Source organism: Wyeomyia smithii, chromosome 1, assembly GCF_029784165.1.
Source record: "Wyeomyia smithii strain HCP4-BCI-WySm-NY-G18 chromosome 1, ASM2978416v1, whole genome shotgun sequence".
NCBI classification, from domain to species: Eukaryota; Metazoa; Arthropoda; class Insecta; order Diptera; family Culicidae; genus Wyeomyia; species Wyeomyia smithii.
The window spans coordinates 37,186,791-37,258,879 of record NC_073694.1 but is presented as its reverse complement, the minus strand read 5'-3'; the positions used below and the strand labels follow the sequence as shown (position 1 = coordinate 37,258,879).

Sequence of the window (72,089 nt, the reverse complement as noted above, 5' to 3'; positions counted from 1 at the left end):
TTAACCTAATACACTGCTTTGATAGAAGAGCAAAGAGAAATAGAACTGATTAAAAGAAGACAAAGAAATAGTACAATCTTGTAACTGCATTCCGTATTGGAACTCGATCTTCTGGTAATTACTATATACACAAACTTCGCGGCCAACTGTTAATGTATAGGGCAGGACAGGGGCTAGCGCTACGGTCCTACTGATATTCATAGTCTCTCGCGAAATGGGATTCAAAATACAACGAATGGCTTATTAGAACAGCATCGTATCTTGAGATTAGCTGGGAGGATAGACAAAGAAGAGTAAAGAGAAAACAATAAGACGACCAAGATAAGAGATAATAGATAGCAAAGAGATAAGAGAGAGATTGAAGAAAAAAAAACTACACTTACCTCGGAAAAGGAAGAAGAGGAAGCTGTAAGAAGGGAGATAGACAGAGAAAGAGAGAGATATTTAAAAGAGAGAAGGAGAGAAATAAAGAGAGAGTGAGAGAGAAAAGAGAGAAAGAGAGAAAGAAAGAGAGATAGAAAGAGAGAGCGAAAGATAGAGAGAGAGAGAGAGAGAAAGAGAGAGAGAGAGAGAGAGAGAGAGAGAGAGAGAGAGAGAGAGAGAGAGAAAGAGATAGAGAGAGTAATAGAGAGATATAAAGAGAGAAATAGAGACAGAGAAATAGAGAGAGAACCAAAACGAGAGAGAAAGAGAGAAAGAAACAAAAAGAGAGAGAGAAAGAAAAAAATAAAAAGACAAAAGGAGAGAGAGAAATACAAAAACAAAATAATAAAAAATAAAAACAAATAAATAAATAATAAATAAAAAAGAAACAGAAAGAGAGAGAGAGAGATCGAGATAGAGAGAGAGATAGAGAAAGAGAGAAAGAGCGAGAAAGAGAGAGAGAGAGAGAGAGAGAGAGAGAGAGAGAAAGGGAGAGAAAGAGAGAGATAGAAGACGAGAGCAACAAAAGGAAAAACGGAGAAAACGGGAAACTCGGATAGAGAAGAAATAAGCTGAATGAGAAAAGTATTAAAAGTGGTATCAAAGAAGGAACGTGAAAAATAGAGGCAATAGAATGAGAAGAATGATATGAGAGAATGAAAGAGCGTGATGCAAAAGTGAAAAAAGCAAACCAATTAAAATAAGCGAAAATGAAAAACAAAGAAACATTGAAGAGAAATAGAAGAGCAAAAGATGAGAAGAAGATAAGAAAGATAAAATGAAGAACAAAAACAGAAAAGTCGGAACAAAAAGGAGAGAAAAATAAGAGATAAAAGAAAAAAAACGGAGTGAAAATAGGCGAAAGTGCGAAGAGGATTATTTGAGCGAGAAGGGAGACAAAAGAGAGAAAAAAAACAATTTAAACTAAAGAGGAGAAACAATACCATTATGAGAACTAAAATATGCCGGAATTGTAAATTAGAGCAACAAAATGTGAGCCAGCAATATTTCATTGGCATCAAGATGACAGTCTCTGAAGCGAAGTTAATAGTCGGCTATTCTAAAATTGTGAAATTGATTTATTAGAAAAAAAATACCGATATATGATTCTTTTATATAAGATGTGTAGAAAATCCATTTAAAGTAAAATACACTAAGGCCGTTTTTTGCGCGGTTTTTTTACGCGGGTTTTTTTACGCGGATTCCGGAATTTACGCGGTATTTTTTACGCGGATTCCGGAATTTACGCAGTTTTTTTACGCTGTTTTTTTACGCGGCATGTATCCCCCGCGTAAAAAGCGACTTCAGTGTATAAGTTTTATATAGATTCCGCCTTTTGCGCGTTTTGAGTTGTTAATAAGTCATAAATCAATTACCTATATAAAAATTTCTTCTTTTTATCGGTGGTATCTCAAGAACTGTGAGGGGAAGCGTTGTCTTGATTAAAGAGCCCTTCTATCTTCGCCATTTGCAGCCGTTTTATCTTGAGTACAACGTTCTACCGATTTAATGTACAATGACATTATTGTTTATTAAATGTTTTACCATGTTTAAGATGGTCGATAAATATTATGTCATGCGTGTCATTGGAACGCCATTTTGCTGGTTGCTGATTGGACTCAGAAGTGTAGTGGTGGATCATTCATTGTCTTGAATCGTCACAAAAAAATCCTTTCTATTTCCTATAACCAATGCCAGATTCTCCAACCAAAGTTAGCACGTTGACCTTTCGATCTATTGTTAATGTGGCACCCATCGTGCATGCTTCTTCATGTGAAAACATTAATGAATGACTTGACTACCCCTTTTTTATATACCTATGGTCTCAATTAGTTTGCTAAATGTCGCTTAACAATCAAATAGTACGATATCACATCTCTTTATATTTTCCGGGTTTTAGTTGCAGGTCGTTGAAGTCACCTTCTTGATGGCGTTATCTAGTTGAGCAGTCTGATTAAGTAACTTATCCAGAATGGTTCCGAGGTATTTGGCTTCAATGCTAAAGCTCAGTTTGACCCAAATCAGTAATGGAAGAGTGACTAAATGCACCTCTTACCTTTTTAAGGGTATAACAACTGTTTTAGCGGAGTTTATGTTCAGTGTTTCTTTTGCGCACCATTGAGAAGTAGTGTAAGAAGCCGTTTACATACGACTTGATATAATTGCATCACATTTCCCCCTATGAATGAGGACTACTAATGACTTCGCAATCAGGTTGCGATAGCTTGTTTAGAAGATCGTCAACCACTAACGACTATAGCAGAAAGAAAAATCATCTCTACTGTGACAGATGTAAATCCCAATCTAGTTGTGATTTTCCTACTCTAATGCATTGCACACTAGAAAAAAACGAACCCAAATTCCCACTAAATTCATGCCGCTGAGTTAGCAAGCTGAAATATAGCATTTCTTATGTAAAATTGGTCAATAAATCGATCGTTGAAAGTTTTATCCTGTGCAGAGACGAAAAAAGATCTATATTTCCAAAAATACGCAAAAATATGGTGAAAAGGGGCAAAATAAACAATTTTCCGTGCCCTGCTCAAATTTAAACCATCAACAATCGATTTAATGACCAATTTTCCATAAGAAATGCTATATTTCAGGTTGCCAGTCTAGCGGCGATTATTTAGTAGAATAGCCGGAACCCACATTTTCACTAAATAATCGCCGCCGGACTCACAACCTGAAATATAGCATTTCTTATGTAAAATTGGTCGATAAATCGATTGGTGATGGTTTCATTTTGTGCAGGGCACGGAAAATGGTCTATTTTGCCCCTTTTCATCCTATTTTTGCGTATTTTTGGAAATATAGACCTTTTCATGTGCCCTGCACAGGATGAAACGATCACCAATCGATTTGTTGACTAATTTTACATAAGAAATGCTATATTTTAGGTTGCCAGCCCAGCGGCTTCTAATTAGTGGGAATTTGGGTTCATTTTTTCCCAGTGTGCATTGCTTGAATCTAGTTAATTGTAGAGCTGTCGACTACAAAATACTACAAAATAAATGTAGAACCGCTTGGATTGATGCAAAAGACGTATATTTTTTTTGTTTTGAAAGAGGCTTTGCCTTATTTGGCATTCGCCTCTGAGACGTATACTAGAAAGCTCCCTCAATATCGAGAAAAGCGCCGACTGCTTATTTATCAACGATTTCACAAGAACTTGATAATTATTGACGCCAGTTTTATAGGTTTGAATGCTTTAGATTAGTTTTTGTCATTTTTGTCCAACTGTAACGTAGAAACCACTTTAACTTTCCACCAGCTGTCCGTAATATGACCCTGAAGCTAACTCGGCAAGAGCTTATTATTTCGGAACTTAATGCCCAGTTATTTGGTACCGCACTGCAGAGTCATGTAACGTCGTTAGTCTAATTCTAGAATTCTGTGGCTCGTCGAAGCTCCAGAATTTCCTATAGTGCCAGGAATGTGAGTTCCCATAAGAATCTGTAGTGTTTCTTTTGTAGTGGCAGCTAGACTTCTATCTTTTTTTGACGTAGGACTATGTTTTACTTTATTAGGGTGGCATGCTGTGAAAAGTGTAACGAAAATATGTCCTTTTCAAATGCATATAATGATTTTACCACTGAACGGATGTTGGCCACCAATATCTTGATCAAGGTGAGCAGATTGTCCAAAGCTTGTGGTATAATAATTGGCATATATTTTTAAAGACAAATTAGTTAAAAAATAATCTAAAAAAATCTAAAATCATCATTTTCAGTTCTTTTTATCAGCTTTCGACCAATCACGAGCTCGCTTTCTGTAGCTGCAATAGGTCTTGTGATATCGTTTTCTAGTGCGTATTATATTATTAGTGATAGATTTTAAACACCAATGACTTGATCGAGAGGTAAAATATTGCCCAGGATTGTGTATAAATAATGACAATATCTTTTCAATTCTTAACTAGTTAAAAGTTGATTTGAATTCGTGCACATCCTTTCAATCTGAAGCTTGCATCCCCTCCACTCATTTTTGACTGCTTGCTGGCCTACTATATATAAAAAATGTGTGAAAATTAATCGCTCATTTCGTTTCCGTAATATGCACAAACATTACATTATGCCGCTCCGTGGCATTTGTTCTATATCTATGTTATAAATGACTCCACTCATTTTCGATTTATATCTTTCTCTTACGACTTTCAAGCACCGGAACCGGACCTCTCAACCGCGCAATAATATAACATGTTGTATCGTGTTACTGTCATAAACTGCGGCTTGGAGAACTTCAAAAAAATTTTAATATTAAAAAAATATATTCTCGGTAGAGGGATTTCGATCCCAAGATCTTCGTATCGGCGAGCACTTGGGGGGAGTTGTCGGCCTAACCTCAGAACCAATGGTTCATTACAGCCGGTGCATAAGTAGGTACCGGTCAATTTGAGCACGCGCATGTCAAAAAGGAAAATGGGATGTACTCACTCACTCACTCATGTACTCACATCATGTTCGTCAAGAAAAACCTCTACACACCTAACTGTTCCCAGTTGCGGCCAATTGAACGTTACTAAGCATGAGTCAAGGCCAAGTTCAAGTAGGAAGGTACATTGTCTAAAAATATGCTAGAGCTCAGGAAGCATTGGTCTGCAGCGTTCAGAAAGTGCACAAAGACTGCTGTGGCGAATTTGATGAGTGGAATTAAATTTAAGGTTTAATGATTTCTTAGAAATCAACAATATGCTTGATTTTTTTATTTCATTGCTATGTAAACTTGCTATTCTTTGATAAAATTCACATCTGTAAAAGCTTTCTGAACGTATTCAGTTTCAATTTGATGTTTGATTGTTTAGGATTACTTCTTGATACACTCCTTAGTGTCTGTCTATTCCCATTGTAACCAGGAATTTGTGGGGAGCCTAGTTCCAGTAGAATCAGTCGTAACTTATTTCGCATCACTAAATCGCACGCTGCTTTAAAGATTATGAATAATGGATTACCATGTGGAACTGTTACTGAAAATGGCACAGCCATTTGGTATTTTTTCTTCATTATTTTATTTAAGATACATGCTATAGGGGCCAATGCGAAACCTCATGCCAACAAACTTGGCAAGCACGTATCTATCTCCTAATTAAAACGAAGAAGATTCGCCGAATCTGTCCGTCTAATTTGAACAATCTCAATTATCACCCTCCTTTCAAACCACTCTTTCTCAGTCCGGATGACCGAACGCAACGAAAGGCGCGCTTTGTGTGAAACATTCAACCGTTCTACAATGTTCACAAATTTTCCCGCTGACCTCCGGTCGGTCAGTTTGGTATAAATTTTCCCAAACAAAACCCGAAATTTTTTTTCCCCCTCAGCTCGAAGAAGCAACGCTGACTCCGTTTTGGTCAGTAACAAATCGCTACCGCACTAGTCTTCTGGTCTTACCCTTCCCTTCCATTCTTAGTGGAATAGAAGTAAGACGCGTTGCAAGACAATGTATCACTTTGTAGTGTCCCTCTCAATCTTGCCGGTAACGCGCACGAAGAATGATGAGTACATAAAAATGCAAACAGGTACCCACTTGTGTTTCCCGCAGCCACCTTGGCCAATGCTTTCGGACTGGACCTAATCCCTTGTCGCATTATGTCCCTTTTCATTATTTTTTTGGACGGCACGAACCGCTGCTGCTGGGAAACCTGGTGGAGTAAATCGAGTGAACTCGAACCTGTCTGCTTGGATCAGGAATGACAGGGGGACTCTTGCACGACAACCTAATGTTTCAGGTCATTTTTCTACTGCTGATTATAATTTACGCGAAGCTGGTGCATGTTTGTCTAGAGATGATATTTGGGACCAATGGCATGAAGGAGGAAGCTAACTTTTCAAACTTTTGTTGACGGCAGTTTTTACTCCAGCAAACAAAGCGCAGTATAATAGTTCCTACGGTTATCTTCCACCTCTAGTACCGAAAGACGGAGTTCCCAAATTGTACCTTGCTTCATTCGGCGAAGGGTGACTTGCACACACGTTCGACACCACCTGGAAGACCGGTTGGACGTGGCACAACAATTTAAACAAATTTTACGATATTCGACGATTATTGAACCCGGTTTGACAAAGACGGTAGACGAGTGCATAATTTAGCGTCGAAGAGATAATAACCGAAGATCTGGCTGAAGCAAGGCTGAAGTCGTAAAACGGACTATTGCTGAGAAATGGACTTCGAATATGGAAAATTTTATATGATCCCAGGGAGAAAGATACAAAATCCTGCGAGTCGTCTTACCCCATCAATCCAGCAATCCACCGGAGCATTAGGCAATTCCGCGTTCGCTCAATTCCCACGTGGATGACGAAGGAAACGCTATTGCACAGCCCGGTAGTTCCTCGTGCCCGTACACCGATGTGGATGCGGAGAAAAAGTGAATCCATAAAAACGACGGGAGTGGTCGCATAAAAGCGTTAGTCAGAATTGTGTGCTACTGGTGCTGCACAAAGTGCAATAAAATTTAAGACTTACCGAGCAGCAGCAGACGAAGACGGAAAAAACTCATCGGGAAACGAGTTAAAAATGGGTGACGAAATTGAATTGAATTTAGGACCTCATTTCCCAGATGACAGCTCAGCGCGGAAAATTGTGCAGATTATAAAATGTGCTCCGAACGCTCCCCGGCAAACCCCGTGTGTTTAGACATCGACACAAGGTTGTCTGGTCTCTGAGCTTTTATCGCTGTTTTGCTATCAAGGATTCTTGCTTACAGTATGGTGCTACAGCAAGCATGAACATGAACGTGTAAAGTTTCGTACATTTGGCAAAAACGAGGTAATGAAACTTTGGTCGTTCTCACTTCTGTTAGTTAAACAGTTATTTGCCACTCCGGGTTTAACTGCTTCTGTCGGATCACGCTGAAATTGGACGCTTCCTGATTGCACTTTTTCCAGCAATGAAATGGAAGTTCAAAGTTTGATTGGCTCCAAAGTACCACTTCGTACAGTATCCGATGCATTACGTACAACCCCACTCCAACACCAAGTGCTCTCAAGAATGAATTTCAATATAATTCAAATGGATTCTTAAACAATAACAAAATGAATCGGACGCTGCTCGTATTACCGTTGGCAAAATTAAAGAGTCATTCCCAGTCAGCTCATTTGCATAGTTCCTCGAGCAAATCCATCATCTTATCTGTGCTCAAGCTAAAGCGAATCCTTCAAGACGAAAAGATGCCAACTCACATTAGGCAAAGCCTTTTACCCTTTCAATTTGCGTATAATGGATCAATGATACAAAGATGCCACCCAAGCCTTTTGGAATAAATAAACTCAATAAATGACCCGAACTGACAGCCAGTACAGAATGTTGTCCATTCTTCCCCTTTTGTTTGGTCCAGCAGCAATAATTATCCTTTGATGACGGAGGAAAATCTTCGGCCTCTTAACGGAAACATTTGCGGATCAGAAAATGATTTTAATTAAAAGCACATTTGGTTGCTTTTGGTTCCACAACCGACATTATTCGGGGTATTATTTCATTTTAACTAACATTAGAGACAGATTTGCTTGTAACAGTTGTCCTGGTTGCTAGTGGAATGAATGGAATTTTGGCACAGCTTAACTAATATATACGATACTCTGTGTGGTCAAATAGTGGGCCTCACTATTGGACTCTGCTTAAGGCTAAAATTTAGACATTTCGCTCAATGTGTTATGCGAAATTATAATTGCAGTTAATGATAAGAGAACAACAACCCAATAGTCAAGGGATTGCTCCCTCGAAGAAGGAGAATGAATATAATGTAAAAATTTTATGATTGTAGGCAAAACATACAAATGTTTATCAAACGATGTAAATATTCGTTTAACCGCCTCACATTTATCCAACAACGACAAATATCAGAAAAACTGTCAAAAATAAAAAAAAAGTAGGAGGGTGGTATTCAAGACACGACCGCATGACGTTGGACTACGGTATTCTTATATTCCATTAAAACAAATAATAGAGAGAATTGCAACTCTAGTATTTGCTGCAATTTTATCTAACAGTGCATTTCTGGATGCTGAGACGTTAAAACGTTATAAATAATAATATATACTAAAAGAATGGATATTTTTTATTTAATCGCTGTCATTTCATACATATTCGAATCAACCCTTTGTTTGCTGCACTACCAAGACAATCATTTAATTGAGCGAATTGGTAAAATTTTCCTATCTAAGCAAAAAGCAAACTTTACGAAACTATCTGAAATTGGAGCCCAGAACGATTCAACCGAAAATTTTAAATTTGAAAATTGTTTGACATTTAATCGATAAAACTCATGCTAGGTTAGTTCTAGCCCAGCATATAACTTCATGTATTTGAAAAAAAAAAATCGTTTGGTTCAATAACTCAATATAGCAAGAGCTCAATCACAAGTTTTTCGGTAGTTGTTATCAAGGTTTGGGCGAGTGACAGGAAAATATCTTAACTTCTTCAGTTGTGATTTAGAGCATTTCTAATTGTTTTGTTATTTTTCACGATAGCGACAAGTTTGTTTCTTTCTCTGTGTGCGAGAAACAAAATCAAAACCGCGCACCGAGAAACAAAAACGAAAATTTAATGAATGCTCATTGAGAAAACTTGCAACTCTTTTTACCAATAACTTATGATACTCAAAAGAACCCGTTTTGATCTAAATCAAATTTCTAGTAAATAAGTGTTGATCATTCATAGGTAGTAATTTTTCCTCGATGAATAAAGACTGGCTGAAGAAGTTAAAATCGCTGCTGTAAAATCAAATTCACAACTGTGTTCGTTAAGACGTTTTAATATTTTCAATGACAATAATAATCTTCGATAAACACCCGCTATAGTTATTCACACACATGCTATAACTATCTAAAAACGCGTTAAAACTATTCATACACACGCTGTAGCTATAGCTATCCATACACACGCTATTCCTTTCCATACATCCGATACAACTATCTATACACACGCATAAGCTATGCAACCATGTGCTATTACTATCCATACATACGCTATAACTAATCATTACACACGCAGCAGCTATCCACACACAAGCTATAACTATCCGTACACACGCTGAAGATATACACGCAATAGCCATAATATGCTACACATGCTAGTGTCTTACACACGCTATAGCTAGCCATACACACGCAACAGCGCCATCCCTATCATCGCAAATGTCATAGCAATACAGATGCACATACGCTATATGTGCACACTGCACACACACCCAACGTTTTCACCCAACGATATCTGAATTGGATTACCGCTGGTGGGGTCCAACTCAGATCGAAGGAGCACCGAACTGAATGAAGAAATGCAGCTTCCCACTACCTCCGCCGCTGCTGCCTGATACCACCGCTCTGGTTCTGCTGCAGCTCAGTTTGGCCGCTGGAATCAGCCACTGCTGCTGATTATACAAGACCGGGCTGGTGGCCTTTCACTTGTTAACTGATGACTGCTATGAGACGACACAGGCTATTATATAGCCCAAAGCAAAAATCCATCCGCGAGCAAACAAGAAGCGAGCTTGTGATTGGTTGAATGTGCACGACTTTTAACACAACTTTTAACTAGTTTAGTATCGAAAACATATTTAAATTATTATATGTCAATCTTGCGCAATATTTCCCCTATCAATCAAGCTATTGGTGTTTAGAATCTGTTCAGTGGTAATGATAAAAGAAGCATTTTAAAACGGTGTTGAAACACCTGTTGCAGCTACCGAAAGCGAGCTCGTTATTGGTTGAAAGCTGTGAGACTGTTTACAAAGTCAGATCGGTTGTATCCGTTAGTGTCGACTGTGCTTGTGAAGAGAGGTGGTGATTGGTTGCTCGGTATGATTTAGACAATCGATGTGATTTATCAATTTTTCAATAGTGTATCTCGAACAATAGGTTATTTTTGTTACATAAATTCAACCGTAAAAGAATTCCTGATCGGTTGATGCCAAAACCTCGAAATTCTGAAAAGAAATGACTGATATATAAGCGCTCAAAACCTGACCACTTTTCCTTGGTTTTCCCCGGTTGAATTACTAGATTTTCAAATTCAGGTGCCTAACTTCGATATAGACGTTAGTCCAACGTCAAAAGTATGTATTAAACTTTGTGATCAACAATTGCATAACTCTATTTTGCAAACATGTTAGTTCAAATTCAATGATGCTTTTCATTACTTCTGGGCCGGATTTAGGTGTTGGGGCCCTCTTTTTCTTGAAAAATAAGAAAATTTAAAATTTTAAAATGATTTAACGCTTCGCTGGAAGGTGACGAGCAACAAAAAACAAAAGGTCTTCACTCTGTCGTCCCGTCTGGCCCAGGACCAGGGGGTCCCTCGTGTCGGAAGGCCCGGGACATTTGCCCCATTTGACCACCGTCCCCCGCCCCCTCGATTGCTCTTACCAAATATTTTAGTATGAACCAATCCCAAGCGCAGGTGTGTTCTCATACAAATTTATTATTTTTTGCGCGCATGAAAAACTCTGTTTGTATATTGACAGTTTCGGTAAATTTTCATTTCACTTGAAGAGTTAACTTGTGAATTTTGTTACACATGAACCGTAAACAGCTGGCCAGCGTTTCATGTGGGTAGTATGGGTAGTAGTACCCACTCGGAAAATATGCATGTGGGTACTTACCCACACGGAACTATCGGACAAAACCAAAAGAAGTAATGTTGCGAGCAACAGATTTTTCGATGGATATTGTTGAGCGAGAGGTCATCTACAGATTCATATACAGTTGTAAAGTTTCTCAGGGAAAAGGATTGTTTTTTTTTCAATTGTTTCATTTACAATTGCGAATTTTTTTAACGATAGAGTTATAAAGATTAACAATGTTTTCTCGTAAAAATTTCCCATGCCAAATTTGAGCTCAATCGGACTTCGGGAAGTAGAGCCTCAAAGCGGTCAAAATTACAGTTTTTTTATCTCTTGTGTGTTCTGATGTAGCTCGAGTCTCCCAACGTAAAAGTTTTCATGTCCCTAAATACTTTTTATATTCAAATTTTTATGAAATAACATCGGATATCGATATTTCATTCATTTCTAAAAGATTTGCTATCGAAAAAAATTCGATTCCGAAAACTTCAAGAACTAATCTTGTGCATTTTTAGGTTGGTCAAAAATCTAAAATTTGGTTGGTTATTAACTTTATCAGAAGTCCGGTTAAGCTCAAATTTTGGATGGAGACTTTTTTCGAGAAGACAAAATTGTTGAACCCTAACGTTTGGATTAAAAAAAAATGCTCCAAAAATGCCAATTTTTCATGGGTTTACCTTTACACGCAATGACGGAACTACCCATCAATCATAGTAACCTATGAGTCAGCAGAAAAAAATTAACTCGAACTCTAAAGGTAATGGTGAAAAACAGTGAAGCTTCTCCATTGAATAGTGTGCGCAATCAAAGAACCCGCCGCAGTGTCAGCGGCTAAATAAGATGGTCGAGTCGGTTTTTCCGGCGAATCGCGACGTGATGGTAGTAGTGGACGCCGAAAGCTATCTCACCTTGGATGGCAACGACTGGCAAGGCACTCCGTATTTTATTTCGCCCACGAAGGAAGTGAGTTCTGAGATGAAACTGATTCCACACACCTAGCTCCCAAAGAAGGTGCTGCTGTTGCTGACAACCAGCGAGAAGCTCCGTACTGGCCGTGCTTGGGAAAGTTTATAGTACGAAGGGCCTGCCGGAAGTTTGAGTCGTACATTAAAAAATATCATAGGGGCAAATATGTACGCGGTGCTCTGGCCGGATCTGGAGCGGCCCACTATTCAATGCAATCGTTGGAGGAGATGAAGCGGCTGAAAATGGATGCGGTTTCTGAGCAAACCAGAAGCGTAATACTTACTCCAACAATTCTGACGCGAAAATTAAGGAGGTATAGATCAATAAAACGAAGAAAGAATTCAATAACATGCTTACCTGCATGTTTTCGTCCACCATGGCGAATGCTCCGGTGAACTGCCGGAATGCCACTCGCAAGGGCGTGGAATTGCTTTTGCAAGTGAGCCTATATAATTACCTTCCATGGGATATTCATTAAAATCAATTATATGTCTTGGATTTTTGTATAACCATCCGAAAAAAGTCCATTTTTTAAGGCATACTATCTATCTACCTCCCCCACCCCCACCCGGCTACGCTATAACAATATTAAGATTTTTACAATCACTATAGATTTTTTTAAAATAAGAATCTCTCAATTTAATTTACATAAAATTCTATCATTTCAGGCTTCGGAAATATGAAATTTTGCTAGGAAATCCTTCGATAAATACGTTATCGAAGGATTTCCTAGGTTCCGGTTTTGCATCCGAAATTTAAAAACAAGAGTTATGAAAATAGTATTTTTTATTAAAGATACTCAAACAATATTTTTAATGATTTAACATTAGTTTCAAAATTATTTGAAACGATTCCGGAATCAATTTTCTAATGAATTAAAAATGATTCACGAATGATTTTGAAGGATTCTAAAACAATTTTAATATGGTTGCAAATTGATTCAAAAGTAATTCAAAAAGGATTTTTGACTAACTCATAACGGATTCTTTATAGATTCAAAAGTGGTTCCCAAATGATCTTAGAACTGTTTTTAAAATAATTCTACAGTAATTATAAAATGATCCTGGAATGCTTCTTAAGCGCTGGTGACTGAGAGACAGGCCAGTCGCTGAACTATGTTAAGCTTTACTTGAGCTGTCACTTCATTAACCTTTGGCCACCACACAAGAGCGGTGTTGGTAGTTCTTGGCCGTGCAATTGTTATGTAGGAACAAAGAGCCAATTGTGATTGCAACCCCCAGGTTTTACTGAATAGCGTGCTGCAGACCCAATTTGCCGTTGTAGCTTTTTTGACTACGTAGTCAATTTGAGCCGTTCAATTCAGCTTACTATCCAGAATTATCCCCAAGTATTTCACTTCTTTGCAGAAGTTCAGTAAGAACCCATTCAGTGGAGGAGGAGACAGGGCGAGTTTCCTCCGTTTGGAGAAGGGGACAATAACTCTTTTAGCAGAATTTTGAGTGAACCAACTCAGTGTAGTGTTTAGTACCATTTAAAGCCGGCTCGGCATTGTTGCGTCACATTTTTCGCGAATTATGAGGACAATATCATCGGCATAGTCAACGATCCCATAGCCAAGCCAAGGGTTAGCTTATTTATTAACGCATCGATCACCAGGGACCAGATCAAAGGCCGAGAGGACTCCCCTTCGTGGGCAGTCACTGTAATCATGATCGGAGCATCTCCCAATGTAGCTGTGATTTCTGGTCAGCCGGAGGATCAGAGGGCGGAAACTATTTTAAAATTGTTCTAAAGAGATTGAAAGATAATTCCGGAATGGTTCTAAAATGGTTCAAAACCAGCTTATTAATTTTTTCAAATGGTACTGAAAACAGTTTCTAATGAATTTGATGTGGCTCTAAAATATTTTTAAAATAATTTGAAAACGATTCTATTCTGAGAAGGTTCTCAAAACAAGGTTTGAATAATTTCAGAAAGATTCCGAAATGACTCAAACATCATTTGAAAATGCTTATGTAACAGCTGTAAGAAGACATTTTTTCAAATGACTTTCACAACATCTTAAGATGAATCTAAAATAATTTCAAATTGATTCTAAAATGATTCTTAAATTACACTGGGAGAAAACGAAAAAAAAGTTGCCCTAAAAAGATTATAACTTTAAAATCATTCGTAAAACCATTCAACCATTCAAAGTGCGTCAATTATACGCGGAGTCATTGCACGCCGTGTTCGTCGCTTCTACGTTTGCTTGCTCTCAAAATGTTTTTTTTTGCTTACTTACCACACCAATCAGACGAAAGCCGTGGTGGATCATGCTGTATCAAGAAGTTGTCGCCATGTTGCTCGGTTTTGGGTTGTTTTTCATTGATTCCCCAGGCGTCTGATCTCCCACGAGTCTCCTTCGAACTGGTCTAGCCGTCGTGCACGCTGCTCCCCATTATTTCTGGTTCTGGCAGGGTTGCTGATTTCATAGGGTTGTCGTCCGATGTGACCGGCCCACCGCAACCTGTTGACTTACGCCAAGTGTGCAATGGGGTTCTCTACAAGCAGCGCGTGTAGCACATGGTTCATGCGCCGTCGCCATTCTTCGCCGTCCGTCTGTATTCCACCGTAGAGAGTCCACAGCACCTTCCGTTTAAAAACTCCAAGCGCGTCAAGGTCCTTCGCAAGAAGCGTTGTTGTCTCGATTTCGTAGAGAACTACCGGTCTTATCAGAGTTTTGTACAGTTTCAAATTCGTGCGTCGTCTCACTCGACTCGATCGAAGTGTCTTCCGCAGTGAAAAGTAGGGCACAATTTCTAGCCTGGATGCGTCTCTGTGTCTCTTTGCTGATGGTATTTTCGGCGATCACCAGTGACACAAAATACACGAGCTCGTAGACCACCTCAAGCTCATCGCCGTCTTCAGAGTCTTGAGTTTGGAGGCTGATGTTGTCCTCCTTGGAGTCTCTCGTTCGCATGTATTTCGTTTTCGACGCATTCATTCGCAGTCCGGTTCATCCGGCTTCGGCTTTAAGCCGGGTGTAAGCTTCCTTCGCCGTCGCAAAGTTACGTGTTATGATGTCAAAGTCATCCGCGAAGCTCAGAAACTGAACGGACCTTGTGAAAATCGTGCCTCTCGTATCGATGCCTGCCCTCCGGAACACACCTTCAAGGGCGATGTAAAACAGCAAACAGGAAAGCCCACCACCTCGTCTTAACTCCCGAGAGTATCCCCGAAACACGCACGCAGCACATCAGGCCACCATGGCGCGGCCTTGTTCGATCGAGTGAGTTCATCCGGAAATCTGTTGTCGTGCATGATCTGCTATATCTGCTCTCGATCGACTTTATCATAGGCTGCCGTGAGGTCAATCGAGATGTGGTGTGTAGGCACGTTGTACTTACGACATTTCTGTAAGATCTGTCGGATTGAGAAGATCTGGTTCGTGGTAGCACTGGCTCCCATGAACCCCGCTTGGTACTGGCCCACGAACCTCCTGGTTCAAAGTGATAGACGACGAAACAGGACCTGTGAGAGTATTTTGTAGGCGGCATTGATAAGCGAAATACCACGGCCATTGCGGCACTCCAGCTTGTCGCCCTTTTTGAAGATGAAGCAGACGACTCCCTTCATTCACTCGTCTGGCAATTTTTTCTCCCCCCGTATCCTGGAAATAACCCATTGCATCGCTCTAGCTAGTTCCTCTCTTCCACGTTTAAAGATCTCGCTCGACAGTCCGTTTTTGCCTACGCCTTTTTTCTTCTTCAGCTTCCCGGCTGGTGAGAAGGTTCCCATCCGCCCGAGAAGGTTTCCATCGGTGGTCACTGCGACCTGCGGCACATTGCCTCTGCGAGACTGGTTTACCTTCTCATAGAACTTTCGCGTATCACTGGCACGGTACAGCTGCTCCAGCTCCTCATGTTCACGATCCTCTTGCTGGCGATTCATTCGTTTGAGAATCGTAGTTATGTCGTTCTGTACCCGTTTGTAATTGGCCTTGTTCTGTCTCGTTGATGCCCAGATATAGCGTCCAGGTCCGGACGCTCTCATTCACCGCTGCTTCACACTTTCCGTCATACCATTCGTTTCTGTCATACTTCTAGTGTCGCCGTTGCGGTTTCCCCGATAGCTGTGCGAATGCTGCACTAGCCGTCCTCGAGAAGCGATGCACCAAGCCCCTCCGCTGTGGATAGTACCGCTTCGAACTGTTGTATTCCGGAGCCGCTTGATGTTGGGCCGCGAGGTTCGGCGCTGTCGCGTGTGGTATACGGTCGATAGTTTTGAGCGCAAAGATACCGCAACTTGGTAGTGATCCGAGCTAATTTCCGCACCGTGATTGGTGCGTACGTTTGTAATGTCTGAGAAGAACCGGCCGTCGATGAAAACATGGTCGATTTGGTTTGCTGTACGTTGGTCAGGTGGTTTTGTGGATGTCCTTTCGAGGAAAGGAGGTACTTCGACTGCCAGCTCTCGCGAAGCTGAGAATATGACGCATCGCTGGCCGTTGTCGTTCGTTACGGTGTGCAGGCTGTGCGGGCCGATCTTCGGCTTGTATATGTTTTTCCTATCGAACTGAGCGATCATGTCCCCGGTGACGATATTGATGTCTCTATGCGAGCAGCTATCGTAGAGTTTCTCCAGATGTGCGTAGAACGCTTCTTTCTCTACTTCGGGTCTTCCTTCGTGAGGACAGTGTACATTAAGGATAGTGTAGTTGTAGAGCCGGCCTTTAATTCTAATGATTATTAGCTGGATAAGATGTTCTTCGATGAAGATTTCTAGAAATCTCTCGAGTTTTCGCATAAATTGAGTTAATCTCACCGGCGGTTCACTACAGGACGTGCTCCATTCAAGGTTGTTCTACCCTTATACTAATCCCATTAGAAAAAAAGCGTCTAGTCGGTTCTGTTGCAGTGTACTGTCTCTTTACTCTATTACATGAAATACTTAGCGGAAAATTAGGATAAGAGCTGCTTCAAAAAGCTAACAGGTATGCTGCATGTTTGTTCACAGGTGACATTTTGACGTAGAATTACGTTAAATGGTTGTGTTCTGGGATTGGGGCGCAAATTGAAATACCGAAAACATCGCGAGCGTCACGAAGCTTGTCCAAATACAAATGCTTATAGCTCAGTCAGTTTTCAACGGATTTCCTTCTTTCTTGTAGTAATCGATTGGAGATTTAATAAAGCTTCCACCAAAGTGCAGATAGTTGTGATTTTATTGAGCTTGCAATAGCACTACTGAATTAGGTAGAGTCTTGTTCTGAACGCAGATTTCGACCAATCTGGATGATTGTTCTTCGGTTTTGTCGACCAGTTATCAACTCAGCTAAACCGGAAGTGCTTAGAGTTTTATAGATTTAAATGAAGTATCCTAGCTAAGGGCACCAGAAATTTGCAGAGATTGTTATTATCTTTCATTTTTTTCCATTCCACGCGCGTGGGTAAAGCCTGTTTTGATCAGTGTAATACAATTGTCATTGGTTTGACATTTTGTGAATAAATTCTGAACTCTATTGGGTTTCATATGCATATTAGCATTTTTGACTTTGAATGCATGGAGCTTTGTCAATTTTTATATTCAGTGGACATCTTAGCTATTGCGGACAGTGGTACAATGTAAGGCAATGTAAGCGGACATGAGTTTTTCGATGCGATTTTGTGGTTTTAGAGTAAAGGAGAACTGGCAGCACGGCCAACAATCAACACGCAGTTCTGCTTGCTCTATGTTAATCTTCAAATTATTAGTGTTTTTTATAAGTTTAAACAGCATAAGTTCTTAGAAACGTTAAACTGGTGCGCGGTTTGTACGGAAGTGAAAAAATAATTAGGTTTGAGTGCATCGTTTAGTGAAAAATCGTTAAAATGAACATTGAAAATCTTCGGTCGTGTGAAATGTGTCTAAAGTTTGAGCAGGATGACACAAGTTATCGTTCATCGAAAAAGCTCGCGAAGAACGCTTTCATGACACGGACAACGCGGTCAAACGAAAGAAAAAAAGTAACGTGAAAGAGACAACACCAGCTAAGTATCCCTACTCATTCTTTTGCATCATATGGTGTTTGTGTGATGTATTCTCGAAAGTGACGATGCCAGTCACGCACACTGAACGCAAACTGTTTGCTTCATATATGACTTGCTTTCACCACTGAAATGTAAATCATATAGGGTTGGTGGAGCTGATAACAAAGCAAACTTAGTGCTGTGCGCGTACTGCTTTCTCCCATGAAATAAAATAGTGTAATTGGTGAAATGGCAAAGTTTGGTTTCTCCTGTTAACTCTGAATGAACTCTGAAGAAGGAGATCATCCGATCGCTTTTAGCAGGATAAGTACCGTTACATTTTTAAAGCTATTTGTTAGTTTTGAGATCAGCTGAACCAGACATAAAAAACACCAACCGTGAAGTTTAATTTTTCACGCTCGCAGCGCCACCGCCGGTCGCTGTCGGGTAGACAAACTAACCAAAAAAAGCTGCCCATGAAATAGATGGGGAGATCCATACGAACAAAATGAAATCTGTTAGTAGAATACGCCGTTTCGCTTGTATAGAGAAAGTATATAGTCAAACATTTATTAGCGTGAGTTAAAGAAATATATATATACGCTTCCTATATTATTACAATTCATGATTTCTCTAGCTTTTAAACAACTGTTAAATATTCACATTTTTCATTTGATCATGTTGAAATTCATAAGTGGACTTGACACGAGTTCTACTATATATTCGGATTTTGAATGGTTTGGCTTTTTTTTGAAGTAGAATACTTCTCTCAGGAAGTTCGGCTACATAGGGTTGTGAAATGAAAATCTAAAACCGAAAAAAATGAATAATATGTCCAATTTCAAATGCTAATTAATCGGTTAGTATTCGATGGATTTCCTTCGTTCTTGCAGCAATAGATTGGAAAATCTTCTAAGATTCTTCCCAACAGAAGATAATTGTAATTTTATCATTCACATTATTGTACTATTGAAAATAGTCAAGCCTTGTCAAAACGAAAAATTCGACCTCTGATTGGTCGTTATATGATTGCTTCCCAAGCACGGTCGAACGAAACATATACCTTGCAATTGAAAACATGCTATTTGGCCTATATAAGAGCCTGTATCAGCCGAAGCCGCTCATAATAGTTCTTGACAGCGACAACAGCAGTCGTCCTTCCTTAGCAGCAGCACTAGCCCTGTGGTTGGTCACCACGTCTCAGGAGCAGCACGGTTCTTTTCAGCATATGTCGCCAGACTGCCGTTATTCTCCCCGTGTTGGGGCAGCATGAAGATTGCCATCAGGAAATCCAATTTTGAAATCAAAATGCCTTTTTCAAGGCAAATAAACAAGTCATTGAAAATGAATAATTTTTGTCAACGCAAGCAAGCATTCTGTGTTGCATCCTAGCAATTTATATCTGTCGCACCCGTCGAATTTACTGAACGTAAAGTAGCTTCCACTGTGCATGTTGTCCGTGTATCTTAATTCCCCCAATGTTGGGGCAGCTCAAAAGTAGTAATCAGCAACCGATTTTGAACCGCAAAATGCTTTTTTCAAGGCAAATAAACAAATAATTGAAGGGTAATAATTTCCTGGCATCAACACAAGCAGACATTCTGTGCGGGATGCAGTCAAATTCTGTTGTAGTTGTCTAATTTTTACTTCTACTTTATTTGGTAAACCCCCCACTGTAGGGGCAGCGCAAAGGCTGCGATCAGCATAACCAACTTTGAAAAACAAACGGTTAACGTTTATTCACTAAAAATTGATCCAATTCAAAACAAGTTTTTGTCTGAGTACAATAATCCAGTCATGCCTCGTGAACGTGAAGGTTTCCTATCACAGACATAGATTTCGTGCTCCAGCACGTTACAACACGTGGAAATTGTCTTTTGAAGTAGAATACTTCTCTCAGGAAGTTCGGCTACATAGGGATGTAAAATGAAAATCTAAAACCGAAAAAAGTTAAAAATATGTCCAATTTCAAATGCTAAATCGGTTAGTATTTGATGGATTTCCTTCGTTCTTGCAGCAGTAGATTGGAAAATGTTCTAAGACTCATCCCAAATGAAGATGATTGTAATTTTATTTGTCAAACTATTGTATTATTGAAAATAGTCAAGCCTTGTCAAAACGCAAAATTCGACCTCTGATTGGTCGTTACATGATTGCTTTCCAAGCACGGTCGACAGAATCATATACTATCATATATCATATACATATAATATATACAGGCTACTAAATGTTTTTGGAAGAGGTGAGGTGAACTGAGGTTTTATGCTGCTGCAAATACACAGCAGTGTGATGTTTATTACGATTTGTTGATACTGTGCTTAACAAGCGGTATATACGAAACCAATCCGATTTCAAAATGACTAACACGCAAACAGCCGGGTTATCTTCCTTGTAGAAGTATTCTACTTCAACTTTGCGGTCGTGGCTTTGCACACAACCCTCCTGTGATTTTTTTCAATAAACTTTGTTTGTACAGTAAGATCTTTTTTTACACGGTTTTAACAACGGGTTTTCAAATACCGCGGTTTTTTTTCTTTTTTTTTCACGTCGTTTTTTTAAATAATGTGGTTTTGCTCATGCTCATACTTAGTGGTTAAGGAAAAATATCGAATTTTTTATTGTTAGCATGTGGCACGCACCTAACATAAAGATCAAAGAATCAAAGCTAAAAGCGCCAAAGAAACGGACGCTTGGAGCGCCGTCTACTGGCGGATACTCGGGCATTATACGAAAGAAGCCCATTGACAAATTACATCGGTTTGTTAATTTTAAAATGTTTTCACATCTTTTAATATTGGTGTAGATATAACAGAAAGCAAATGAAACTTACCGTGTCACAAAGTTAGCTCAAACTGACTTGCCATTTCTCTGCGAATGATATGTGATACTTAAAAATCACATCACCAAAACTTCCGGCATCGGTAATATTTGGCATGCCATTAATTTATTTATTTCAATTTTTTTCTAACAAATCCCCTGGCTTTTGACAAATATTGCTATACAAAAACGTTATTCAGTTGCGCTGAAATCATGTATGGCGAAGTGACGACCTCAACGACATTATCTTTATCGTGATTAGTTAGGCGTTTTGTGATTAAATTTGGAACTAGCATATGTTCCATTTGTACAAGTTTCACAGGCTTCGAATTCATGCAACTTTGCCATTTTACAGATTAGATGAGGAACATAGCTTATTCATTACAGTAGCGAACGCGTCGAGCTTGTTTTCGCAATAGGCGGTCTGTCGGGGATTTCGCGCGCACTCTCGTGGTTGTGCACAGTATTGTTCTTCGAGTACGACGGCTTCACCTTTCAATGATCGCACGGTGTAACAGTGAGATGTTCGGGAGGTCTTAGAGATTCCGTCTGAGTTGTTTTCTATTTAGCACCAACTCTCGAAAAATTATATTACAAGAGAAAAAACGCGTTGTAGATATTATATCCTTTAAAATTGTGGCCGGCTTACAGTTTCCGAATAAAGTTTAACGTTTTACGAAATAAAGCTACTCATTGATTCGTGAATGGGTAAATTAAGGTGTTCATGAGCAGAAACGCGTAGAGTCGTACGATACGTAAGGTAACCGAAATCACTTAACCTTCCACGATTCGAAACATGCACATGCACCTGGCGCGCTTTCGTGAGTTCATATATCGAAGATCGTACCACTTACCTCGGGGAAGTGCGTGCACGTCGGGTTCAAAATCGGAAGAGTCGGTCAGTTCCTCTATTAGTACTTAATCAATGAAATGAAACGTCTTAGAAACATAAAAGATAGGTTCGCGAAACATATCTTAGCGGACGAGTGCCCATAAATACCGCCAAGAGTTTTATCGTAGAGAAGAAACGCGACAGACAACTAACACAATATTCCTATACCCGTGATGCTTGTGGAGTGTGCAGGAGTATATCCGGCCTCTAGTAACAACAAGTATCGAACTAACACCCCTTTCCTTCCTTCCTTTGATCTACGTTCTGGACCGGCAGGCGTCGGTACTGATCAGCATGCAGGGATTATTGGAGATGCACATCGAAAAGCTAAATCCCAAGCAGTAATCACTAAATTTGATTTACAACTCCAATCGATCCTGGTCAGTAACGAAGTGGCAACCGGTGGTGATCAATCAAATCAATCAAAAAGTCAAGGTGCTCACCCCTGAATTGAAAGATAATGTTATTTATAGCATTTTTGTAGAACATTTCGACTTTCTAAAAAATTGTTTTCAGGTTGCCCAAACGAGATTTATGAAAAAATTACTTTTTTAAGCTACAAACCCACTCTTTTTCCATATGTTTTTTTTATTTTTGCGGGGTTGTTTATGAATATTTTGCATGGTTCAGTTCAGCATTGCATTTAGTTTTTTGACTCCCAGAGCCCATTAAACATCGCAGAAAAATAATTTTTCTAATAATTTTTTATAAAACCCTTCAAAACATAAATAAAAAAAATTTTTGATCAAGAACTGAAATTTTAATTACAAAGCGGGATTTACGACGAAAATTTACATGAGAAAAGATACTTGATATCTTTTCGGGGAGCTGAGATATTGGCATTTTTATATGTGATGGAAAACTATGCATTTTAACAAATATATTTAATAATTGTTTTATTTTGGGAGATAAAAATAACAATGTTCAGAAACAAATGCGTTTTTGGATGGCTGATAACTTAGTGGAAGGTTAAAAATTTCGAAAAAACCAGCGAAAAAAGTAACAACGAAAATTGTGATTCTTAGTGCCTTCTAATAGAAAACTCAGTGTTGCACGTAATATGTAAGAGTTAGAAACATGATGTCTTCGGTAAAGTTTCTTGTTTGAAGATAACCTAAAACTTTGTCGAAGACATCTTGCGTTTATCTTATTCTGATTAAAAAGTGAATTTTCACCCATTTTTCTTCATTCAAAGATGCATTTTTGAATATTCTGAAACTTCTCTGAAACTTGCTATAATCAACATTTGAATCACTATTTAGGAAATTATACGCACAAACGGCAAAATAAAACACTGTGCCATGGAGATATTGAGCTTTAGTGTCATATTTTAGAAAATGCATAGTTTTCCATCACATGTAAAAAACGCCAATATCTCAGCCCCCCGATAAGATATCAAGAATCTTTTTTCATGTAAATTTTTGTCTTGAATCCCGCTTAGTAGTAAAAATTTCAGTTCTTGATCAAAAATTTTTTTACATGTGTTTTGAAGGGTTTTATCTAAAAACTATGAGAAAAAATCACTATTTTGTGATGTTCAATGGGCTCTGTGAGTCAAATTATTGAATGCGATGCTGAACCAAACCATGCAAAATATTCAAAAACAACCCCACAAAAATAAAAAAAAATATATGAAAAAATGTAGGAATCGAACAGATTTGAAAAAAGTGCAAAAGGTTGGTTCTGTAGCTTGTACAAGTAATATTTTCCATAAATCACGTTTGTGCAACCTGAAAACGATTTTTTAGAAAGTCGAAATGTTCTACAAAAATGCTATAAATAACATTATCTTTCAATTTAGGGCTGAGCACCTTGACTTTTCTAACATCGATTTATTTTGGGACACTCTAATGGAGAGCCATTCACAAGAGATTTCACGCTCCCGAATATGATTGCAATACAACAACTGTAACGTTCGATTACCACGTGATGTAGTAGTGAGATGTTCAAATGTATCTCATTACCCTTGAAATAAAATCGGGAGGTCTTTCTGGCTCCGTAAAACATTTTATGTTTTGAGCCGTGTCAAATAAACGTTATGTGCATGGTCTCCAGTATCAGCTAATATTCCTAAAATCTTTGATCGTTACTGATCATTGAAAGGGTCTCCTCATCAGTTTTCAATTTAATTCTTCAATTCATAGTATCTGAATAATGGAAATTATGTAAAGCGAATAAGTTCTACGAAAAGTTAAAAAATGTTCCATAATAAGGTTACCCTACGTTATATTGTACGCCATTAGCGTCGACACTTTACCGAACACGGTTGTTAATTTTTTTACATATTTATTATTATTATTACTAAACACTCCTCCAAATAACCCCTCAAGGCGGCATTCCCCTTTTAGATCGAACTAGCGATTGCGAGTAAGGCTTTTATCCACTAAAATATCGAGTCGTTTTTTCTATCATATCGACAGATAATAGGAATGAAACAACTCTAAAAAATCGAATAAAAATCGCATTATTTACTTGTTCTCACGGTAATGTATGTGTTTTTTTTTAATTGACGTTTTCAACAAGTAATTCTTCTGAAATGGTCGAGACAATAAAGAAAAAAAAAAAAGGCTTTCATAAGAACAGTGTTTTATGCGATAGGTAAGTACTTTATCATTTAAATTCAACAATGGCATATCTCGAAATGTAAAAAACAGGAATTAACCGTTATATAGTGCATAAAAAATGCATCAATGCCCTTTTTGTGCTTTCTTACATCAGTTTCTGTCTTTGTATTGTTGGATAAATTGCTTAAGATTTGAAATCGTAGCTACTGTCATATTCGAGTGAGCATTGAAAAAGAGAAATAAATAAGAATTTAAATCTAAATGTGCAACCGAACAGAAAATGGTTATAGAAACGAACGCTTGCGTGATCACAATGTATCGCAAAGTACCAACCGCTGGACATCTATAATTCACTTCCTAATCACAACAGCACGGCTAAACCGAACGGATATTGTACACAAACACTGCATACTCGACGATGAATCAACAGAATTGGGTGGATATAGTTTACTATTATAATCGTAATTAGCGCACGACAATGAATTTTCCCACCTCCCGAAATGGTGAAGTCATCGTCCGCCACGGATTCCGAGTCACTCACCTCAGGTTTACTACCAGGAACCAGGAAAAACGGACTGTGACTGCTGGGGGTAGCAGACATCGTTTGTCAAAAAGCTGAAGGACTGCAACCGGGGCGCTAGCTGAGCAATCCGTCCGTAACATCGTGAGGCAGGTCACGCGATACTAAATTGCTGCTTTATTCCCAAACTCATTGGCCGTTTCCGTCCGGGCTATTTGTTTCGCGGTTGTTCTTTGTTACGCCAAAAGGTTGGCTAGTTTCGACACCTAATGAGCTGTGTCCTATCCCGGCTGGGTCTAGGCTTCGGAAATGTCAATGACCATTGTCCTCGGTGCAACAAATCGACCCGGATGGACGTTCACTTGTCCTATTAGAGATTGAATCGGATTTCCAAAAATCCTGTACGTGTATGCTCTCTTAGGGTCCTGCATCTACAGTAATGCGATTAAAGGCATTAGACAGAACTGTGCAGCAAGGTAATTGCAATCTCATCACGTAAGTTACGCACTGCACTACTGCTTCGGTCGGACATGCTTACAGGCAGGCTCAACTGGTCTTTAGTTACCGTCGGCATCGGTGCAGGATTTTGGTTTCGTCGCCTGCGTCTAGGCCGGATCTAAAACGGGACATTGTAATGTTAGCCAAAGCTTCTCCAATGCGAACGTTCAGACTCAATGAACGGTTACAGCAAATCAGCCCCGAAGCTGGATTAAAGTTACAATTTGAATTTATCCTCGTCCACGCTCGATGTCGGACCAGTCAAGCGGGAGACATTGAGTGGAAGGACTGTAATAAAGAAACTCAGTGAAGCATAACCTGCCATCACCGGCGGTGTTAGTCAAAGACGATGATTAGGCGACATGAAGGCGTTAGCAACGTCCCCTCGCCTACCACCAACCCTTGGAGAAAACTATCGCCCATCCGAAAATGTAGCGGGGATGTAAGTTGACCATCGCCCGAGCAGCCGGGGATTTACTTCCAAATGCATCAGCATCAAGTGCATTGCCCGTCTGCTGCTGTAGGCGTGTAATCCACATTGTTTAATTGAGTTACAATCGAAAATTGAATTTTACATAATAATACCGTCACGCAGCGATGCAGCTTCGATTGGACGCATTTCGGGTGGCCTGTCCCGGTGGGAAGTTGGATGGATGGATCAATCTGGATCCCATTAGGTGTGTATTATTCATATTCTGAAATCTAATTGAATTTTCCTTCAACTATCGGTTCGATTCGGATAGCGATGAACGGGATGAGTTTTGTAATGCGAGTGACCGATGATTGATTACTTGCAAATTGATGTCGCATCAAAATGTTCGATTAATGGTGCTGAGAATTGCGTCTAATAAAGCTGAAATGTTGATTTTTCTCTCTAAAATATTATGTCACAGTCGGCATGTGTACTTGTGAAACAAACAGATGTACTGAACGATTTTTCATGCCTTTATGGTTATAATAAATCAGCATTCAATAATCTGACCCTTTACCGTAAAACCCATTTTCATTACCGACCAAAATACACAGCTCAATAAAAGAATATACTTTTTTTTGAAAAAAAAAAAAAAAACTCGGATTTACGATAATAGAAACCGCATCCCTACCACCTATTTTTTCTGCAAAAATAAATAACTGTCCTGCAGAGCGATACTCAATCCTGCTCAATGCTGTTATTGCAATTTAATTATCCCATTAACCATCAGATTATCTCCACCCATTTCCAAAATATTTTCCAAAAATACACCCAGCTGGATGTCATGTCGAGATCGATATTATTTTCCAAAAAAAAAAGAACGAGAGATTCTTAACTAGCTTCCAATAATTTGATTTACTGTCCTGACCCTTCCGCCAAAACGGCGGAACATTTTTAAAATCAGCTTCGGAAAAAAATCCAAAAACACAAAAAAAAGTCAGGAGGGTGCCTCCCATTCGAGCTGATTACCCATCGCAACCAGGATCTACCCTCTCGTTTTTCGAGAGAACGAAAAAATGTTGAAGAAAATCAGCTGGATCTCATTGCCGTGACATCGATCCGTGACTCTCATAATCCCTCATTAGCTAACGACGGCGATGCAGTCCGGGTGTCCTTGCACCCATATCCCCGACACTTACTCGCAATGAGATTTATTGCCGTTCCGTTTCATTTCCCCGTCGCATTTTTGCCTCATCGGATCTAATTTGGCTCGTTCCATAGTCTTCGTAGGACCGTGAGCTGCACCGGTGCGGGTAGAAAAAAAAACCACTCATGTGGTCACCCTTTTTTTGTCTCCTTCCTCTGGTGAGGACAAGAATCTGCTTTTGATATTTCTATTTTTTATTTGCGTTCCATATTTGCCAAACCAAAGGACCAAAAAAAGGGTTCCTCAGGCTATACGGCGACTGAGGCAATTCAATTTTCGGCTTTTTGTTTGCGTACATCTTATTTTTAGGTCTTCCCCTTTTCGTGGCTACTGCTGTTGACCATTACCCGGAATCCGCACGGGAAGGCCAAATTTATGACAATCATAAACAGATTAGAAGGGAATTGATTTCCATCGCAAACACATTCGCTCGCACAAAGCGCTGAAGGGTACCTAAGCAGAACAAATATGTTCTACTATCGGGACGAAGCAAACAGAAAAGACCTTTTCGGGTTCCTAAGTAAAACGGGTGAAAGTTGTGATTACCTAAATGGATTTGGTCAAACAGAGTAAATGAAGTTTGTTTACGATTTATTTTGCCAAGGAAATTGATCGATAGCTGGTGACAGATGGACAGATGGAATTTCCTTTGAAATTTGAGTAAATTTAGTGCGGAAAATCCACCTGCAACAGTTAGCAGCATATAGCAAACTTGATATGAATAACGCTGGCGTTGGCCGTGTACAGAACAGGACACTTGACATTGTAAAATTCTTCCAACCAGGATGTCAAGGGCTAGCGCAATCGATTCCCACTTTTCATGTCACACGTCAGAGCAATCGCTACACACTTCCTCCAGTGGTTTTGTTAGTTGGGAGCCAAGGACTTCCACTTCTCTTCCCCCGAGGGACAACCGTCTCGCGCCAAAATCAATTCCATTTTATACGACCCGGACGAACGGTTGTATAGAAATTTTAATCAAAAACAGAAAATTTATTGCTCAATTCCGTGCAGCAGCAGCAGCAGCATCGGTAATGCGAGCAGCGATGGAAGGACTGTCCTTCGTCAGTTATTATCATCATCAGCATCGTCGCATCGAGGAACGGATTTGAGCTGCCACCCCCCGATCGGTTGGGTTTGCTTGCACATGAATCCTTGAAGCTGGTGGGATAGAGATGCCAGATCTAAGAAAATTCTGTCAATCTACGGATTTGTCCGACTTCTAACTCGACCAGTCATCTTTTTCTTCAAATCAACAGCTGGATCACCTCAGTCTGTTATATAGAAATATTAATTTTCCTCAGCTGCGTGTTTGCAGTTCCACATCCAAAGAAAGAATTTTTATTCATTTATAACCTTTAGCGGTTTACGCTTTTCTTGTTTTACATTTCAATCAAGCCTACTCGTAGTTTAAACAATTTTGTTTTTAATTTCATCAACATGTTTCTTCGAAACGTCAGTTTTAAGTAAATTACTGCTGTAAATCTTTAAATTAATTAAAAAGATAATTACCATGAACTTTTCAAGCAAGTTTTACTGTCAAGACATCAAAATAGTCTAAACACAGAAGTGGAGGATGTAATAGTTAATGGTAAATAATAAATGTGCATGGTGTACCTGCAGGCGATTGGTTTATTGTTCGCGGAAATACGACCTTGAGATTTTTCATTCATTAGCTGCCTCCGAAGCAATAAGGAATAGGAAATGTATCTCATATTATATTATTCATTTCGTAATCAAAATTTGTGCTGCATTGGATTAAAATAGCAAAACCCAAGACCAGAAAAATGGTTCTTCCATAGCAACATTTAAAAAAAATATTTTTATAATATTTCAGTCATATTTCATTCGCTTCGAATAAAAACAAGTTAAAAAACGATAACATAGAGTTAATCTAAATGATTTCTTACGAAGATTCAGATAACTCGCGACTGCGATGACCTTCTGTGACATCTCTTTGAATATTGCTGAAGCATTCTTCAGTAGCATACTGCGTTCGAAAAGACGATCTTATACTATCAAAAACATCTAAACCAAATCTTTTACACAATTCTATCAACTACCTGTAATATATTTGATTTTTTCTAGGGAAAGTTTCGCCAAAGAACTTGTTTCTTAGAATTCATCACGATTCGCTAACTTACGCTTACCGCAATGGTGATAGGACTACCTTCCTCTTTCGTACAGCCACCGGCGAAACACTGACTCCTTGACAAACATGTAATCTGATTCATTTGATGCTTGAGAAATCCTCAGGAGCCATGCCTTATCCGGGTAACTAGGACTTTCTTTCGAAAAAGCTATGAGTTTTTCCAGTAATGCTTCTTGCAATTTCATGTTCAGATTCCGCAGTTTATGTTATTAAGTTTTTGAACCGTTAACAAAAAAAAAATGTACTGGAAGCAATCACAATTATTTTAAACATTATTTCAAGGTGATGGAGTACTTCTTAAATTATGCACTGGCAATAGCTAACCTATTCTTCAAGTCGAGAAGAAATATTGTTTGAATAAACTTTGTCTTTTCAAAGAAGTCCCCGAGGTTTCTTCATTTAACTGTCGTTCTAAATTATACTTTCATGGAAACATTTTTCTCATGGTCGCAGCTTGCCAAGACTTTGAATATGATAATTTATGGTGGAATTGGTGGCTTTTGACGTAGTTATCATTAATAATTCATTGCTCAGCAGAAAAATATTGATGACGAGCGTTTCTAGCACAGATGTCTTGATAGTCTCCCCGTCCCAGCTGATCAATTACTTATTTATTTGTTTCTATTACCGAGGTTTTAACCGGTAGACGTGGCTCCTCTAACTATCACACTTTTGAAATTTATAATACTATGAATATTTCAATTTATTTCACTGACTTTCGTCAAGTTTTACCTAAAAACGATCAAAATTAAAATTGGGGCAGAATGCACCGTGAAGAGCTTACAGCAGAGTGCTTGACAACTTAGGGTATGTTAAATTGCTTTTGATTTTACTTCTGAGACTTCAAGCGGCTCTCACTTGTGCTGATTTCTGTTAGTGGCATATTAGCCTTCTGTATTGGAGCATATTGACCTGTGTTGTGGTGCGTCTTGGTCATGGGCTTGTTCGGTGGCAACAGTGATTTTTACCAGAAATAACATTGAAATCGAGTATTTTAGAATTTTTTTTATAGATCCTATAATCATCTCACACGTTCAACGTCGCTTAAAAATGATTAGAAGCGCTGCAAATTGCGTAAATGCTTAACTAGTTCGTTTTGTACAATCCTCCCCCAATAAAATCTGATGTCTTGAAAGAAAACATCCAGGTAAAGGCAACAGAACCGTACAGTACATGTAGAGCAGAGCACCGCTGCAGCTCTCTTAGTAAAGTCGTGTGACAACGGCTTGAAACGGCATAGTGGCACACAAGTGCAGAAAATTCTGCGTCGTAGAACCTGGCGGCCTTTCAATATGTTCCGCGTCCTTTGCCTGGTGGGAATCAGGCAGAAAAAGATCAGTCGGTGGGAATCAGTCTTAGAACCAGATGCTTTTTCCTGACTACCCTAGTCAAGACCTTACTGCTTCGGCACAAACACCACGGGATCGCACAGGCGCCTTTTTCATTGTTGACAAGAATAACGGTACACCTGAAACCACCCCTGACATTTCTTTTATTGTTACGCATCTGCGTCAACAGTGCGAAGGTGGACTACTCCACACTTATGAAACGAGCAGAAATGGCGGAAGATGCTCTTAAATAAGCTAGGTGCTTCATTATCGTTCGCCGAGAATTGTTCCTCAGAACCGACCGCAAAGCGAACGAGGCAATCTCTGGGAGAAAAGGCTCCCGTGAGCTTTAAGAGAAGATTGATCGTGCTAAGCCCATTGGCTGGTTCGTCAACAGAGAAAGTTAGACTTGCGAAAGAAAAGGCTAACATGGACACTACGGACTACAGTAGTTGATAAAAAGCGACAAAAGAAAAAACGCGTGGAAAACGTGAAAATCGCTCTTAGAGAGCCCGAAAAGAAAAGCGGAGCAAGGGCGATGCGCTCATACTCAAGACTGACTACACACTCCAAAATCTTGAGGGTCATGAGAGGCGCCGCCTAACAAAAAGATTTGGGTGAGGATGTTCGGACCACTCGTCAATCTCGTACCGGCGAAATGATCTTGATCCAGAGATGTGAAGGGGAAAGAAGCTATCTAGGTAGCTAAAAGGGGAAAAACGTGTCTGTTCTGGCCCTTACTCCAGAGGTGACTCTTCAGTTTAAAAATCTGGATGAAATCACCGAAGGGTTTGACAATCCACAAGCCTTCGAAAAGGAGTGTGGAATGGTGGTGGCCGTGGAGGCAATTTTTCTTCGGAAGGGCTTTCCTGAGGCCCAGGTGGCCACCGTAATGCTTCCATCGGCTGAAAAAAAGCAAAGCCCTGAAGATGGTCAGGCTGAATGGCCGCTGTGCATCCTTCAACAGCTTCACGACATAAATCCAGGGCAAGTTTGTGTCGACGTTGCGGTGGTGCAAGTCACAAAACGCGGGACGGCGGGACGCCTGCCTACTGTTTGGTATGCAATTGTAAACCGGACGCTTAGCCCGTCACGGAGGCTCCAAGGGCCCGGCCATTAAGCCGGCTACTAAACCGTAGGCGAGAGGATGACGCAATCAAACCTGAACAACTGCTACGCGGCACAGCAGCTGCTATACCAGGCAGCAGCTGTCGGACATCGCCATCGTATCGGACCCCAACCGCATCCCTCCCGGAAATGGTAACTGGGTAGCGGATAGGTCCAGGATGGCGGCCATATGTACGATGAGCAGGTTCCCGGTTCAGGAGATTGTGTCGACCTCAAACAAGGGCTACGTGGTTGCCAAGCTAGACGAAGATTTTGAGACCGCGTACCAATCGGAACGCCTGGCCTCCGGCTGTTGAGCTACCACAAACAGAGAGTGACGGCAGCCACGCAGAGGTCGATGAGGTGGCAAGGGTAACCGATGATGTGCTCTTTGAGATCGCCAACTTCCTAAAGGTGAGCAAGGTACCGGGACCTGACGGAATCCCGAACCCTTCCATTAAGACGGCCATTAGGGTAGCCCCCGAATTGTTCAGGACGGTCTTGCAGAAAATCTTAAGCGACTGCCTCTTCCCGGACAAGTGGAAGCGACAGACATCTAGATTAATCTGTCTGCTAGAAAAAGCTGGAAATTTTCTCGACTCAGCACTGGGGCACGGTGTATCGTTGTACTGATCCTACAACATGCAAAATGTGCCGAAAAGAATATCGATAACGAATTCTCTCAACTAATCTAGTTGATCGAGACCGCATTAGCCCCCAGGCTAGCGTGCGATATTGTTGTGAGGGTAGGTCCACGGTGGATGCTATTCTCTCAGTCACCAAGACGGCCTAGGTAGCGTAAAAGAAGGGATACTTGGTATGGCGCAATTGTCACGCTAGACTCTAGACTCTAGATATGACTCTACAAGTCTACGGTGAGTCAATCAGCGAGGTCGAGTTGAAACCGCGCTATCCATACGTGTAGCCGAGGATTGGATGCACTCCTGGAAACTGTAGTTAGTCCACCATAAGACGGAGGTCATCGTAGTGAACAACCGCTTAGTAGTTCGCAGTCAGCGCTTCAGTTCATCCAGCGGCTTGTGGAGAATATGTCGAGGGACGCGTATTGATTACACTTTTGCCAATGTCGTCATCAGGATCCGTCAATTTCCGAGCATCTTCCAACGCACGCATTCCAGATACAACCCATATGTGGCGTACCGGGTAGAATGAAGTGCCAGACAGTGGCAGGGCTAACGATTTTTTCCGCGAACTCTAAAGCATGTTGCGTTATCCGAGAAGCTGTGAGCTGGTTTAACCAATTCGCTCTGGAAACAAAATGGTCATCCGATAGGTGGTGAGACTATGCACCTCTTCCAAGTGAACCGCCCAAACTCGGTTGTTAAAATTAAAATTGAAATTAAAATTGCTACCAACCTCTTCTCTTTTTGACAACCAACCGTTACCTCTAGTGGTCCAAGGTAATAAATCCCTACCGAGTTGGAGGGTCGCCAGTGAGAGGTCACTCGTTCAATTAGTAATGGAGTCATCCTCGGGAATCGTAGCTGACATATGTTCACCCTGCACCACACGCGAACTCTTACCACATGTTGAATTGCTGAGGGCAATTTAGTAATTTGAGCCCGCTGTCTCATCTCATTGAACACGGTTTCCGAATTCGCTATTCAAATTGCTCGTTATAGTGCTGTGAATCAACTTCGTAGTTATTCCGCGCGAACTACACAAGATAATGGGGTGTTTTTTTTTTTTGAAAGATATCTTACCAGCCTGAAAGAGTATTATCCCCTACCTCCGCGTCAGCACGCCAGCCATGTTGAGCCCTATCGGTATCCACAACCAGTCTTCCACGGTACGCAAATACGTCACACAACCGTCAGCATGTTTGCTAGCATCTGTAAAGATTTGAACCTCCAACAAATCGATTTCGGTAATCAACGCGCAGCCTAGATAGCATCGAATGGCTAGCGCTACCACAATTCCCACCACCTGACATCGATCTCCTGATCCCAACTGCATTTGGGACGCCACAATTATTGGTTGGTATACGGTGACCCAGTGGGTCGGAAAATCTGGCAACGGGTCTTTTCGTTAGTCAGAACCTCTTCGTAGTGCTTCGTTGAGTAGATGAGTTTGTGCAACATCCCAGATTACTCTTGACACTCGCTCGATGGAGGTGTGCTTGTCCTGGCTGAAGTAACGCTGAGTAACGTAAACGTAAACGCTCGAAGATACGTCGCGGGTCTTCCGAAAAACAAATCGCCGCGAATTTAAATTTGGTAAAATATTTTCCTCAAGTCTCTGCCGAATGCAAATCGTTTTTCGCGGAACCTGATCATTACTTTGATCAACGAAAGCAGCATTTCCAGTCCTTTCAGCAGCTGTGAGTTCGAGTACCCTGCACGGCAACCGCAGCATTTCACACGATTCTTACATTGCTGAGTGTCTATGGGTTTTGCACGACGTTTAGCGGAAGATATCAAACATTATCGGGCGCTGTTTCAGTAAACACTTCGGCAGTAGCTAACTGCTTCTTCTCAAACTGCTTCTTCTCTAACTGCTTCATCCTTCACAGAGCCATGCGGAAATTGTCTGGGAATCGTTTCTCATCTACTTTTCATAGCAGGCCGGCTTCGAACCGGTCGCCAGTCCGTTTTGTTGTTCCTCCAAGCATTTGCCCGTTTATCTTCTGCTAATTCCTGAGGGAGTATCCTAACCGACTCTTCAAAAGCATAGTGGCGTATCAGCAGATCTTCGTTGAAAGTTTCACGATGGTATCCTAAAAAATCTCCCACCTATTCATTGGCAGAATGTCATAACCCATGAATCGTCCATCCAAGCTTCGCGTGTGACATCAGCAATCCGTCACCTTCTCTCATACCTCCACCATGCCAAGCTGGTTTGAAAATTTTTTTTTTAACCAAAGTAACCGAGGAACGTCAGCACCGTTATTGCTTTATCTCTGTAGTACAGCTGCACTGGTACCATCAGAAACATAATTTTAGAAGTAGGCCGGATGCACGCGCTCTTCCCCACAGCGTTGACGATCTCTGCAATCGCCAACATTACAGAGAATTCGGAACTTGCACTGGTTACTGTGTTCATTCAGGCACACATTACAGAGCTTTTCGCGAGTTACTAGCCTCAAAAGGCCATGACATTTGTGACCGGTGTTGTGGCAAACCTTGCAAGACTTCAGCTCTCCACGGTCGAATATAGTGCGTCTTCTGCGGCATTTCTCTTTTGGTAGTGAACCCATTCGGGCTTTTAACGATCCGGAATCTTCGCCACTAATCTTTGATATGCAACGGATTGACGAGGTGTTGCCGAAGTCCCGCAGCTTCCAAGTGTTCGCAAAGCTGCTCCACTGTATTTTCGAATGGGATGAAACTATTTATATCGTCCGGTTTTGGGCGCGCTAGTTCGTTTACTACGTCAAAGCTTTTCCGCTACCCCCGGAGCCGTTTCGGGTAAAAGTAGCAGACCGGAAACCAACTCTATCGCTCTCAGACCTTCCAGCGACCGTACCAGATTTTCATGGTTCATATAACCACCAGCTTCGATGGTTGTTTCTAGGAAGCAAAAACACAACGGCCACTGCTTCGGGTTGCCCGAGAACTTGGTAAGTATGGAGGCTAATTACCTTCTGGTTGCCAACTGGGCCTTCGTCGGCCCGAATCGTTCCTGCCCCAGCCTATTTCAGCTGCCCTTGCGCTTTCTCCTTTTTTTCTGCGACGGAGTACTGCTCTCCGCGGCATTGAACGAACGAAAAACTTTCGAGAACAGTTGACCTGACAAAGACGACAAGGAAGAGGGATAGGCGGAACTGAGTCTCAAGATGAGAGCTATTGGGGAAACCTTTGTGGAATAATTATATAAATCTAAGACCAGTTTTTTCCATCCCAAGCAGTTGAAACGACATCTCTTCAAGATACTTTCGTCTCATTAGATAGGGAGAGATGCAGCGCCACAGAGCTGGCCGTTGACATTCGGAGGTAGGAACTGTAGTAAGTAAGTTCAGTAGGAAATGAGTTAAAGAAGCAACTGAAGCCGGTTGTCGACTCGTTTTTCATTATATATCTTACATGCAAAGAAGTTTTATTTCATTCGGCGTTCATCGCGTTTTGGCCACTATCATCGAAAGATATGTCGTTTACCTGCGTCTATGGATCTTGTTCCAAGCGAACGTACTCAAGATTATCGGTTCATGTTGCTAGTAAATAAAAAGGTGAGGTGACTATTATACGTGTGTCAATATCTGCTGTGATAAAAAAAAAGTAATAATAATAATGAAAAAAACATCTTAGACAAGTGGCGTTAAAACTTCCAAAAAAATCTGACGTCACTGTCATCAGACGGACCAAGGGAACAGACGGGGCATTGAAAATTTTCCACCACCAGGGAGAAACAAAGTCATGAATGCAACGTCGCTTCCTTACTGTGCGGAGTCGTTGATTGTCACCGATTGACTGTAACGAATATGATACACATCCTTTCGATACTACGGTTACCGGAAGGGGGGGTGAGTGTGGGGACAGACTTACCACCGCGGGAAAACACGCTCAAGACAAGATGCTATAGGAAGCAAGTTGCAATCGGGTTTATGGTTTTATCTATTCTCTACCGCATTGCGCCGTGCCGGCGCGTTGCTTCTCTCGGCTGTGTCAACTGTCATTTCAGATTAGAACAATGAAATAAAAGTAATCGTCAACGACACAGTCGTTACGGCAAGCGAGTGATAGTAAATTGCTTTACTAGCGTATGATAGTGCAAGTAGGATCCATTCTGCACGCTTCGGATCGTTCAAGCGCACGGGCGCCAATTCGAGTGGAAAAATTAAATTTTTCATGAAACGTGAACACGTCAGCGTTGATAAGATAGTCAAATGTTATATGGTGAATAACGGGATTTCGAATTTAGTGCCTCATAAAAACCGGGAAACGGAGACCAGGGATGTATTATGACTAGAACTATGTCCTAAAATAAAGAAAAGATGGTCCTCCTACACAACGTTCAACCCTGTCGCAGAGCTATAATTTGCATCCTTCGCTAGTTCTTTCGCTTAATAAAAGATCCGATAGGACAAACTCCCAAATGAAGGAACCCACGCTTCTTATAACCCCCATCCCCCCGTTTAACGACAGCAGCGCAGTGGAAGCGCACCCAAGCGGATTTTGGTATGCACTCCTGGTTGCGGCTATGCACCTCTCTGTCGGCAAAGATCCATTCAGTCGCGAAAGATATGCAAAATTTTCGCAAACTAAGAAAATATTTATGTAATATAATTTTATTCATTGATCGTAAAATTTCGCACAATATAGCGCATAAAATCGTAGCGTATCTCGCCGAAACCGTTTTGTCCCGTTCCTTCCGGTTGTTCCTGCCGGTGTAGAACGCGAATTCCATCAAAGTCGAAATTTGAAATTCCTTCTTAGCAATAAAGATTATTGGAAAACGACACAGACCATGGGGATGTGTCACCCCCGACACTCGAGTTTGGAAGCAAAACTATACCGGTCCTGACTCGGGTTAGACCATCTTATCTATTGCTTACCCTAGCGAATGGAATGTCTTTTCGCGTGGCCCGATGGAATGGGCAAACCAACTTTCAATCAGAGCGATTTCAACCACATGAGCAACAACTTCAACACTCCGACTAGCGCAAAACTAGCTTTGTCATTTCACAGCCCAGGTTTAATTCAATCAAAACTATCCCGGTTGATTCGATCCTTCTGCGAGTTGTCTTTTTCGTTTTTCCTGTTTTGAACTGCGCACCCCTGACGCCCGACAAGATGCAGATAATTTAATTAAAACAGCTCTCTCGAGTAGGAGTGCGAATTTCGACAGAATCCAAGAAACAATCTGTGTGCATGGAATTGGCGAAACCCAAGCGCACACAAAGTAAATAATTACTTTGGACGGTCCTAGCTTTCGTCTTACGAGAAGGTTTTATCTAAGAGGAGCCGAAGATTCGTTTGCGGTTTCGATTCACATATTGTGTTTTGTACGCTTTGGGTACTTAGCAGAAGGACTATGCAACCAGGAGACGGCTGTCACGAAGCAAACTTTTGCAACAAGACAGCCCGCTCTCCGTTTGGACCATGTTAATACCGGAACAAAGCATCGTAACTAAATTATTGCAGAAATGTGTTGCCTTTGAATGGCTTGCGGTCGGATTAACAGCTAGGTATGGTAGACGTAATTATCGAAAATCAATTTGGAAATTTGTGAAAGGCGAGTTTTGTCATTGAATCTAAACTCTACACTAAAATTGGAGTGCCAGAATATTTTCGTTGAAGTTGGATCAACGTATGAAAAGATACTGCACAAAAGTCTGCGCAAAACCTAATGAATAATGTCCGATAAAATGTTATAAAACTTGCCACAAATTAAAAAAAATGAAGAATATTGAATTGATATGTAACTAAGTACAAGGTAGTAGTTAGAAAGTTAAATAAGTTTGAAGTGTTTCAATCATATTAATAATTATATATTGAAAGATTGTGGCAGGGTATGGAGAAATAATTTGATTCCATGCTTTTAATAATAAAGAATAGTGAGATGTAAGACTGTGAGAAAATTTGATCAAACTGTGGAGTAGAATAAAGTATGGTGAATTATACGTTAGATGCCATTCCAAAACCATTATATAATTCATAACGCATCTCGTCTCCCCTCTTCTTTTTATGCGTGTATTTTTTTCATCAATCTTGCCATTCCACTGTGAGTAGACGGCCTTTTCACTTTGGAAAACAGGAGTTTAATGTGAGAGTATACATTGTTATTCGCCTAAATTTGGAACTTCAATCAAGAAAAGTATAAATGTATACACAACTCTGGGTATATTCTACCAATCCTCACATTGCTTCTCTGTCTTTAAGTTTTTCTGCTTCTTAATATAATTTTTTCTGCCTTCCTATCTTTCTATCTGTTAATCTGCCTGACTTTATACCTTTCTATCTTTTTATTTTTCTAACTTCTAATTTTTACGTCTTTGTTTCTTATGTCTATTTGTCCTATTATATTTCTATCTTTTTATATTTCGTTTTTTCTATCTTTCTATCTCTCTACCTTTCTATCTTTCTGTCTTTCTATCTTTCTATCTTTCTATCTTTCTATCTTTCTATCTTTCTATGTTTCTATGTTTCTATGTTTCTATGTTTCTATGTTTCTATGTTTCTATGTTTCTATCTTTCTATGTTTCTATGTTTCTATGTTTCTATGTTTCTATGTTTCTATGTTTCTATGTTTCTATCTTGCTATGTTTCTATTTTTCCATCTTTCTATCTTTCTATCTTTCAATCTTTCTATCTCTCTATCTTTCTATCTTTCTATCTTTCTATCTTTCTATCTTTCTATCTTTCTATCTTTCTATCTTTCTATCTTTCTATTTTTATATCTTTCTATCTTTCTATCTTTCTATTTTTCTATCTTTCTATCTTTCTATCTGTATATCTTCCTATCTTTTTATCCTTCTATCTTTCTATCTTTCTATCTTTCTATCTTTCTATCTTTCCATCTTTCTATCTTTCTATCTTTCTATCTTTCTATCTTTCTATCTTTCTATCTTTCTATCTTTCTATCTTTCTATCTTTCTATCTTTCTATCTTTCTATCTTTCTATCTTTCTATCTTTCTATCTTTCTATCTTTCTATCTTTCTATCTTTCTATCTTTCTATCTTTCTATCTTTCTATCTTTCTATCTTTCTATCTTTCTATCTTTTTATATTTCGTTCTTTATATCTATCTATTTTATTTCTATTCTTCGGTCTTTCCATCTCTATGTATTTTTTTCTCACCGCATTACTGTTTTCCCATCTCATTGTTTTTAAATATCTCTGTCTTATGGTTGGCGTGTCTTCTACGACCTATCAATTTGTTTTCTCGCACTTATTCTGTCATCTTGTAAATGCGTATTTCTGTTTTCCTGGTTTTTTTTTGTCTTTTCCCCTGTTTATTTTATTATCGTCTTTTCTTTCTACCTTACGTCATACGTAGCTTTGTCTATCAATTTTTTGTGTCTTTCCATTTGTCTCTCGTTTTATTTTATTTTATTTTAGTTTTTGTCTATCATGTGTTCTGTTTATTTCGTGTTTCTGTCTTTCAGCTTTTATGTTTTTTTTTTTTTAAATTAAGAATGTATGTCTCTAACGTTTGTTTTTGTCGCTCTTGTTGTTTCCGGTTTTAGAAACGTTAATGTTGGTTCTGTAAATTCTTGTGTTTTCTAGGTTAAGGTCAGGCCATTTCTGTCGTTGTCTTTTTATCTTTTTCATTTTCTGTAAACTTTTTGGTCACCGTTTCACTTTCTTTTTTCATTTTTAATTTATTTTTCACTTCTGCTCTCCACGTTTCTCATTCCACCATATTTTTCTGACTATTCAGTTCTTGAAATTTCATTTATCACTTTTCTACTTTGTATTACTATCAATTGTAGACTATATTATTGTAATCTATTTTAAAGTTTTATAAATTTGGATAAGCTCTAAACTGTCTTTTCTTCTGAATTTATATCTTTCTATCTGTATATTGAGTGTCTATGTATATTTCTGTCTTTCAATCCTACTGTTTATCTGTCTATAAGCCTTTCCATTTCTCTATTCCCAGTCTTTCAGACTCGCTCTTTCTGTCTGTCCTATCATGTTTCTGTTTTTGGTCTTTATGATTACTATAACTCTGTTTTATTGTAGTTTTATCATTTGGACTTCTTGTCTGTCTTTTTTTCTTCAATTTTGTCTATTTGTTTTTTTTCTGTCTTCTTGTTTTTCCTATTTCATGTCGCTCTATCTATCTGCCATTTTTTGTCCTTCTTTCTTTCTTCTTATCAGTCTACAGTTTTTTGTCTTTTTATATTTCTTACATATTTTAACTGGTTTTTAAAAAATATAATAAAAAAAAAATATTTTGATTGCTAGACTAAAAAGCAATGATTCAAAATTTATAAATTGAGAATGTAAGGAAAAAACTGATTAGTAAGAACTGAAAAGTGACAAAAGTAGATCGAAAAGCGAAAAGTGAAGAGTAAAAACCAAGTGAGAAATGTGTGAAAAGTGTGAAGTGAAAAGCGGAAAGTGAAAAGTGAAAAGTAAAAAGTGAAAATTAAAAAGTGAGAAGTGAAAAGTCAAAAATAAAAATTGAAAAGTGAGAGGTAACAAGTGGAAAGCGAATAGTGTAAAGTGAAAAATGAAAAGTGAAAAATGAAAAGTGAAAAATGAAAAATAAGAGTGAAAAGTGAAAATTGAAAAATGAAAAGTAAAAAATGAAAATGAAAAGTGAAGAGTGAAGAGTGCAGAGTGAAAAGTGAAGAGAGTAAAGTGTATAACGTAATAAGTAAAGTATTGAATGTGTAAAGTGTAAGAAGTAAAGTTAAAAACTAAAAGTGAAAAGTAACAAACAAAAATAGAATAGCGAATACTGAAAAGTAAAAATTAGGTGTAAAGTGTGACAATTGAAAAGCGAAAAGTGAAAACTAAAAAGTGAAAAATGAGAAGAGAAAAGCGAAAGCTAAAATTGAAAAGTGAAAAGTAAAAATTGAGAAGTGAGAGGTAAAAAGTGGAAAGTGAATAGTGAAAATTGAAAAATGAGAAGTGAAAAATGAAAAGTGAGGAGTGAAGAGTGCAGAGTGAAGAGTGAAAAGTAAAGAGTGAAGAGTGTATTGTATATAGTGTAATGTGTAAACAGTAAAGTGAAAAATTAAAAGTGACAAGTGACAAACGAAAATCGAAAAGCGAAAAGTGAAATGTAAAAACTAAGTGTGAAGTGTGTGAAAACTGTGAAGTGAAAATCGCAAGGTGAAAAGTGAAATGTGTAAACAGTAAAGTGAAAATTGAAAAGTAAGAAGTGAAATATGAAAAGTGAAAAGTGAGAAGTGAAAAAAGAAAAGTGAAAAGTGAAAAGAGAAAGGAGAAAAGTGAAGAGTGAACAGTGATAAGCAAAAAGTGAAAAGTGAAAAGTGAAATGTAAAAAGTGAAAAGTGAAAAGTGAAAAGTGAAAAGTAAAAAGTGAAAAGTTAATAGTCAAAAGTGAAAAGTGAAAAGTGAAAAGTTAAAAGTGAAAAATGAAAAGTGAAAAGTGAAAAAAGAAAAGTTAAAAGAGAAAAATTCAATAGTGAAGAGTATAAATTAAAAAGAGAATGGTAAAAAGTGGAAGGTGAATAGTGAAAACTGAAAAATAAAAAGTAAAAAGTGAAGAGCGAAGAGTGAAGATAATTAAGTGTATAGTGTAATGTGTATAGGGTAAAACGTAAATTGAAAAATTTAAAGTGAAAAGTGACAAACGAATATCGAAAAGCGAAAAGTGAAAAGTAAAAACTAAATATAAAGTGTGTGAGAAGTGTGAAGTGAAAAGCGAAAAGTGAAAAGTAAAAAGTGAATAGTGAAAAGTAAAAAGTGAAAATTGCAAATTGAGAAGTGAAAAGTGAAAAGAAAAACACGAAAGGTGAAAAGTGAAAAGTGAAAAGTGAAGAGTGAAGAGTTAAGAGTGTATAGTGTAGTATGTATAGTGTAAAAAGTAAAGTGAAAAATAAAAAGTGAAAAGTGACAAACGAAAATCGAAAAGCGGAAAGTGAAAAGCAAAAACTAAGTGTGAAGTGTGTAAAAAGTGTGAAGTGAAAAGCGAAAAGTGAAAAGTAAAAAGTGAAAAGCTAAAAGTGAAAAGTGAAAAGTGAATAGTAAATAGTGAAAAGTGAAAAGTGAAAAGTGAAAAATTGAAAGTGAAAAATTAAGAGTAAAAAGTGAAAAATAAAAAGTGAAAAGTGAAAAGTGAAAAGCGAAAAGTGAAAAGTGAAAAGTGAAATTGAAAAGTGAAAATTAAAAGTGAAAAGTGAAAAACGTAGAGTGAAAAGTGAAAAGTGAAAAGTGAAAAGTGAAAAGTTAAAAGTGAAAAGTGAAAAGTGAAAAATGAAAAGTGAAAAGTGAAATGTGGAACTTGGAAAGTGTTAATAGTGAAGTGTAAAACGTGAAGTGTATAGTGAAAAGTGTAAAGCGTAAAGTGTGAAGTAAAAAATGAAAAATAAAGCGGGAATGAAAAGTAAAATATGCAAAAGAGCAACTAAAAAGTAAGAAGTAAAAAGGAAGCCTATTTTAACATAAATTAGGAGGTAAAACTTCAACATAAACTTGAAAGAAGTAGAAGATCATGTAAATGAAGAATAAAAGACAGACAGAATTAAAAATAGACAAACGCAAGTAAAAAAATGAAATCGATTGAGACAGCAAGTAGAAAAATATAAAACGAAAAAACTAGACAGTAAACTGTGAAAAACTAGTGCATTCAAAGAGAGACAGAGAGTCAAACAGTAATAAGAATGAAATGACACTAAGACAGAGAAATTGAGAGACAACTATTGAAAGAAGATAGGCAGGTGAGAAAAAACAGAAAGACAAAAAATAGAAAGACACAAAGAAGGAAAACCAGAAATACAGAGAACAGGAAGTTACGAAGACACTAAAAGCACAAATAGACTCGAGTGCACAAAGATTATAGGGTTAAAAAAGAAATACAAACAGAAATAATGACTGAGAGACTGCTACATTAATAGATAAAGACGAAACAAAAATATGGATAAACAGAAATACATGATACAGAGACACAAAAAGACCGAAATACAGAAAGGTACAGAGAGAGAGAGGGATACAAATTAAAGAACAATAGAAGATCAAAAAGACAGACAGGTGAACCGAAAAACAGCAATCAAACAGAAAAACAAAAAACAGACAAAAAATAGCCGAAAATAGGGGGGAGAAGAGATTGTATGAAAGAAAGGCTGGAAGTAAAAAAAAAAAAAAGAATTACAAAAGGCAAAGGGACAAAAAGAAAGAAAACAAGAGGACTGCAAAATAAAAAGACAAGTAGATGAAAATAAGAATAAGAAATAAGAAACACACTTAATTTTTTTCCGGGTCTCGGTAATTACACATTCTGTGCCGAACACGCATCAGTACTGGACGTGTTTGGTGATCGGTCCGATAGAGTATAAAACAAAAGACGTGTGAACAAGTGTTGGCATTGTTTGCCTGGTCAAGTGAAATAAATCCGGGTTCAAGGTCGTGCCTTTGTGCAACTGTTTCGCATCGTGACTGCCAGCTGGTGCGTAAGCCGATTTGGCTGCTGGCTGGATTGTGCTACAGCAGTGGACGAGACACAAACGAGGAAAAAGAAGAAGCCATCAGTGTCAGCGAGTTGTATCGCTGTGTGGAGTGATCTCACACCTGGCTCGCTGCTGGTGGCTGTTTGGTGCTGCTTTATTGGTGCTGCTGGCTGTAACGGCTGCTACTTCGAACGATCGGACAACCAACCTTACTGGAAGGGAGAAATAAAAAGGTACGTGTTCTTGTCAGCGCTAGTGCGCTAGACTTAGCGCGATGGATGTAGATCCCTCGCCTCCCGCGCCACCATCCCCGAACCCCTCTGACCCTGACCCTTCTGTTACCCCCTCCCCTGTTCATTCTTCAGTCCCCCCTCGCCCCAGGCTTTACCCAGACGGAGCCCAGGGCAGCTATACTGTTTATTTTCGGCCAAAGGCAGGACCGAAATCGAAAAAGTTGAACCTCTTGCAGATTTCTAAAGACCTGACGAAGGAGTACAAGGGCGTGACCGAAATTTCCAAGGTCCGGCCTAACAAGCTCCGTGTCGTGGTCGGTAACCTGAAAGAGGCCAACGATATAGCTTGCTCTGAGCTCTTCACACGCGAGTATCGCGTTTACATTCCCGCACGAGACGTGGAGATCGACGGTGTCATAACCGATTCGAGTCTGTCCGTCGAGTGTATACTGCAAAGTGCCAAAGGGTGCTTTAAGAACAAAACGTGTCCCGAAGTAAAGGTGCTCGACTGCAAGCAATTGCGGTCAGCATCGATCATCGGTGGCAAAACAGTATACACTCCGTCAGACTCGTTTCGAGTTACGTTCGCCGGGTCTGCACTACCAAGCCACGTCTCGATCCACCGGGTTCGTCTCCCTGTGAGGCTCTACGTGCCCCGCGTCATGAACTGCCTGAATTGCAAGCAGTTAGGCCATACAGCCGCCTACTGCTGCAATAAGGCACGTTGTGGCAAGTGTGGGGAGTCTCATGCGGAAGATTCTTGCAGTGTTAACGCTGAAAAGTGTATTCACTGCGGAGAAAATCTGCATGAGCTCTCGACATGTGCGGTGTACATGCAGCGCAGGGATAAAATAAAACGGTCTCTCAAAGAGCGTTCAAAGCGTTCCTACGCTGACATGCTGAAGAAGACCGTTACCACTTCTCCCGTTACTTCGAACCCCTTCGATCTGTTGTCCTCTGATGAAACCGATTCTGACGATTCACCAGCGGGAACATCTTACGCCAATCCTGGGGAGTCTAGAAAGAGGAAAAATATTTCCTCTCCTAAACTTCCCAGAAAAGGTCCTAAGATTTCTCAAAGTGAAATGAAAGTTACAAACAAACCAAACAGTGCTGCGGAAAAACCGAAGCAAACTCCTCCTGGGCTGGCAAATTTAAAGTCCCAGAAGGAGTTCCCAGCACTGCCAGGAACATCTAAAACCCCAGTTGCTCCTTTTACACTCCCAGTTGATGAAACAAACTCTGGATTAGTGAAATTTTCTGACATTGTGGACTGGATTTTTGAAACTTTTAATGTACCCGATCCAATTAAAATTTTTCTTACAGCATTCCTCCCAACAGTTAGATCATTTTTGAAGCAGTTGACTGCCCAATGGCCTCTCCTTGCAGCGATTGTATCCTTCGATGCCTAATTCAACTGCGTATATGAAGGATTCTATCTCTGTCTTACAGTGGAATTGTAGAAGTATTTTACCAAAAATTGATTCGTTTAAAGTTTTGATAAATAAAAACAAATGCGATGCATTTTCCCTTTGTGAAACTTGGCTTACTTCAAATATTGATCTCAACTTCCATGATTTTAATATTATTCGCCTTGATCGAGACACCCCATATGGAGTAGTACTTTTAGGGATTAAAAAGTGCTATTCTTTCTATCGTATTAACCTCCCCTCGATTCCAGGCATCGAAGTTGTCGCATGTCAAATGACAATACAAGGTAAAGAGCTTTGTATTGCCTCAATATATATTCCCCCCAGAGCACAGGTTGAGCAACGGCTGCTCTTTGATTTAATAGAACTTCTTCCCTCGCCACGTTTGATTTTGGGAGACTTCAACTCTCATGGCGTGGCTTGGGGTTCCCCATACAATGATAACCGCTCCTCTTTAATCTATAACCTTTGCGATGACTTCGACATGACTATTTTAAACAACGGTGAAATGACACGTATCCCGAAACCTCCAGCGCGCCCAAGCGCTTTGGATCTATCCTTATGTTCGACGTCGCTACGGTTGGATTGCACATGGAAGGTAATCCTCGATCCTCACGGTAGCGACCATCTGCCTATTCTTATTTCAATTACTAACGGGTCAACTCGCATGCGACCAATTGACATTCCGTATGACCTCACACGAAATGTCGATTGGAAGTTATACGAGGAAATGATTTCAAAAGCGGTCGAGTCGATTCAACATCATTCACCACTTGAAGAATACAACCTCCTCGCGGGCTTGATTCTCGACGCCGCGTTGCAAGCCCAAACGAAGAAATATCCCGGCGTAACGATCAAAGAACGGCCTCCCACTCCGTGGTGGGACCAAGAGTGCTCCGATGTCTACACGCAAAGATCCGACGCGTTTAAGGCCTACCAGACGGGAGGTATACCTGGCGACTATTTACGGTATTCGGAGCTTGATACCAAGCTTAAAAGCTTGGCTAAAGCAAAGAAACGTGGATATTGGCGTCGGTTCGTGAACGAGACGTCGAGGGAGACATCGATGAGCACTCTTTGGAACACAGCCCGAAGAATGCGGAATCGCATAACGGTCAACGAAAGCGAGGAGTCTTCAAGTAGGTGGATATTTGATTTTGCCAGGAAAGTATGTCCGGACTCTGTTCCTGCGCAAAATATTGTTCGCGATGCGTCTCCGGGCCACGACGCGATAGAATCACCTTTTACGATGGCAGAATTTTCAGTTGCCCTCCTGTCCTGTAACAATAACGCGCCTGGATTAGATAGAATCAAATTCAACTTGTTGAAGAATCTACCCGGCAATGCCAAGAGGCGCTTGTTGAACTTGTTCAATAAGTTCCTGGAGCAAAACATTGTTCCGCAGGATTGGAGGCAAGTGAAGGTGATCGCCATCCAAAAACCAGGGAAACCAGCTTCTAATCACAACTCTTATAGGCCGATTGCAATGCTATCCTGTATCCGGAAATTGATGGAAAAAATGATACTCCGTCGTTTAGACCACTGGGTCGAATCAAATGGTCTACTATCAGAAACTCAATTTGGCTTCCGCCGTGCCAAAGGGACGAATGATTGTCTTGCGTTGCTTTCAACAGATATTCAGCTGGCGTATGCTCGTAAAGAACAAATGGCGTCTGCGTTCTTGGACATTAAGGGGGCTTTTGATTCCGTTTCTATTGACATTCTTTCGGGTAAACTTCACCGACAAGGATTTTCTCCAATTTTGAACAATTTTTTGCACAATTTGTTGTCCGAAAAGCACATGCATTTTACGCATGGCGATTTGGCAACTTTTCGCATTAGCTACATGGGTCTTCCCCAGGGCTCATGTTTAAGCCCCCTTCTTTACAACTTTTATGTAAATGACATCGACGAATGTCTGGCAAATTCATGCACGATAAGACAACTTGCAGACGACAGTGTAATCTCTGTTACAGGAGCCAAAGCTGCCGATTTGCAAGGACCATTGCAAGATACCTTGGACAATTTGTCTGCTTGGGCTTTACAGCTAGGTATCGAATTCTCTCCGGAGAAGACTGAGATAGTAGTTTTTTCTAGGAAGCATGAACCTGCTCAGCTTCAAACACAATTAATGGGTAAAACGATTTCTCAGGTTTTGGTACACAAATATCTTGGTGTCTGGTTCGACTCTAAAGGCACCTGGGGTTGTCACGTGAGGTATCTGATGAAAAAATGTCAACAAAGAGTGAATTTTCTTCGTACAATAACCGGACAATGGTGGGGAGCCCATCCAGGAGACCTTATAAGGCTTTACCAAACAACGATATTGTCTGTTATTGAGTACGGGTGTTTCTGCTTCCGCTCCGCAGCAAACACACATTTGATCAAACTGGAGCGAATACAATATCGTTGTTTGCGTATCGCCTTAGGTTGCATGCAGTCGACCCATACGATGAGTTTGGAGGTTTTAGCTGGAGTACTACCATTGAAAAACCGCTTCTGGAGCCTGTCTTCTCGTATTCTAATCAAATGTGAGGTCTTGAACCGTCCCGTGATTGAAAATTTTGAAAGGTTAATCGAACTTCATTCTCAAACCCGTTTTATGACATTGTATTTCAATCACATGTCCCAAAATATTAACCCTTCTTCGAATATTCCAAATCGTGTCGACTTATCAAATACTTCTGATTCTACTGTGTTTTTCGATACATCCATGATAGAAGAAACTCGTGGAATCCCGGATCATTTACGCGTGCAGCAGATCCCTAAAATTTTTTCCAATAAATATCGAAACATCAACTGCGACAATATGTACTACACTGACGGATCACTTCTTAATGGGTCCACTGGCTTCGGTATCTTCAATAACAATTTAACCGTCTCCCATAAGCTCGATAATCCTGCTTCTGTTTACGTCGCAGAATTAGCTGCAATTCAGTACACCCTAGGGATTATCGAAAAAATGCCCACGGACCATTATTTCATCTTTACGGACAGTCTCAGTTCCATTGAGGCTCTCCGATCGATGAAAGATGTTAAGCACTCTCCGTATTTCCTGGGGAAAATACGGGAACATCTGAGTGCTTTATCCGAAAAATCTACTCAGATTACCTTAGCGTGGGTCCCTTCTCACTGCTCGATACCGGGTAATGAGAAAGCGGACTCTTTGGCTAAGGTGGGCGCAACAAACGGTGATATTTATGAAAGACCAATTGCCTTTAATGAATTTTTCGCACTTGTACGTCAGAATACGATCATCAGTTGGCAAAATGCTTGGACCAGAGGGGAATTGGGAAGGTGGTTACATTCCATAATCCCCAAAGTATCGACGAACCCGTGGTTCAAGGGGTTGGATGTAGGTCGGGATTTCATTTGCGTGATGTCCCGGCTTATGTCCAATCACTATAGATTTGACGCGCTCCTCCGTCGTGTTGGGCTCGGGGAGAGTGGTATCTGTGCCTGTGGTGAAGGTTATCACGACATAGAGCATGTGGTTTGGTCATGCCCTGTACACCGTGACGCCAGGTCTAAATTAATAGCTTCCCTGCAGGCCGAGGGTAGACAGCCGGCTGTTCCTGTTCGTGATGTCTTGGCGAGCCGTGACCTATCCTACATGTCCCTTATATACGTTTTCCTGAAATCCATCCACGCCCCAGTCTAGTCTCGTTCCCCTCCGTCTACACCCAACAAAACGACAAGAACACGTTTGAACCTTAAGCACAAAACCAGCAACCAGACCCCGCACAATAGAACCAGGACCCAAGGACTACGAGCCTCTGTCCCAACTCACGACATCGTGGCTCAGCAGAACGAATCCATACATGCCATTCGACGATTATCAGACGACCATTGAACAACAAAACACTGATTGGAAATCCCATGCTAGTTTTAAGTTAGACTTAATTTCAGCTCGTAGTCGGCAGCGAGGATAAAAAATTTGCTTTAGTTTTTAAGTCATCAGATATAATTGGCGCCGTTAAACATTAAATTGTATTTGTGCCGTGTCAAATAAATGTTATGGGAAGAAAAAAAAAAAAAAACTGAATTTTCGAGACAGGATGTAAGTAGTAAACGCTCTGCAAAATTTGGCACATAATTATAATTATGTACAAAATGCAGAGCCAAATTGAACAAACGCATTGACATGTATGAATTTATCAATTCAATCACCTTGAGTATACGCTGCCGAATTGGAGTTTTCATTGAAGTTCCAACAACAGGTTAAAGCATTCAAAATAGTTTCATTTAAAATTCTCTGGTTGCCTAAAAACTTGCTAAAAATAATAAAAACTCCCAATGTTTTTATTTCCGAATGCGAAATACTCTAATCCATGTAGCGTAATTTATTTTTATAACAATTTTCATTTCCTTGGTACCGTGCATGTGTTCGACAGACACAATGCATCCATTTGCCCATTTAGCGTTCTGATGAGCTGTGCAATGATCCATGCAAAATACCCAACCACACCGCACCAACTAACAAAACGTACGCTTCGTTCGTTCGACTGACAGCCAATGGCAGGCAGTGTGTTAGCTTACTAGCTGTTCAATCATCCTGAAATGTGTCACACTGGCAGACAACCCGCGGTGCGCGAATTGCGAAATGGTTCTCTGAAACCTCATCAGGGTACCTACGATCCGTGCACCCGGTGAACCTCCGCTAAACTGGTGGCGTTGAGAGGTAGATTGGAGCGTGTGCACTTTATTGGCGACATTATTTCTCGCGCGGGTGTAAATTTCACTCCATTTGAGCGGAAAATGGTAACTGAATTGATGGGTGTATATGTGTGTGCACGCGGATCATATTAAATTTCACACCAGGATGCCACGGTGTGTACACGGTGGCAGAACATTTCCCACAAACGAACGGCATTGAGGCGGTAATGGCAGTAGCATGATTGCAGGTAGTAAAAATAAATTGCACAAATGAAATAAAAGAAGCAGAAAAAAAGTATTCCGGAGTCAATGAAAGTCAACGAAGGCGAGTAAAAAAGGAGCTTGTCCTGGAAGCTGTGTTCTGCCACATAATTAACACTTTACCTTCCCAACCCTTACTTGTAGCATTTAGGACGATGAGTTCGGGGAAACGTTTTCTTCTGCAAAACCGCAGTGTATCTTTGTTCGGTCTTTGGTCCTTCGACGGAACAAAAAAAAAAACAACAACAACAAAAAGTGAGTAATGTTCTCACTCACAACCCTCCGGTTGCAGTTGATGTAAAAGGAAATATTTGCTTTGTTTCTTGTTTTTTTTTTTCGCATTGCTGATGGTTGCTGACAGCTCAAAAATGGTTCTTATCGTGCAAGGTTCGTTTCAGGTCCGATATTCTCGTAGGTGTTTGGTGTGATGGGATGCAACCTATATACCATATCTAAACATTGCAGATAATACCGTGCGAACGTATTGTGTTGATTTCACCGAACGACCGAAGGACTTGTTGCAAAGATACCGGCTCCGCTGCGAAAGAAAAGCATACAAGCCATTGTGTGCATTTTGGACCAGTTTTTCACATTCTGCTTCCGGGGGTAAATATGAGCTTTAGTGTAAGATTTACATTGGTGGGAGGACACTGAATGCATTCTTTGTTTTTCGTAACGATACTTGCTAAGCGAACGTATGGAAGACATCCTCAAATATATGGTAATGTTTACTGTTTGCACTTCCAGTAGAGTTCTGTTTTACTTACAGCCATTTGACAACAAACTGTTAAGCTAACTTGAAATTTCAGGCACTTAATGAATGTGTTATGTGTTCATTGGTGCACATGGGTACAAATAGAAATACCTATTTTGAATCTCAAAAAAATATTATGACTGAATAAATTAATCTGCTCAATAATATAGCTGTAATAAGGTTGCTTATTGGTGGTACAAACTGCTGAACTGCTCAGGGCGATAAATGAGTTGAACAATCGTTAGGTTAACGTACAAACAAAGTTTGTTTATAATGAACGATGGGTAACTTACATCTCCTAGATTGTCTCGAGTTACGATATTGGCCACTCATACTGGGATACGATACTGGGAGAAACTGTTAGTGTCAGTAAGATCGTAGCGCTAGCCCCGCATTGTCCTGTACACTAAACAGTCGGCTGCGAAGTCTGTGTATAAATGAACAGAAGGTCAAGTTCCGAATCAGAATGTAGCACAGCAAGGGTTTGCTTTGCTTTGGGCAACTTTTTTAATTATTTAAATTTTCAACAGCAATTTTTCACTTTTATAATATGATTTTACGAATATTATAATTTAATGCGATAGTGGGAAAATTTTCAAGTGTTGAAATACTGTACGGATTTTCCGCTTATATATGAACAGACACATATTATATCTGGTTGTGATATTGTAATGATATTTTGTCCTGCTCGGGTCCCGTGCCACCATCCCCGAACCCGCTTGACCCTGACCCTTCTGTTACCCCTCCCCTGTTCATTCTCCAGTCCCCCCTCGCCCCAGGCTTTACCCGGACGGATCTCAACAGGGCAGCTATACTGTTTATTTTCGTCCAAAGGCAGGAGTGAATTCAAAGCGATTAAACATACTGCAAATTTCTAAAGACCTAACGAAGGGGTACAAGGCCGTGACCGAAATTTCCAAGGTCCGACCTAACAAGCTCCGTGTCGTGGTCAGTGATCTGGAACAGGCCAATGCTATCGCTTGCTCTGAGCTCTTCACACGCGAGTATCGCGTTTACACATACCCGCACGAGACGTGGAGATCGACGGTGTCATAACCGATTCGAGTCTGTCTTTCGAGTGTATCCTAAAAAGCGCAACCGGTTGCTTCAAAAATACTGAAACACAGGCGAAGATTTTGGATTGTAAGCAATTGCGGTCCATGTCTCTCGTCGGCGGTAAAAAAGTTTACACTCCGTCAGACTCGTTTCGCGTTACGTTTGCCGGATCTGCACTCCCTAGCCACGTCTCGATCGACCGGGTTCGTCTGCCTGTGCGATTGTATGTACCCCGTGTTATGAATTGCACCAATTGCAAGCAGTTAGGCCACACAGCCGCCTACTGCTGCAATAAGGCACGATGTAGCAAGTGTGGGGAGACTCATGCGGAAGATTCTTGCAGTGTTAATGCTGAAAAATGTATTCACTGTGGGGAAAACCAGCATGAGCTCTCCACATGCCCGGTGTACATGCAGCGTAGAGATAAAATCAAGCGGTCGCTTAAGGAGCGTTCAAAGCGTTCTTATGCTGAGATGCTGAAGAAGACCGTGACCACTTCTACCATAACATCGAACCCCTTTTATCTGTTGTCCTCTGATGAAACCGATTCTGACGATTCATCAGCGGGAACATCTTATGCCAATCCTGGGGAGTCTAGGAAGAGGAAAAATGTTTCTTCTCCTAAACTTCCCCGTAAAGGTCCTAAGATTTCCCAAAGTGTAATGAAAAGTACGAACAAACCAAACAGTGCTGCGGAAAAACCGAAGCAAACTCCTCCTCGGCTTGCAAATTTAAAGTCCCAGAAGGAGTTCCCAGCACTGCCAGGAACATCTAAAGCCCCAGTTGTTCCTTTTGCACATCCAGTTGATGAAACAAACTCTGGATTAGTGAAATTTTCTGACATTGTGGACTGGATTTTTGAAAATTTCAATGTACCCGATCCAAATAAAATTTTTCTTACAGCATTCCTCCCAACAGTTAGATCATTTTTGAAGCAGTTGACTGCCCAATGGCCCCCCTTGCACCGATTGTATCCTTCGATGCCTAATTCAACTGCGTATATGAAGGATTCTATCTCTGTCTTACAGTGGAATTGTAGAAGTATTTTACCAAAAATTGATTCGTTTAAAGTTTTGATAAATAAAAACAAATGCGATGCATTTTCCCTTTGTGAAACTTGGCTTACTTCAAATATTGATCTCAACTTCCATGATTTTAATATTATTCGCCTTGATCGAGACACCCCATATGGAGGAGTACTTTTAGGGATTAAAAAGTGCTATTCTTTCTATCGTATTAACCTCCCCTCGATTCCAGGCATCGAAGTTGTCGCATGTCAAATGACAATACAAGGTAAAGAGCTTTGTATTGCCTCAATATATATTCCTCCCAGAGCACAGGTTGGGCAACGGCTGCTCTTTGATTTAATAGAACTTCTTCCCTCGCCACGTTTGATTTTGGGAGACTTCAACTTTCATGGCGTGGCTTGGGGTTCCCCATACAATGATAACCGCTCCTTTTTAATCTATAACCTTTGCGATGACCTCGACATGACTATTTTAAACAACGGCGAAATGACAAGTATCCCGAAACCTCCAGCGCGCCCAAGCGCTTTGGATCTATCCTTATGTTCGACGTCGCTACGGTTGGATTGAACATGGAAGGTAATCCTCGACCCTCACGGTAGCGACCATTTGCCTATTCTTATTTCAATTAATAACGGGTCAACTCGCATGCGACCAGTTGACATTCCGTATGACCTCACACGGAATGTCGATTGGAAGTTATACGAGGAAATGATTTCAAAAGCGGTCGATTCGATTCAACATCATCCACCACTTGAAGAATACAACCTCCTCGCGGGCTTGATTCTCGACGTCGCGTTGCAAGCCCAAACGAAGAAATATCCCGGCGTAACGACGATTTACGGTATTCGGAGCTTGATACCAAGCTTAAAAGCTTGGCTAAAGCAAAGAAACGCGGATATTGGCGTCGGTTCGTGAACGACACGTCGAGGGAGACATCGATGAGCACTCTTTGGAACACAGCCCGAAGAATGCGGAATCGCGTAACGGTCAACGAAAGCGAGGAGTCTTCAAGTAGGTGGATATTCGATTTTGCCAGGAAAGTATGTCCGGACTCTGTTCCTGAGCAAAACATTGTTCGCGATGCGTCTCCGGGCCACGACGCGATAGAATCACCTTTTACGATGGCAGAATTTTCAGTTGCCCTCCTGTCCTGTAACAATAACGCGCCTGGGTTGAATAGAATCAAATTCAACTTGTTGAAGAATCTACCCGGCAATGCCAAGAGGCGCTTGTTGAACTTGTTCAATAAGTTCCTGGAGCAAAACATTGTACCGCAGGATTGGAGGCAAGTGAAGGTGATCGCCATCCAAAAACCAGGGAAACCAGCTTCTGATCACAACCCTTATAGGCCGATTGCAATGCTATCCTGTATCCGGAAATTGATGGAAAAAATGATACTCCGTCGTTAAGACCATTGGGTCGAATCAAATGGTCTACTATCAGATACTCAATTTGGCTTCCGCCGTGCCAAAGGGACGAATGATTGTCTTGCGTTGCTTTCAACAGATATTCAGCTGGCGTATGCTCGCAAAAAACAAATGGCGTCTGCGTTCTTGGACTTTTGATTCCGTTTCTATTGACATTCTTCCGGGTAAACTTCACCGACAAGGATTTTCTTCAATTTTGAACAATTTTTTGCACAATTTGTTGTCCGAAAAGCACATTCATTTTACGCACGGCGATTTGGCAACTTTTCGCATTAGCTACATGGGTCTTCCCCAGGGCTCATGTTTAAGCCCCCTTCTTTACAACTTTTATGTAAATGACATCGACGAATGTCTGGCAAATTCATGCACGATAAGACAACTTGCAGACGACAGTGTAATCTCTGTTACAGGAGCCAAAGCTGCCGATTTGCAAGGACCATTGCTAGATACCTTGGACAATTTGTCTGCTTGGGCTTTACAGCTAGGTATCGAATTCTCTCCGGAGAAGACTGAGATAGTAGTTTTTTCTAGGAAGCATGAACCTGCTCAGCTTCAAACAAAATTAATGGGTAAAACGATTTCTCAGGTTTTGGTACACAAATATCTTGGTATCTGGTTCGACTCTAAAGGCACCTGGGGTTGTCACGTGAGGTATCTGATGAAAAAATGTCAATAAAGAGTGAATTTTCTTCGTACAATAACCGGACAATGGTGGGGAGCCCATCCAGGAGACCTTATAAGGCTTTGCCAAACAACGATATTGTCTGTTATTGAATACGGGTGTTTCTGCTTCCGCTCCGCAGCGAATACAATATCGTTGTTTGCGTATCGCCTTAGGTTGCATGCAGTCGACCCATACGATGAGTTTGGAGGTCTTAGCTAGAGTACTACCATTGAAAAACCGCTTCTGGAGCCTGTCTTCTCGTATTCTTATCAAATGTGAGGTCTTGAACCGTCCCGTGATTGAAAATTTTTAAAGGTTAATCGAACTTAATTCTCAAACCCGTTTTATGACATTGTATTTCCATCACATGTCCCAAAATATTAACCCTTCTTCGAATATTCCAAATCGTGTCGACTTATCAAATACTTCTGATTCTACTGTGTTTTTCGATACATCCATGATAGAAGAAACTCGTGGAATCCCGGATCATTTACGCGTGCAGCAGATCCCCAAAATTTTTTCCAATAAATATCGAAACATCAACTGCAACAATATGTTCTACACTGACGGATCACTTCTTGATGGGTCCACTGGCTTCGGTATTTCCAATAACAATTTAACCGTCTCCCATAAGCTCGATAATCCTGCTTCTGTTTACGTCGTAGAATTGGCTGCAATTAAGTACACCCTAGGGATTATCGAAAAAATGCCCACGGACCATTATTTCATCTTTACGGACAGTCTCAGTTCCATTGAGGCTCTCCGATCGATGAAAGATGTTAAGCACTCTCCGTATTTCCTGGGGAAAATACGGGAACATCTGAGTGCTTTATCCGAAAAATCTACTCAGATTACCTTAGCGTGGGTCCCTTCTCACTGCTCGATACCGGGTAATGAGAAAGCGGACTTTTTGGCTAAGGTGGACGCAACAAACGGTGATATTTATGAAAGACCAATTGCCTTTAATGAATTTTTTGCATTTGTACGTCAGAATACGATCATCAGTTGGCAAAATTCTTGGGGGAATTGAGAAGGTGGTTACATTCCATAATCCCCAAAGTATCGACGAACCCGTGGTTCAAGGGGTTGGATGTAGGTCGGGATTTCATTTGCGTGATGTCCCGGCTTATGTCCAATCACTATAGATTTGACGCGCATCTCCGTCGTGTTGGGCTCGGGGAGAGTGGTATCTGTGCCTGTGGTGAAGGTTATCACGACATAGAGCACGTCGTTCGGTCATGCCCTGTACACCGTGACGCCAGGTCTAGATTAATAGCTTTCCTGCAGGCCGAAGGTAGGCATTCGGCTGTTCCTGTTCGTGATGTCTTGGCGAGCCGTGACCTATCCTACATGTCCCTTATATACGTTTTCCTGAAATCCATCCACGCCCCAGTTTAGTCCTATCCCCTTCCGCCTACATCCAACCAAACGACAAGAACACGTTAAGACCCCGGATCCGGAAACAGCAACTAGACCCGCACGATACTCTCAGGCCCCGAGGGAGACAACCCAATATGCCAGTCCGTAATATCTTGGCCCAGCAGCGGAACATATTCAATATGCTGCTTACCTATGGCGATGGAAAACCATCAAACAACAAATCAGTGCTTTTAATGCAAAACATTCTAGCTTTAAGTTAGATTTAGTTTCAGCTCGTAGTCGGCAGCGAGGATAAAAAATTTGCTTTTAGTTATTAAGATACTTTAGAAAGTAAGCTACCAGATATAATTGGCGCCGTAAAACATTAAATTGTATTTGTGCCGTGTCAAATAAATTATAGATGAAGAAAAAAAAATAAAACTGATATACTCGCGCTGTTATTTCGATTCGAACAGTTTCATTTTCCCTTGATTCTTTTCGGCTACTATCAACGAATCACTTCTTTCTCTCTTTCCCTCTTTCTACTTTCGGATCATTTCAAATGAAACTAATGACTATTTCAATCGATGGAGAGAGTGACGGAGGAAGAGACTCTTTCCTTTCCTTCAGCGTCTCATTTGAAATTAGCACTGCATCGCGTCGTTTGATGGTAGTTTTCTAATACCGCAGGCCGTAGTTAGAACGGCAATGGCATCCAATAAATACGTTACGCAAGTCCCTATCCATATTTCCTTCCTCTTTCCTACATATATATATATATATATATATATATATATATATATATATATATATATATATATATATATATATATATATATATATATATATATATATATATATATATATATATATATATATATATATATATATATATATATATATATATATATATATATACATATATATATATATATATATATATATATATATATATATATATATATATATATATATATATTTTTTTTTTTTTTTTTTTTTTCAGGTGGAGGGGAAATTTGCATCCAAACCCCTGAGGTGACCAACCTCAGGGAGTGTGGGGTTGGTTTGAATCAGTGACCGGACCCACTAAAACCCCTCCAGTCTCCAGCCCATAATACTCCCCGGGACCACCGCTAGGTATTGCTTCGGGGAGCGGCTTTTGTGCTCTGTGCACCCTCTTGGTTCTATAGATCTCTTTGCTAACTTAGCTAACTAACCTGGAGACTGGCCGTTAGCTAACACTGGCGTGTCGGTGGTCAACCTGTCGCCTGTTTTGCAATTCTTAAACTATTTGAGAGGCGGCTGTACAAACCGCCCTCCAAATGTTTGGGTCTTTACACATCCTCCGAACTAGGTTGTCCGGAGTGGTGTCTGGCCCGCTCACTACCATCATGTCGCTCCGCGCATGCACAAAACGAGGGCACACGAAGAAGACATGCTCAGCAGTTTCTTCCGCATCCGCGCACTCGGGACACATGGGGGACCCCGCATGCCCGAATCTGTGTAAATACTGCCTGAAGCAACCATGACCTGACAGAATCTGTGTCAAGTGGAAGTTAACTTCTCCATGGCGCCTCCCGACCCATCCGGATACGTCCGAATTAAGTCGATGCGTCCATCTACCCTTTGCGGAGTTGGACTATTCCTGCTGCCATCTGATCATCGAGAATGACCTTCTGGTGCCTCGTATACCCCTTGTGTCACGTTGATCGAAGCATTCTACGTCCTCCTTAATGGCTATGCTGATAGGCATCATGCCGGAAAGGACGCAGATTGCGTCGTATGACACTGTACGGTACGCGCTCACAACCCTCAGGCACATGAGCCTGTAGGTACTTTCCAGTTTTCGACGATGACTGTTGGTACCTAACGCTTTGGACCACGCTGGCCCATCATACCTAAGTATGGACGAAACCACGCTGGCAAGAAGTTTACGCTTGCTGCCATATACCGCTGAGCTATTGGACATCATTCGAGATAGTCCTGCAGCGGCCGTTGAAGCCCTCTTACAGGCATAGTCGACGTGACTCTTAAATGTGAGCTTATTGTCAACCATAACCCCCAAGAGCTTCAAGGAACGCCTTGAGGTAATGGTGCAGTCACCGACTCTGACCACCGCCTGTTGCTCTAATTTGCGGTTGTTCACAACCGTAACCTCCGTTTTATGGTGCGCTAACTCCAGTTTCCTAGAGTGCATCCAGTCTTCGACCTTGCGTATGCAGTGCGCGGCCGTCAACTCGACCTCTTCGATCGACTCGCCGTAGACCTCTAGCGTGATGTCGTCTGCGAAACCGACGATCACAACCCCTACAGGGAACTTGAGTTTCAACACCCCGTCATACATGACATTCCACAACACCGGGCCCAGGATGGAACCTTGCGGTACCCCTGCGGTGATTGGGACGCACTTCTGACCCTCCTCCGTGTTGTAAACTAGTACCCGATTCTGGAAATAATTTTCCAAAATCTTGTACAACGACACCGGTACGTGGATGCTCCTAAGCGCGAGCGCTATGGAGTCCCAACTGGCGCTAATGAATGCATTCTTCACGTCAAGCGTGACGATTGCCTCTGCCGTCTTGGTGACAGAGAGAATAGCATCCAGCGTGGATCTACTTTTCCGGAAGCCGAACTGGTTACTTGCCAGACCGTTTACACCCTCTGTGTACTTCACCAGTCTGTTGAGGATAATCCTCTCAAGCACCTTGCCCGTAGTGTCCAGCAGACAGATAGGTCTGTATGCCGATGGGTCCCCTGGCGGTTTCCCAGCCTTCGGCAACAGCACCAATCTCTGTCGCTTCCACCTGTCCGGGAAGAGGCAGTCATCCAGGCACTTCTGCATGACTGCTCGAAATAGATCGGGGGCCACTTTCATGGCCGTCCTGATGGCCAAGTTCGGGATTCCATCCGGTCCCGGTGCCTTGCTCACCTTTAGGGAGTTGGCGATCACGATGAGTTCCTCATTCGTAACCCTTACCTCCTCCACAACCTCTGCACGGCTGCCGTCTCTCACGGATTGGATGCCCGGCAGGTTGGCCGACCATCCCTGGTCTGTGTCTGAGATACTGGAACGTCGGACGTGAGACTCAGCAATCGGAGGCCAAGGATTTGGCTCGTGTCGTGGAAAGAGTCCCTCGATGATACGCTCCAGCATCGCTGGTGATCGCTCTGCAGGCGCCAACACGCCTTTGGTCTTCGCCATTACGACTCTGTAGGCGTTGCCCCACGGATTCGTATTGGCACTCGCGCATAGCCTATCGAAGCAGGCCCTTTTGCTCGCCTTTATCGCACTTTTAAGCGCCGATCTTGCAGATCCGAATACTACATGGCGCTCTACCCTCTGTGCATCGGTACGTGCACGTTGCAACATCCGTCTTGCACGGAGGCACGCGCTACGGAGGTCCGCTATCGCGTCGGTCCACCAGTATACCAGTGACTTACCATTCCTAGGTTGGCGGGTCCTAGGCATGGTGGCGTCGCACGCCCGCGATAATGTGGCAACTAATTGGTCAGCACTCGGGCGGAGCCAACTGCCCCCCTCGCGCTCTCTTCTCATTGCTTCTGCAAATACCTCGGCATCGAAATGCGATGTCTTCCACCCGCGGACGGTCGGAGTATTGGCTCTACCCGTCGCCTGCCGCCTCACGTTCTGGACTACGCTATAGCAGACCGACTGGTGGTCACTATAGGTGTAGCCATCGTCTACCCTCCAGTTCACGATCAGTCCTGGGCTGGAGAACGTCACGTCGATGATCGACTCCGCACCATTTCTGCTGAATGTACACTTGGTTCCAACGTTGGCCAGATCTAGGTTGAGCTTTGCCAAAGCTTCCAACAAGATCTGACCCCTCCGGTTCGTGCGGCGGCTTCCCCACTCAACAGCCCAAGCGTTGAAGTCGCCCGCCTCTACTAAGGGTGTTAGTCCCGTCAGCTCCATAGATAACAAATCGACCATCTGGGTGAACCTTTCGATAGACCAACGCGGCGGAGCATAACAACTGCAGTAGAACACTCCGTCCACCTTGGCAACCGCGTATCCTTCATTTGAGGTTGACACAACCTCCTGAACCGGGAACTTGCTGGTCGTGCATATGGCCGCCGTACTGGGCTTATCTGCAACCCAATTACCGTTTCCGGGAGGAATGCAGTAGGGGTCCGATACGATTGCGATGTCCGACCGCGACTCAGACGCTGCTTGGTATAGCAGCTGCTGTGCCGCATAGCAATGGTTCAGGTTCAATTGTGTCACCCTCACGCCCGTGGTTTCGTGGCCGCCTTACCGGCTGGGCACCGTGGGCCTCCCATAAAGTGCTTGGCGTCCCGTTTTCCAGTACATACCAAGCACTTGGGAGGCTCCCCGCAGTCTTTAGCTTTATGGCCAGCCCCACCACAACGCCTACATAACTGGCTCCTATCGGGCCCCTTGCAGGTCCAGGACTTGTGTCCTCCCTCGAAACACCTGAAGCAAACGTCCGGCTGCTGGAGTATGCTCAGGGGACATACTGACCAGCCAACCTTAAGTTTGGCTGTCTTCAGGGCCAGAGTTGCATCGGCCGATGCAAGCCGGAAAGTGGCCACCTGGGTCCCCGCTGGACCCTTTCGGAGGCGAATTACCTCAGTGGCTACTTCCACTCCGCACTTCTCCTTGAGGGCCTGTGCAATATCGCACCTCTCGGTGATTTCATCCAGGGTTTTGAGCTGGAGAGTCACCTCTGAGGTGAGTGCCCGAATTTGCACATCTTTCCCGAGGACCTGCTCGGCTACCGTCTTGTAGGCAGCGCCCTTGTTTTTAGCATCCTTACGGAGCTCAAGGATCATCTTGCCGGTGCGAGAACGACGGATGGTCCGCACATCCGCTCCCAGATCCTTGAGCTGGGTTTCGCCTCTCATTTTCTTCAAGACTTCGGTGTACTTGGACCCCTCCGTCTTGAGTATGAGGGCGTCGCCCCTGCTTCGCGCCTTCTTTCCCATTTTTGGACGATTTGTCGCCTTCTCGTCGTTGCGCTTGCTGTCTTTTTGGCGCTTCCTTCCTCCCACGGTAACCCAAGGGTTTCCCGTAGCTGCCACTTCGGCAGACTTTTCGGCGGACTTGGAGGCCGTTGGTGTGCTATCTCGCGGGCTTAGCACAACCAACCGTTTCTTGCTGTTCTCGGGGGCTTCCCCCGGAGACTGCCTTGCTCTTTTTGCGGCTGACCCGGAGGCGCAAACCGCTGCAAACATGCAGGTGTCCGTTTGGACCGACTTCGTCGCCCTTCCGGTCACCTCCGTTGCATTCTTCTCTGCAGCCACCGCTCTTGCCTTGAGCTCGGCGTGCTCCTTCTTCGCAGCATCGACGGAGGACCGAAGCATGTAGAGAGCCTGCTTCAGGTACTTCGTCGTGTTGGTGCGACTTTTCGCAAACTCGATTATGGCATCGAGCTGCTCCGACAGCGCTACTACCTTCGGTAGCGTGTCTCGCTGTCTTCCGACCGCCTTTATCAACAGTGGACCAGCCACTGCGATGTCTTGCGTCGATCCGGTAGGCGTACTGCCTTTGCCGTCTTCGCAGGCGTCCTTTACTGCATCCATCTCCGCCTTTCTCGGCGGAGACCTCTGGATGCCTCCTCGTGCAAACGGGTTTTTCAACCCATCTGCGCCCAATTGTTGATCTTCATTATTTTTGTTCATTTTTGTTAAGTGGGTCCCCCTTCCAGCCGCTATCCTTATCCATACTGGAGTGGTCGCCTATCTGGTCCCATGGTAGTCTATGCCGAAGCAGTGAGGCCATGGCTAGGGGCGGCTGCCATAGCGCCTTATGAGCAACTATGACACCCCCGACCGGCGCAAGTCAGGAAGGACATCTGATCCCACTCCTGCCCGGTTCCCACCGGGCAATGAATTTGGAACGTACTGGAAGGCCTGCCAGGTTTTACGGGACGGAGACCCCTGCACCGGTTGTTGTCTCGCCGTTTCAAGCCGTTGTCACACGACCTTACTAAGGGAGCTCGGCGCAGGTGCCAGCCCAGAATCGTGGTACGAAAACGAAATCCGACTCTTATCATATGGCGTTGCGACCAGTTACCGTAATTGGGAACTTACTGGCATCAATCCCAATGGGCGAATTAGTGCATTTGGGTGGTGGGAGCGGCACTATTCGCTCCGTCAGAGCTGCTTCCGGATAATGTGGCTTTTGTGAGAATTCGGCGGCCCAATGCCTGAGTCTCACCACAACCTACGCTAGCTCTCGCTGATGGTCCGGGACTGCGTTCTTGCAGTTAGCAATTTAAGTCGTATTGCATTCTTTCGGTTTTCATGACCAATTTCGCAAAAATGCTGTTAAAACTAAAAATACTATTAGAACCTCCTGATGACCGCTATAAGTCATACAGCTCTGCCAAATATATATATATATATATATATATATATATATATATATATATATATATATATATATATATATATATATATATATATATATATAAATATATAAATATATATATATATATATATATATATATATATATATATATATATATATATATATATACTGTACCCAAGTAACAATTTAAGTCGTATTGCATTCCAACTCAGCCGCTTTTGTCTCACCTTTATGTATATCATTGCCTGCATATCATATTTGTTTACAAGTTTGACAGGTTAAAACTGGGCATTTGAATGACCGCAATAAAACTGGTTTCTATGTTATATGACAGCTGGATATGTTATATGACAGCTGGATATGCAAGCTGGAGTGGTTTTATGGGGCAATAGATAGTAATAATAAAACCAATAATAAAGCAAAATCGCATTGACTCTTGCCGGTTTTATTGGAAGTTTTATTAGAGTTTCATTGACAGCTATCAGTGTTCATTACGACTTGCTTTTTTTTGGCAACAGGTTTAACCGCCATAAAACCGTTGGTAATATTCATTGCTGTGATAAAACCGTTAGAAAACCAAGTAGCCATAGAATTATTACTTGGGTATGGAAGCCTTCTGTCTCCGTGAGCGCTCATTCCCATTTTCAGTTAAGATTTGTCATGTGAAAGTGATAGTGATAATCTCCGCTTTCAATTGAAAAGCGTTTGTATCAACTGAAGGCCCTTCAGTTGTCAGAATCACAGCAAGTGCATTAGACTGGGTGTCATGTGACTCACGAAGTGCTCGAAAATGATACAAAAGCTTTTCAATTGAAAGCTACGGGTCAAAGCGTCACTATAACCTGATAATTGTCAAATGAAAATGACTTTGTCAGGCTCTGCTTAGAATACTTCATTTTTTTTGGTAATAACTAGATTCACTGTGTCTACCGCGTCTACTCAACGAGCGTAAGGGCTAAGCCCCAACTGAAACAGCAAAATAATGAAAACAATCCGACCGAATTGACGTTTTTGTATCAGGTTTGAAGTTTTTGTCAGAGGGGATTCACTGCTGTCAAAGTCCATGATGATTGTAACTATAAACATTAATGAGGAAAAATTAACTACACAGCGCTTTATTGATAAAAGTTTTCCGCGATTTCTCGAGTTTTGATAAAAAAAAAAACGTTCCAGTTTTATAATATTTCGATTTCATGACCAACAAGAACAATAACCAAAACAAACAGACGCCACGTTGTCAAAGTTGATGGTTACACGATGTTTGACAGATATATCCCTCCTGATTTTTGTACCTTCGATGTTATACTCTGTCAAATGTTCAGCGAGGGAAAGGAAGGGGCACTCCCTCGGCTTTGACACGTTAGTAGTTTCATTGTGGCGTCAATTTTTGTGTCAAATAATGAAAAAAAAAAACAAAGTTTTACGTCAATGCTGCACTAAGTGAAACAACGTTTCAATTTGCTAACACTCAAAAAAACAGCGAGAACGTTGCGCATCTACTTATTTTTCAGCAGGTTGCCAGCTCTTCCATACACGGTTGTGATGTCGGGTTCGATTTCCGATCAGGTCGAGAATCTTTTTTCGAGCTGGAAATTTTCTCGACTTAGCACTGGGGCACGGTGTATCGTTGTACTTGTCTCCCACAACATGCAAAATGTGCCGAAAACAATATCGATAACGAATTCTCTCAACCAATCTAACTGATCGGAACCGCTATTCAGCCCTCCAGGCTAGCGTGCGTTATTGTACATTGTAGGATTTCTTTCCACGGCATTTCGGATCAATACATCGCTAGATTGATTTCGCGAATTGCTTCCTTCTGTGTGATTTTTTTTTGTAATTTTCTAAACTATATTCAATTGCTATCCTTTCCTCGCATTTCTTTCTTATTACATACACGCAAGCCTTATTGTGCAAGCAATCACATTCAACTCTTACCAAAAAAGTTTCCTGCCACACTAAATTATATCTTACTAAATTCCTACGAGAATGCACATTCTTGAGTTGGGCACGAAACCTTATCAATGCAATAATTAACAAATTAAATTCGAATTTCAATGTTTTGATCTATTTAATGATTCTTGTCCTTGTTTGATTATCTTGTGTTCATCTGAATTTTAACAATACATTTTATTTTGTTTATCATTTTTTATGAGACTGAAACTGTAAAAAGTTGTTTTTATGGGTTATAACTTATTTTGTGTTATTTGTATTTTTTAATCTAAACTAGTTCTTGAAAAAGGCTTGTGTCAGAAAGATAATGATAATTACAAATATTTCAAGAGCCATCTTAACGGTTTGGATTAATGTGATGTCTCCGGCAAAGTTAAAGATAAGAGTTTTGTCCTTTCAAAGGAAATATACACTGTAAAAAAGTTTATCGAGGAAAAACTTATGAACAAAAAAAAAATAAATTAAATATTTCAACAGAAATATTAGAGCCAGGCGATAATCATAAAATTTGGTTTTTGTCAGCACAAACTTGTTTGTGCTGGTGTAAATTTCTGAGTCTTTCAACCTATGTTATTTAGAATCTTACAAATAAAAAAGGAATATGTTAAATATATATGCCTGTATAACTAAATTTGTACTCATTTTTCTGCAACAATCGTTCTGGAAATTTGCTACGCGGCCGAAAAATACGGAAAAACTGTAATTTAAGGATATCATTGTACTATTCAACAAACGTCGAGCCGCAGATTCCGATCAATCAGAACTGTGCGGAATTGGAGGTGTTTTTGGAGAGTGGTGCATGCCGGCCAGAAATCGACCCCAGACCAGGCTTCGGAAATAGACTGCGGTGTGGCACTATACTGACGACTGTTCAGTTTTTCTATTCTAACAGCCTCATGAATAGGCTATTTATGAGAGCTCACTTACAGCTAGAGCTTACAGAGGCAACGAAGCTGTTTTGTGTTGCACACGGCAGCTCATTCTTGCACATGTATTTTGTTCGTTCAGACATGACAGCCTAGTTTTATTACTTTTTAGTATGTCCTGTTGGCTTGGATTGCGCTGTTGACAGCCTGCTGATCGGCTGCGGCTGTCATCGATGATATTGGTCTCGCACTCCTTCTTTTCTTTCTCTTTCTCAGGCCGATGCAATGATGAATACAAAGCAAATCGTTTCATATGTTTTCCCATTGTTGATATTATTCTCCACACGAAAAAAAAGTGTTTCGCACCACCTCGCTTGCATTATAGCATCCGCCTTACGCTCGTGAATCATAATCACCTTAAACCCCGCTCCAATTTGTGTCGCAGGATTTGGTGCTGTAAAGGCTGTCATCAGTGTTGCAAGTTTTCACTGCCAATGAAAGATTCTCAGTTGAAACTGACAACTGCGAAATATCAGTTTCAACACGAACGAGCTGAACGTGAAAATTACTTTCAGCACCAATCACTTGACAGTGATAATGCTGACTGGCAGCATTACTGTGATTTCGCACACGCTATGTTACTTTAGCGATGTTTATGCGATTGATGATGTATTGATAATTTGGCGCAGATAAAAAAATCGATATTAATTAGGATATATCATATTTATATCACTGACTAGATTTTCTTTGAAAATTGACACGGGAGACACTCAATATCAGTGTGATGAGAGTGAGAGTGAAGTTTCTGTTGTATCATTTTCATTTTGCATTAGCGACCGCTTGGAAGAACCAAGAGATAAAAAAAAAATAAAGAAGCCCGTTTGGCATTGCATGTGTGTGCTGTTGTTAGTCGCTGTCGGACTGTTCACCGAACGTATGGGGAGTAGAAACAGCTGTGTAATACAGTGAGAGCTTATGTAGTTCAAAATCTGCTGTCACGGAAATACAGTCAATTTCAGAAGCCTGCCCCGGACGGCGATTTTTGGTTTCTGAAAAACAGCCTAAAATGGCTAAATATCGTCAAACATGGCCGTTTTCTGAACCGGTTTCTTCAACGATCGATTCGCGACGAATGCTATTTTGTCTACTCCTGAATCAGATCATTGGCGAATCTTGTCATGTCGAAGTGAAGCAAAAAAACGTTACTAAGTGACGTCTATCTAGTTGTGAATCGTGTCTAATCGGCGAATAGTTAGTAAGAAACAGCCGACAAAGGGAGGCATATTGGTTATTAGTTCACAACGAATGGTACAATGCAACAATCAGGAGCCCAGTTGATGACCATATTTTGTAGCAATCATTGCAACTGTTTCTCCATATTCAGTGGAAGCATTTACGTTTGCTCCTGCTGTCACTAGTTCTTTCATTACCTGAACGTTGTTTCTGGATGCCGCCCAATGTAATGCCGTCCATCCATCCTCGTCTGCAGCATTAATATCAATGTGTTTAGATATCAAAAAGTTCACCGCATCAATATCTCCATTTACAGAGGCAATGATTAATGCTGTTTTTCCCGATTCAGTAATTGCTTTCACATTTGCTCCTGCTGTCACTAGTTCTTTCATTACCTGCACATTGTTTCTGGATGCTGCCCAATGTAATGCTGTCCATCCATCCTCGTCTGCAGCATTTAAATTAATTTGTAGAGTCAATAAAAATTTCACCATATCAATATGGCCCATTTCAGAAGCAATAATCAACGCCGTTTTCCTCGATTTAGTAACTGCTTTCAAATTTGCTCCTGCTGTCAACAGCGCTTCCATCACTTGAATATGGTTTTTGGATGCAGTGTAATGCAATGCCGTCCATCCATTTGGCGTTGTAGCATTGATATCAATGTTTTTAAATTTAGATATTAAAAAGTTCACCATACCAACATGCCCCATTTCAGAAGCAATAATCAATGCTGTTTTACCAAATTTTGTAGTTTCATTCACATTTGCTCATGTTGACTGCAACAGTTCTTGGACTACTTGAACTTCGTTATTAAATGCAGCCCAATGAAAAGCCGACATTCCAGCCTTGTCGGTAGCTAGGATGTCATTATATTTAGTTGTCAAAACTTTCACCGCATCAATATTTCCCACTCCAGAAGCAATAGCTAATGCTGTTTCTCCCGTTTTAGACGTAGCATCAACGTTTGCTCCTGCAGTTAACAGTTCTTCAATTGTTTGAACTGTGTTTCCTAATGCAGCGTAATGTAATGCCGTCTGTCCAAGAGAAGCTTTTGCATTTATTTTTACCGAATTAACACATCCAAATTCGGAAACAATCATTAATGACGTTTTTCCCAACAAAGTAGTTGCGTTCACATTTGCTCCTGCTGTCAACAGTTTTTTGATTACTTCACCCAGACCTTGGAATGCAGCCATATGTAATGCCGTCCATCCCTTTTCGTCTTTAGCATCGATATCAACCTTCAAAGCAATTAAAAGGTCTAACATATCCATTTGCCCAGATCTGGAAGCAAGCATCAATGTTGTTTCTTTTCTTTTTGTAATAGCATGCACATCTGCTCCTTTGTCTACCAACATCCTGACAATTTCACCTTGTTCTTTCGATAAAGCAAAATGAAGTGCTGTTCTTTTAGAACTATTTGCAACTTTGATATTCGCGTTATTTTCCAATAGTTTTTGAACGATTTGAGGATGCTCAAAACGTGATGAAAGCATTAGCGCAGTTTCTCCGCAAGGTTTTGTTCCGGCATCAATGTTCGCTCCAGCATCAATTAAATAGTCCACCAATTCGCTATAACCTTTGATCGCAGCAACATGTAAAGCAGTCAGAAGATCGTTATCTGAAAAATGTCCTACGAACATGTAACTTTTGTAAAAAGTGTTGAAGTCCCAGTGTGCAACAGTATCCTTCAAACACTTCGTTAAATTTATTAAACCGTAGTTTATCAAGGTACAGAACAGAATTTCGCGTTCAACCGGTGGTAAATCATGAAGAATTGCAATTGAGCCAGTTTTTTGTTTATTCAATAAAACAACGATCGAATCGACTGTTTCAAGTAAAATTCGTATCGCAGAGTTGTTCTGGAGTGAAAAACAATACGAATTACATTTTCGTTCCGTTTCTCTTGTCCAACGGTTATCAACCTCGCCAACAATCTTATGAATCCTATTAAGAATTGTTGTCTGGTGTAGAATAATCCCATTAACAACAGCCTCGAAAAATCGAATCAACGATTCACTTTTTATCCCTGGTTTGTTAACTTTTTGCTGTAGAAATCGGCAAACCTGTACCCTCTCATTGTTTATAAAATCTTCAACTAGTGCTTCAATTTTATAATCATCCTCGTCAATTTTCCCCCAAAAATAATCAACAAGAAAATATTCAGCGAAGGTTTGGTGAACGAAAATTGGCTGACCATTTACGATTTGATAGACGATGCCAGTCTTTTCGAGTGAGTTAGAGACCTTTTTTACGAGCTCGGCACCTCGCGAACGTTCGTGCAATGAGAGAATTTTTTCACAATCATCGAATATCAGTGCAAAAACCGCCAATATTCGATGATCCTCCAATACGCCAGGTGTTGCAGCGTCAAGTTTTTGCTGAACGTTTATCGACGCGAGGTCCATGCTCTCTTTCTCTTCGTGTAGTACAACCTTAAATTTGATTCTAAAAAACTCTTCGTATAAATCGTTTAAATTCATTTTAGACTTGATAACTTCCCTCAATTCTTCAGTTGTTTTACAGCAAAGTGAACCACAAAATTGTTCGCACAGTTCAGTGAATATTTCTGCAATCATTCGTAGCTGCAGTGGAATGCCAGTAAATTTTTCTTGCTTATAACCGATTGAGTTTGATAGCTGCGATAAAAGTTCAGTGCAAAATTCACCCAAACGATTGTTGCCTATTTCGATATGACTTTCCCAGTAAGTTTTGAGAAATTGTGTTTGATCTTTTTTTTCAAGTGGTTTCAATTTTAAAGAAATAACGCCCAATTCTTTTTCTAACATGAGTTCGAGATTCGGTCGAGTTGAAATCCACAGACTTTTTATGTTTTCTTTACTCAACATGCTCACTAAGAATAACACTTGTTTCTCGTAATTTGGACTGATTTCATCGAACCCATCAAGTAATATCACAATTTTTCTTTCTCGATACAAATGATCGAATATCTTTTTTTCTAGCAAAGCTGGCCCAACCAATTTGCTTTTATTTCGACTGGGTTTCCTGGTTTGAAAATATTTAAGTGTATCAAACAAAAAACGTTGTATAACTTGCTGGTCGTCGGTGTTGTTTGTGCTAGGCCATTTTGAGAAAACTCCCGAATGATCATGAAAACATAGATTTGATACCCAGAAGGTTGGATTTGTGCGTTTCGTCGTTTTGGCCATGAATGAGAAAATCGTAGACTTCCCCATTCCAGGTTCTGCCACTAGCAGCTCCACTGAAGACAGCTCATTACTTTGTTTAAAATCTGGAACAATATTGTTTATCTCTGCCTGAGTTCTGTCTGTCGCTTGGCACTGAAAAATACGCGGAATGAAATAGTCCTCCACACCTTCGGCAATATAAGTCGCTGGTGTTTTGCCTATTTTGATCTCGTCCTTGACAAATAGCATTGAAAGTGTTGTTGCATCGATCGCATATTTCAGGTCTTCAGTAGTTATGAGATCTTTCAAAGAAACTTTCTCATCTTGGAAGTTTATTGTTCCGGCAGCTAAAATTTGATCTTGCGACTCAGGTGTCAAATCGGCCAAACCTTTGGAAATATATTCAATTGCATTTTTTAGAATTTTATTTGTACTTATCACAATGCTGTTTTTAAGTGACGAGCAATCCAATGTAAAATCATTTGTGTCATTATTAATGACTGTTACTATAATTGGATATTTGTCTTTCGGATTGTAAACATAACTTTCAATCACCTGTCCCAGGACCTCGGTGCACTTGCGAGATTTGACAATATCCCAATCAATCAAGTAGCATTGCTTATCGAAAAGCTGCGATAACTTCGCGCACAATATTAGAGGATGCTTAGTCGCAATGTTGAGAACACCTTCCGACAACTTATCCAATTCTAAGCCTTTCATGGCGTCGTTTCTAAACTGCTGTGATTTGTAACCTTGGTAACTTCGATTATGAGCGTCAAAGAGACCGTTCAGAATAGTTAAAATTGCCTCTTCGAAATATTTGCATTCATTGGTCAGCCATTTTTCTTTCGGATCCTTCCACCACTGTAGAATTTTGTCGTGAACGTAATGCAAAATCATATCTTCTTCAGAGTTCAAATGTGAATCGGCAAAATAGTGTTTAGATATTTCAGTGTTTAATTTCTTTTTTAACTCATCTTCTCTAGGTTGTTTCACGTAAAACCACAGATTATCGAGAAAGTCGTTTACCACTCCACTATCACTTTCGTTTATCAAACCGGGAATTTTCTCCAGTTCATCCACGTAGTGATCTTTATTTAACTGAAATATCTCACCTGCAGCTTCGATCGAAATCAAAACTAGAACGTGTGATCGATCCTTGGGAATTGATGAACGATTTATGTTGTTTTTCATTTTAATCGTGTTGCTGGCAACACCACCAGAACTATATATAACGCAGCTCACGTTTATGCCTTTAAACTCATCTTTAATTTTCTTGAAGCTATCCAGATATTTACAGAGACTAAAATCACCTGATCTGGTCATCAGTGAACCGTGCGTAATGGACTTCTTCGTATGTTTGGCTTGGAGAAACAGACCCCATCGTGGTTCGGATTTGTCGATGAATACCAAATCGTCGAAGGCTCCAATTTGGGCCATATTAGTTGCCATGCAGAATGATTTTATGTTTTTCTGTGTCGCTCGATGCAACACAAGTGAGAGTATTATTGTTTCGAACAAATAGCCGTCCATTCCTGCTGTTGTTCCTCGGCGTCTTTTCGCCTCTGGAAGCTTAAAAACGGATAGCGGAACATTCTGTCTTTCGTCTGAGATTTGGTTTGCGGATATCATCGTTTTGACTGTTCTGTAAGAAGGAAGAGAATAGTTTGAAAGTGAATGAAGAAAAAATGATTGCACAATTGTAGCTTGCTGGTTGAGTAAAATGTCCTACTTTTTCTTAACATGTTAGCCGCAGATGCTTTTAGTTTTATCTTTGACTGCAAAACTTGATGTGGGACTATCAACAAAGTATATTCTTTAACCTGTATACCTCAACCACTTTTTTATTCACAACCACATTGATTAATAATCAAACTGACACTAAATGAACAATACCAGCAAAAGAAATTCTTCCGAAACTGGTTGCTTCAAGGCATCACCAGAAAGTCTTGATTCCCCAAAAGAGTCTGACGAAGTGTTGCTACATTTTCATCCGTAAAGCGCAAAATGGCCCTTAAGATAACAAATTTGTTACTTACAAAGCAATAAAGTTCTTCTCCAGTCAAGAAACAACACATACCGTCGCATATGTTGCACGTGTTGCTGATTTCTTCTATCTCCAATTCATCCGGTGTGCGTGTATTAGTTTGCGTACAGCATACGAGCTGCAAAAGCTGCCAAGCAGCATTTTTCCCCGACATACAGTATGCAAATGTTAATGATT

General features: G+C 40.8%; 1 protein-coding gene across 1 annotated transcript; it reads right to left on the bottom strand.

Moving 5' to 3' along the window:
* Window positions 1–34,266: 34,266 nt before the first annotated feature.
* LOC129716698 (putative ankyrin repeat protein RF_0381) lies at window positions 34,267–68,074 on the bottom strand. Its single transcript, XM_055666531.1, has 5 exons — window positions 67,514–68,074; window positions 58,346–58,380; window positions 56,824–56,833; window positions 34,447–34,717; window positions 34,267–34,400 (listed from the first exon to the last, which is right to left on the bottom strand). Exons 1-5 carry the CDS (start codon window positions 68,072–68,074, stop codon window positions 34,267–34,269), a joined length of 1,011 nt encoding a protein of 336 aa, XP_055522506.1.
* Between the last annotated feature and the right edge of the window lie 4,015 nt (window positions 68,075–72,089).

Bases quoted from the DNA above. Each gene is read 5' to 3' on its own strand.
- LOC129716698 (XM_055666531.1), bottom strand. From the start codon at position 68,074: ATGTTGGTAGACAAAGGAGCAGATGTGCATGCTATTACAAAAAGAAAA. The intron at 58,381-67,513 runs GTAGTCCAAGAA...ACCTCAAGGCGT, and splicing joins CATTTAATAACGAAGTTCAA to TCCTTGAAGCTCTTGGGGGT. The intron at 34,401-34,446 runs GTAACCAGTGCA...TGGCGATTGCAG, and splicing joins TGTGTGCCTGAATGAACACA to AGATCGTCAACGCTGTGGGG.